At 62.5% G+C, this 55,597-nt stretch overlaps 2 protein-coding genes across 2 annotated transcripts; both read right to left on the bottom strand.

Moving 5' to 3' along the window:
• Window positions 1–6,540: 6,540 nt before the first annotated feature.
• Window positions 6,541–8,562, bottom strand: FIGNL1 (fidgetin like 1; the record flags this gene model as incomplete). The annotated part of the gene is made up of 1 exon (XM_081102310.1): window positions 6,541–8,562. Exon 1 carries the CDS (start codon window positions 8,554–8,556, stop codon window positions 6,541–6,543), a length of 2,016 nt encoding a protein of 671 aa, XP_080958436.1. The 5' UTR covers window positions 8,557–8,562.
• Window positions 8,563–13,275: 4,713 nt separating this feature from the next.
• DDC (dopa decarboxylase) lies at window positions 13,276–43,176 on the bottom strand. The gene is made up of 14 exons (XM_081102297.1): window positions 42,957–43,176; window positions 40,802–40,915; window positions 38,492–38,611; window positions 35,305–35,439; window positions 33,615–33,758; window positions 29,287–29,353; window positions 27,870–27,964; window positions 24,973–25,040; window positions 18,896–18,972; window positions 18,682–18,701; window positions 17,515–17,613; window positions 15,651–15,752; window positions 14,823–15,025; window positions 13,276–13,667 (listed from the first exon to the last, which is right to left on the bottom strand). The coding sequence occupies exons 1-13, from the start codon at window positions 43,155–43,157 to the stop codon at window positions 14,825–14,827; spliced, it is 1,443 nt and encodes a 480-aa protein (XP_080958423.1). The 5' UTR covers window positions 43,158–43,176; the 3' UTR covers window positions 13,276–13,667; window positions 14,823–14,824.
• Window positions 43,177–55,597: the final 12,421 nt, after the last annotated feature.

Below are 55,597 nucleotides of genomic sequence, written 5' to 3'. Positions count from 1 at the left end.
CGTGGCAGCACTGCATGCTGGGAGCTGGGGGTGGACACAGTTGTGGGGGGAAACATGGTAAGGAAATCTGAAAATTCCCTCCCAAGTCGTGTGCCTGGCTTTGGTGATGGAGCGAGGACACGTGCTGAGGAAGACGGGTTCAGGGGGATCAGGAAAACGAGTGGGAAAAGCCCCAAAATAAAGGCGCAGCCGGACCGAACCGTCACCGGCCATTCTTTTCAGTGTCGGCCAAGGTGTCAGCCAGAGACACGGCACAGCGTGCGATGCGCCTCCGTGGCTGTGGCCGCCGGGCAGACAGTGCAGATGTGGCTGTGGGCGGCTCTGCGGCAGCGTGCTGGGACCCCGTGCCGTGACCCCGGTGCCGTGACCCCGTGCCGTGACCCCGTGCCGTGACCCCGGTGCCGTGACCCCGTGCCGTGACCCCGGTGCCGGGACCCCTATGCCACAACCCTGGTGCTGCGAGACCCCTGTGCGGCAAGACTGTGTCTGTCTGGCTCCCCGTCCCCACCCCAGCCCCCCTAGGTCCCACACGGCACCCAGAGCAGGGCGGCTCCCAGCAACCAAGGTCCCCTCCCCGGTGAGGCCTGGGGTCCCACTGGGCCTGCCTGGGACCGAATCCTGAAATCCGCCTTCAATATTCAAATTGTGCAGCAACTTTCACTTCCCCTGGGGCCAGGCCGCTCTGCCAGGGAAGTCTCATTTGCCTGCGGCACTGCCTCCCAGGGACTCTGGGCCTCAGGGTGTGGGAACTGGCTCTCCCCCAGGCAGAGGCCGCGGGGTCCCGGAAGGTCCCGGGCGGTGCCTGCGCCCACTGGTCCGCCCTGACCTCCAGTCCCCTCCCGACCATCCGCCTCCAAAACAGAAACCGATGCTGGTGGCAGCGGAGGGTGGGATTTCCACAAATGGGGAAGGAGCGGCAATGCCCGCGGTAGGTTCTTGCAGGATCATCTCCTCCCAGAGAAAAAGAGGAAAAGAGGCAAATCACTTTCCTCTTGCTTCTGCTTCTCCTGCAGAAACTGCTTGCCTCACTTCCTCTGCAGTTGGAGAAACGCTCCTTGTGAAAGCTGCCATTTCCACACAGTCCCCGCTTCCAGGCGCGTTTTGCATTTCAGGATCCGGCCCCCACCAGCCCGGCCCCTGTCCCTGTCCAGGGTGTGAGCGGGTGAGCGTACGGCTTATCCCTGAAGACAGCTGACTCCAGTCACCTGGTTCTTCCTTCAGGGGAGCGTGTGGGTCTCCCAGGACCCCAGGGCCAGGCGGGGTGTGGTTCTGGAAGGTTCCACCGGAGGACTGGAGACCTCCCAGCATTGCCTGTGACCACGTCCACCAGCAGCAGCCACTGAATGTCCAGGCTTCTGTGTGCCCTCAGGGCACGTAGCCTGAGGACGCCAGCGGCACGCGCTCAGGGCACCTAAGGGCAGTCGGGCAGCTCCCCATCCCACCCACCTGGGGGACACGTGGGAAGGAAGTACCTGGAACTGTCCTCCGGGGAGTGAGCTGTTTGCCTCTGGGCCCCGGGCTCAGGTTCTCAGGGAGATGCATTCAGAGGACGCGGAGGCTGAAGGGAAGCGGCCCCAGCCCCCCTTTACCCCCTCCCCGCAGGCAGCACCCCCCTCCTCCTGTCCGGGGGACCCAGGGAAGTACCGCCCATGTACAGGGAGCCAAGGCCCTGTCACACGGGCAGGAACCCCCCAGAGCATTCTGAAATCTAGTAAACTCAGCATACATTCTTAATAAATTTCAGTGAGGAACATCAACATAAAGTGAAGGAACTTACAGTGGGAGCTTCAGCAAATTAACCGAACATTCCCGGCGCTGGAGCTGGAGTTCTTCAAACCACAGGCACATCTGCTGGGCTGCAGCCCGGCCTCTGGAGCCTGGAAGCTGAGGGGCGCGCTCCACCTAGTGGTGAAGGGGCGCGCGGGCGGGACGCCAGCCTGGCTCCCAGGACAGGCCCCAGCCCAGGAGCCCCGCAGACGGACACCGGGCACAGCGCCTCGCCCAGAGGGACAGGCTGCGCCCCGGGGGCTCCAACGCACAGGCCGCCCAGCAGCGACGGTGGGACAGGCTTGCAACCCGGCCGCCTCGGGTCATTTGCTGATGGTTTGTCTCCAAACACCCCGAGCCCGTCGCTGGCTATGCTCCTCCTGAGAGCAGTCCTTGCATCGACGTCGCTGACACCGAGCGGCGCTCCCCACCGGGGCTGCCGGAGGGCCTGGCTCGGACCCCACCTCTCCTAACTGGACAGAGGCCCCCACTCCTGACTCCCTGGGGGCACCCTGACCTCTCTGCAGAGTTCACCCTGGCCCTGCCTGCCCCATGGCCTCAGGTTCCCCGAGCCCAGGTCTCATTTCTCAGCAGGAGCAACAGTCCCTCCTCCCCCCCCATGGCCAGTGGCCGGGTCTCCAAAGCGAACTGACCACAGACGGGTCCACAGGAGAGGCTTGTGATTCTACTTGAGTTTTACATGGAATTGGGGGGGGGGGGGGGGAGGCGGTAAGGACTTCAGAGAAAGACAAAATAGCCAGGCTCGAAGGCTGTTGTCCATGCGGACAAAGGTCAGGTTCCTGCTCGTCTCCCTTCGCTGACCAGTGGAGAGGCCCTGAGACCCAGCTCGCCCCCCTCCCCCCGTCATGGTGCTGCCTGGAGCAGCAGCCACATTTGGTGAAAGAGATTCCCGGCAGAACGGAAGCCCACAGCAAGTCTGGCGCAAAGAGCTCCATCCTAATTTCTGCAACTTCTTGTGGTCTGAGATTTTCAAATAGAACATGTTCTAAGTGAATAAAAAAGATATCTTAATGAGACCAAAGACACGTGGGTGAGCTGGCGAGTTTCGGATAAGGGTGGGATCCCGGGCAGACCCTCTCCTGTCCACCCCCACTGTCCCCGCAGGTCTAAGCTGACGGTTTCTGCCGGTCCGTTCCTCACACTCAGCCTCCGTGGACTCATGGGCTCGCACCCGTGGACGAGTCTCACCCACAGATCTTCGCAGACCACCCTCCTCGGCCCGAGGCCTCGTTTCACCAGGGCCGCCCGTGCGCGTCCGTGCTCTCACTCCTCCCCGTGAGGTTTCGCTAAAAGGACGCACAGCCCCTGCTTTTCCCGAGACACCATGTCCTGGCCACAAAGCTCTTCATTGGACAGACACCGAGAGCCCTTACTTCTCCAACGACTACTCAGGGCTCACATGTCAGAGCTGAAGAGGAGAGTGGAAGGGAAAGGATGTTAGCAGGCATGAGCCTGTCCCTGGCGCTCCCAACTCCTGCTCTCCTTTCCTCCTGGTGACCCTTAGGAAACATTATTCTTATGGAAAATCAAGCACAGGAGCATCAGGAGGAGACAGGAGCACAAAGATTCAAATTCCAGCACCTCAATGGTTACACAGGGTGAGCACAGCAGGCTTAGTTGTTCGTTTGGAAAATACAAGAATAAACTGTCTCTCACACTCACACTGTAAGCCTACCTCTGCCCAGCCTGTGTTCTATACCAGGCAGGGCCCAACCCGGTTCTGGGCCTGGACACGCGGGTTTCTCTCACACCAGCCTCAGCGCTGTCCGGTTACAGGACTTCCTCCTGTTCCAACCTGATAAGCATCGCAGAGGCGCTCCTCTAGTCCATCACATGCTTTACCAAGTTATCAGGGAATTGGTTTCCTTGCTTTTTAAAAAATGTCGTAACTTCTCTAGAACATGATGAAGCCTGTGCTACGTCCCACATAAGTTAGCACATCTGCTGCGGAGGAAACACTACCCCGAGCCCCCCACTTCTTGGACTAGGTGTTTCTGACTCGATTCCTCAACTTGGGTGGACTTCTAGAAGCGTCTTAAGTAATAAGTTTACCTCCAGTTCCCCTTGCTAATCGGCCTATTGCATGCGTGGCTGCAAGAAAGACAAGCCCGGCTCCTTACTTCACAGCGTTGCTCAACCACCCGAGTTACAAGCGGGGAGGTGCCCCAGCCTTTTGAGGGCACGTGGGAGGGGCTCATCGCCCATCACCCCTTTGTCAGGCAGTGATGCCAGGCCGGTCTCCCGGCCCAATCTCGGCAACCCGATTGTTGGTAAGTGAAAATACTGACCCTCGTGACCAAGCGGGGGAGATGCACTTCATCAAAAGAGAACTCGGGAGCTCCGTGCAGCGCTGAGAGCCTGACGCTCAGGGTAACGTCTGCACCCCCACACCAGAGTGGAACTGAGTTGGCGAGAGCCTCAGCACCCATTAGAGCAGGACTGGGTTTTTCCAAAGCACAAAGCGCTCACAAAAAACACCTCTTTCCATTTCTGTGTACAATCGCATTTTCCAATCTAACTCAGATCAGTCGGAAGGAATAATGAGATGCCAACATATTTAGTTTGCATCTAAGCTTATCCATTAAAATAGATTTATCTGCACCATTTCCCTTAAATTGCAATCGCGTCCTGGTTTTACAGCAATTTTCTGTATTTTGTGAAATTATGTTTCCGGTAGCTTATCATGCATTTGCGCTGAGGCGCTGCACTGGGTCAGAGGGCATGTGCGGCCGGCCCGGCTGTTTCTCCCGACGTGAGTCACCCTCACCTGTCCCCCACCCTCCGGGAAAGTGGGTTCATCAGGCCTGTGGTCACAGACGGAGCGTCCTACATGTGTCGCCTGCTCAGATTCCTTTGTAAATGGGTTTCTGAACACCCCGCTTCCTAAAATGAAGATGAAATCTGTGTGTACCTCACAGCTACTGTTTAAAGCAATTTGACAGCTTTGCTCAATCTGGAGTCGGATGAGTGACTGTTGGCTAAGGATTCTGATGAGAGGTTTGCTTCATTTTTTAGAGATTTATTTAGCATTTAGTCGTCGTCTTTCCAGCCCCGTGTCCACGTGGAAGGCATGCTTTCTGAGGAATTTACTGCAGGGCTTTCAATGCTTACCCCTAGCCTATCACCTGCTAACAACCCTATTGGCACCAAAACAAAATACACAAACAGTCACTGCTTAATTACTCATGTTCCATACTTGAAAAATACTATTTCATCGAGTCTTTAAAAATTACCAAGAGTGCATCGTTGCTGGAACCAGTCACAACACCGACACTGCACGTGAGTCCGGGGAGGGGTCCCAGCTCCCCTCGCTCCGGCAGCAGCGGGGAGTGTCCCGGAGCTTCCTGCGGACGTGCAAGCAGCCTCGTCCCTGAGCAGGAGCTGGCTCTCTCCTCGGGATGCAATGCACGGCATCCACGAGGTTTCAAACCATGTCGTGAACCCCATCAACAGGCTAACACTCCTCCGTGGTCGCATATTCAGGTTGTGTGTTTTCTCACATCTTCAATGTCTCAATGACCTGATCGTGTGGCACTGACATCGAGAAGAGAAACATCTTTTGGCAGATACAACCCCACTCCTTCCAGAAAGGCTGGGCACACCACACTCTCCCACCAGGTGTGGCCATGGCCCACGCTCCAAATCCTACTGTGAACTCCCAACATGATCACACTTTTCTGGTGCTTTAATAATTTCTAGTGTTTAATTTCACATTTTGATGCTTTTGGCTCCATATTGAAAGGTGAGTGACTGGTAGGAAAGATAGCGAAAGATCAACGACTAGGCAGTCAACACATTTTCGTTTACAGTAAACAAAAGGGGCACAGCCCAACATCCTGCCCGAACTACACGCCCACGACGGACTCCGTGAGGCCATCCCCACGACAGAGTCCGAGGGGCCGTGTCAGGGAAGATGCTGCCGATGCCACTCACATGGGAAACGGTGAAAAATGAGGCTACAGAAGAGAATGCTGCACAAACACCGGGAGGAACTGTGCCCAGTGCTCCCCCAAAGGGGCGGCAGCACCATTCCCTTTCCTTCCTCTGCTACCTCCACTGTGTCGCGCTTCCACAATGGACACGCATTATTTATACAGCAGAATGCGCCATCACAGAAAGCTGCAAACACTTACTTTTGAAAGATACCACTTCTCCAGGCTGCCACCTAGCGTCAAATATGTACTGTTAGACAACAGCTGCCCCTTAGGAAGCCATTCCCCTTCAGTCTGTGGCACACCTGCTCTTAGACCACACTCTGCTCTTCCTGAACATGTTTCATTAGCTGGTCCTGCTAAGAGAAGAAAACAGTAAGAGCTCACAAACCGAAGTAAAAACTGGCACTGTCCCTCGAGTGTTCGGTGTTGTTTACATCTTAAACAACAGTGAGTGAGCCATGCTCTGTCTCGAACGTAAACCACAGACCAGCAATAAAAGACATGTGTAAATCACACAGCCTCGTTTACAAGGACTCAGAGCTCAATCTGGGCTCACCATTCATCCCACTGCACAGCTTGAAAAGAAGGACGTTAGAAACCAGACAAGATCCCTCGCGTTGGGTGTGACTAGGTGTACACATCAGGGAACAACTAGAAGAAAATCAAGCTACTAGCCACACAGGCTGTCAATTGCAATTGCTCCGTCTGCGGTTCCGGATTCAGGACACACACTCCCAGGACCACGGATGAAGCCCCAGGTTGCTGAGCTCCAGGCCGGGAAAGGCTGTGCCACGCTCTTTAGCTCTAAGGGTCCTGCCTACTTCCCACAACCGAAGGTTCTGTTCCAGTTTTCATAAAGCTCTAGGTCAGCGGGAGACACGCTGGGCCGCACAGTTCTGAACGCGTTGTCGAAGTCCACGTAAGCTATGGGTGGGACCTGGTCCGCCGTTATGGTGGCGATGTCGGCGGCCTGTAAGCTGCGAATGGGGCCGAGGGACGCCTCTCGGCACAGCTGCGTCATGTCGGCGCCCGAGAAGCCTGCCGACCGCTGCACCACCAGCTCGATCTCCTCCTCGCGGAGGCTGCACGGCTCCCTGGACATCAGGCGCGTCACTATCTGCTTCCGGGCTGAGGCCTCCGGGAGGGGGATGTAGAGCCTTTTCACCAACCGCCGCCGGGCGGCCTCGTCGATTTCCTGAGGCCGATTGGTTGCTCCCACGACTAGAATGCGATCTTCAGAAGACGTGGTGGCTCCATCCAGCTGAACCAGGAACTCGGTCTTGATCCTCCTAGAAGACTCGTGCTCCCCATCTGCCCGCTGGGATAACAGGGAGTCGATTTCATCAATGAATATCACAGCGGGCTGCTGGCACCGCGCAACCGCGAACAACGCGCGGACCATCTTCTCCCCCTCGCCCACCCACTTGGAGGTCAACGAGGAGGCCGAGATACTGAAGAAGGTGGCCCCAGACTGACTGGCGATGCACTTGCCAATCAGGGTTTTCCCAGTCCCAGGAGGCCCGAAGAGCAGAATCCCCTTGGGCGGGCCCCGCAAGCCCGTGAAGATGTCGGGCCGCATCATGGGCCACACGACGATCTCCTTTATGGTGGCCTTGGCGAACTCCACCCCCGCGATGTCGTCCCAGGTCACGGGGGGCCCATGGTCCATAATCTCACTCATAATCAGTTCGATCATCTTGGGCTCCAAGCTCTTCAAACGCTCGTCCCCGGGGGGCGCTGGCTCTGCGGGCCCGGCACTGTCAGGCTTGTACTGCACCCCCCCATGCGCATCCCCCCCATCTGGCTTAGGCACAGGAGGGACAAACTTCCCAAAAATTCCTCGGGATCGACTGGCGCCCAGGGACTTCTTGACGCCGCCGCCGCCATAGGAAGGCGCTGCCGCCCGGGCAGGCGGGTGGTGCTTTTTCTGCTGCTCCACCCATAGCTGCTCCTTTGCGGTTTTAAAGGTTGGCAGGCCGCCTTCCTCCCGGTGGCCGTTCCCCTCCATTTTCCTAAGAGCCTCACTCAGGGTCGGGGCAGAAAGGGCTTCGGCGGGGCCAGAGCCGTAGAAAGCGCTCCTGTCCCAGGGGCCTTCACCGCCGGCAGGAGAGCGAGGCTGACGGGGTAAGAACAGACTCAGTCCCGGGCTGGCTTTTGGAGCGCTGCTATTTTCCTTCCTGACATTTCCAAATAACGGGGTGGCTAAGTCACCAAAGGGTGCTGAGAACATGGGACACGTCTTGGGGGTGTTAGTCGCCACAGGGGGCTGGGCACTCAGAGGGCCCGAGGGACCGCTCTCTGGGACGTCCGGGGTCCAGCCTGTACCGTGAGCTGGCTTAGTCAGTGGGTCGCTCTCCCGAGAACCACCACAAACGCTAGACTTCGGAGGGTCGGGGACCACGGCCCCTCCATGGATCACGACGGAAGCATCAGCAGGGGCCAGCAGGGAGCCTCGGAGCTTCTCGCCAGCCCGCATCATCTCCTGCACACTGCGCATCTGGAAGACATTACTCATCGACAGTCCCGACTGCCACTTGTGACTGTCCGTCTGCCGCGCTCTTGCTACCGTTAAAACGTTTTCCGCATAGTTATTCAAGCCGGTTTCCACGTTGTCAGAATCCATGATGGCCGAGTATTTCTCCGCATATTTCTTGAACAGTTTGGAAGCGCAGACCTGGGAGGTCTCGGAGCTGGCCCACGCATACTGAACGCGCAGCACCTGCGCCCGGTAGGCCTCTGCCTTCTGCGCGGCCGGGCACGTGCCAGACGTAACTGCAAAGTGGTTCTTCTGCCATTCGCTCAGGTGCACAGCCCGGGAGCTCGGGGCCTGCATCTTACAGGTCCTACAACAGAGGCAAAGGGAAAGCGTCAGGAGTGACTAACGGAGGCGCAGGGAGACGTTTAAACCTCCGCTCACCTGAAAGGACGGACACGGGACCTTTCATTTATACGGTAAATCTCCAGCATTTAAGATATAAAGGCCTGACTTGCTAATGCTGCTCAACTATTTTAGTAATAACTTTCCGCACAAATAGGGAAAGCATTCATAAGGGAAGGATTTAAAATTAATCTGCAAAAGGAAGGCGCCACGGAAGGAGCTACAGACAAACAGCAAAACAAACCAAGCTTGGGGTGGAAGTCGTCTCCAAGGAAAAATCACAGGAATGATCTCAAGCCTCTTATTACCGAGCCTTAGGATTCATCTGTAAAGTGAGAGAGGTCACCGAGCGTCAAGTCACTCCTGGAACATAAACATGCCCTGAAGCTGTCACCAGGCCTCCGGCACAGCACACGTAGGCGCCGAGGCTGGGGTGTGAAGGAGCCTGAGACCAGAGCGTGGGCACTGGGGCCGGAACCGCACGAGAGCGCTCACTCCAGGCAGCTGCACGTCGGGTCCCATGTGCAAGTGCCCAAAGGGCAGAGCGGCTAGACCAGGAATATCCTGGAACTGCTGGCTCACTACGTGCTCATAAGGCCGCATTCGGGAATGAGCACTTCACACACGAACCCCGAGGGGACGAGGCTCTCGCCGTTTCCGATTTCACCTGAAGCATTAAAAAGCGAAACCTTCGTGATACAGCAGCCACGGGAAGCGGCCCAATCTGCTGTAAAGTGCTTAGATTTTACATTTCTTCCCTCAGGTTATCCTTATCAGCCTCCATGCATTAAGGTAAAATTACTTTAATACAATTACAGATGAACGTAGCCTGTGGCTGGATGTGGAACTTACCTGCCAACCAACAAGGAAAATGTGTAAGAAGCTTTGAAGTCTCCTAACAGCACTGCATAAAGGAAAAACCAAAAACCTGTGTATTTTGAAATCTACCGTCTGAGTTACTTGTGAATACAGCTTAAGGACCATGTTTTATAGTTGTACGTCTCTCTTAATGCCTTACAAAGAGCCTGCTGCACTGTAGACAGGTGTTCGTAAATCTTCGCTAAGAACAGTAAACGTATGCCCTGGCCGGTGTGGCTCAGTGACAGAGCACCAGCCTGCACACCAGCGGGCTGCGAGTTCGACTCCTGGGCCAGGGCACGCACCTGGGCTGCAAGCTTGTTTCCCGCCCCGGGTCCCCAGCCCAGGTCAGGATGCACGCCGGAGGCAACCAATGGATCTCTCTCTCCCTCCCACCTTTCCACTCTCTCTAAAAGTCAACGGGGGAAATATCCTCTGGTGAGGATTAAAAATAAACTTAAGACGCAAGGAGATTCTAATTTGCTTAAAGCTGTAAGGGTAAAGAGTCAAAACGAGAACGGACATGTCCCGACCATCCCGCATCCCACACCGTTTAACTTATTTTAATCTCTTTTGTGCAGCACTGGGAATGGGAGATTGAAGGAGAAGTGAGTTGGTGCAGGTTTAGCACAAACCGCTCTCGCTGGGGACAGCCCTGCCACCTGCAGCCTGGGACTCCGCACAGCCGGTGCCCGCTGCGCCCGCACCCCTTTCTGCTCCGCATCCCGAGCTCCCAGCATTCACGCGGAGTCCCACTTCTTCCCTGGAACTCGGTGGCTCGTCCAGCACCGCGGACGCCGCGGACACAGCTGCGGGCTGGCCCTGCTCGCTGGCTCGGCCACTGTCCTTCCACGGATTCCGGTCCCGGCATCCTTCCGGCGTCCCGGACCTGACGCTGACGCTCGCCCACCGCACACGGGCACCGCGTGCCCCTTTCCCACCTGGAAGGGTCCCTAGGCCAGTGGTCGGCAAACTCATCCGTCCACAGAGCCAAATACCAACAGGACAACGACTGAAATTTCTTTTGAGAGCCACATTTTTTAAGCTTAAACTATATCGGTAGGTACACTGTTATTAACTTAATGGGGGTGCTCCTGAGCTGGCCTTTGCCAAAAACGCCCTCAATCTGATGGAGGTCCTTCCAGCTCTCCCGTCCACACTCGCCTTGTGTACTCGTCTCGCCTCCTTTCGTCCATCCTCTGTACGTCCACACCATCTCAGCGTACCTTTCTCCGTCCTCCACACTACCTTTCACTCCACAACGTTCCCTAAAATTAGCTTAATAAACTTTAAAGTTGTAAGTCTTAGTTGAACTATAGGTACGTTGAATAAAACTCGACATCATACTTAATAACGATATTACTTACTGATAAAATCAAATTCCTTACAATCTACCTTACAAGCTCCATAAAATTAAATCACAATGACTGGCCCAGGCCGAAAACCGACTTCTGCGCATGGGCCACGAAGTTTCAATCGCACTGTATGTGCGCACACGCGGCATTTTGTGGAAGAGCCACACTCAAGGGGCCCAAGAGCCGCATGTGGCTCGCGAACTGCGGTTTGTCGACCGCGGCCCTAAGGTAAGGTGTGCTCTCTCGCTGCAGGGGCCTCCGCAGGTCAGACCTGCCCCTGCCGTCTCTCTGTCTCCCGCCTCCCGCCTCCGGGGTGGGCACCCGGGCCGGGAGCTGCGCAGGCGCGGGCGGACCCTGCAGAACCTTCCAGACCGGGAGCGAGCACGCGGGGCAGCGCGCCAGGCCCTGGCCTTGCTGTGAGCGCAGCATCCGGTCTCAGGGTCCCGCAGTGCCCCCTGCCGGACGGGGCGTCCAACCCCGAAAAGTGCTCCGACCAGCCGACCAGCCGCCCCGCTCGCCGCGGCCCCGCCCCAGGCCCCGCCTCCTCTCCCAGCGGCGGGGACCCCGGCGACCTCGGGTCATCGTCGGAGGGGGCCGGCAGCGCAGAGCGGCCTGGGGATCTACACGAGGCTCCGGGCGCAGAGGCGCCGGCAGCGGGGCCCGATTCGCCCGCGCGGACGGGCAGTTGCCCCTGCCCCCGCCCCCAAAAGGGAGTCACCTGCAACACTAGCGTGGAGGGCACGCCCCTGCGAGGGCCGCTCCAGGGTCCGGCCGTCCCTCCGCCGCCCAGGAGCCCTCGCCCCGCCGGCCGCCCCGGAGGGTCTGCGGGCCCAAGCTGGCCTGTCCGCGCCTCTCGCTTCCGCTCGGACCGGCCCCTCCACTCCACGCCACCCGGGTCCCCACAGACCTGAGGCTTCCAAAAAGCCCGCGGACCGATGTGCGCCTGCGCGCTGCGGACGTGCTCGGCCCTGGCCGTGCGTGCGTCTGTGCGGGGCGAACGCGCGCGTCGGGGACGAGGCTGAGCGTGGGGGGCGGGGCTGAGCGTGGGGGCGAGGCTGAACGTGGGGGGAGGAGCTGAGCGTGGGGGGCGGAGCTGAGCGTGGGGGGCGGGGCTGAGCGTGGGGGGCGAGGCTGAGCGTCGGGGGCAGGGTTGAACGTAGGGGGCGTGGCCGAGCGTCGGGGGCGGGGCGCTGGCCCGGGCTCCGGCCCACGTGGTCGCAGGAGGCTGTTCTGTTGCCGTGGAAACGCTAGCTGTGCAGCAGGCGGGCTTTACTGAACTGGAAGGTCTCCCTGCGTTTCCCTGCGAAGGCGCTTCACCCTTGGAGTCTCCGCAATCAAGAGGCGCAGGCGGCGAGGCGGGCTGCATTCAGGGGGCTCCCCTAGGATGCGCTCACCGGGACTCACCTGCCCCCCAGGAGTCCTCGAAGATGGGCCCAGTGGTTCCGGAGGCCAGGCACGTGGCGGGCAGGTACCTGTTATCGGTGTTATAGGCTGAGTGGCCAGTCAAGTCCATGTGCGATCCCAGGAGCCTGGGGAGCTGGAATACCTGCTGTCGGCCCTGCGGCTCGGAGCCGCCCCGCCCCCTCTGCCAGCACATCCCTCCCAGCCTGGCTCCTTAGGGTCCCGCCCATGCAAGTCTGAGGAGCTCTTCTTTACCACCTTGGCCTTTGGCTTCAGAGAACAGAGCCACTTAGGCGAGTTTAGTGAATCGCGTTTTCAGACCAAATAACAGAATAGGCACGAACAGCCGCCTATTGGGTGGTGCATGCCCCTGTGGCCGGTCACAGGAGGTCTGGTCTGGAGGTGGGCGGTTCGGTCTGATGACCCGCCTAGGGCTGTCAGGAGGGCCGTCTTTCCATCTTCCATTCCGCCTTCTTCTCCCCCGTGGTGGATTCCCCCCAGGCCTGGGCCTCTTGCCCCAGGAGGGCCCCCACACACAAGGAACCCGCCTACTTAGAGCAGGAAGGAGGGGACACACTGGGACAGGATCCTTTCCCCGGAATTCTTCTCTCTTGGAAAAAGGAGGAAGCCACTTCCTGGGAAGCCTAGAGCCTTCCTCTCCCTGCCTGGGCCCAACGGGTCCCAGGGGGAACCCTTCCTGGGAAAGTGACTACCGGGAGGTGGGGGTGGAGAACATGACTGTTGAGTAGCAACTACACACAGGACATCCAAATGACCGTAAAAAACCACCCTGCTCATGGTGGTCCTACTTTTTGTGCTCCGTAATCTTGCTATTTATTTATTTAAAAGTTGGCGTTACCTCCAAGTAAACCTTAAATGTTGTTACAGCTTCGAAAACCGTGCCTGACATGTATGACACACTCAGTACACATGGTTGAATGAATGACTGCTGCTTAAAACTATCCAAGGATGCCATGCCTCTGGCCGCTTGGAAAGGGTCCGTCCATATTATAACCGTCAGCTGGGCACGGCGCGGAACAGGAAGCTCACCAGACGCAATAGCCACGGCACTTCAGATTGTTTATTGAGCACTGGCCGCAGGACGGAGCAAGGGGAAGGCCCAGGCGTGACCTCCATCGCCCAGCCCGCCCTGGGAGAGAGCTCGCGAGCCCTCCCCGCCACGGCCAACTCCAAGAGCACGAAGCACTATGATTGTTTAATTCACAAAACCGCAGCCAAACAATGAATGAAAGCTACGTCCCCGGGGACTGACTTTTCATGCAGAAATAATATCTCTTCGCCGAGGAGAGACTCCCTCGGCAGACGAAGCGCAGGCGTCTGGTAGCGTCGGAGAGAGACGTGCGGGCCGGCGGGCGCGCGTCCACGGAGCCGGGTGCTGTGTATCTGCCTCTCCCTCCGGTTTTCAGATACACGTCTGTTCAGCTTGGATCTCTACAGGGGGAATAGCATGAACATATGGCTACATTAAAAACACACAGAAGAACCAAAGAATGTTGTGCGCGTCCCTCCGAACGCAGAGAAGGGTGTGTGAGGGAGTGTGACCTGGGAGGGAGGAGGTCTCACTGCCGACCTGGCTCCCCTGTGGCACATTGTATCGAGGTCAGAAGACCCTGCCCCGCTCCCCACCCCCTGGGAAACAGCACCTCGACCCTCCCTCTCTCAGAACCGTGGCCTGGGCTTGACGTGGCGGCCTCAGCGACGCTCAGGTGCAGCCCAGGTGTTAAGATCTCCCTCCCTCTAGGCCAGTGGTTCTCAACCTTCCTCATGCCGCGACCCTTTACTACAGTTCCTCATGTGGTGGTGACCCCCAATTTCATTGTTACAAATTGAACATAATTAAAGCATAGTGATGAATCACAAAAACAATATGTAATAATAGATGTGTTTTCCGATGGTCTTAGGCGACCCCTGTGAAAGGGTCATTCGACCCCCAAAGGGATCGCGACCCACAGGTTGAGAACCGCTGCTCTAGGCCATCGGCCCTGTGACTTACTAATGCACGCAGCATCCAGTACCACCTATTCTTGTACACACTTTGGGTAATTGTAAAGGCAGTGTTCCTTAAAATGCATTTCATTTTCAAAATTGTGCTATCAATTGTTAGTGTGTATACATTTTTGGGGACACCCTATGTATGATACTCTATGTAGTATATATGATATACAGTATTATGATACTATATATAATATAGCATAGTATGATACTACATGGTATTGTGTAGTAAACTATAGTACAGTAGAATATGTCTGTTAATTGTGTATACATTTTGGGGGGACACCCTACGTATGATACTCTGTGTAGTATATATGATATACACTTATGATACTATATATAATATAGTATAGTATGATACTACATGAGCTGTTAAAGTGTGTGTACATTTTGGGGGGACACCCTATGTCATGATACTAAGTCGCCTCAAGGAACGGGGAGAAGTCTGCGGGGGTTACAGCCAGACGCCGTGGACAGCTTTCACGCCTGGATATAAAGTTAGTCTGAGCCTCTACATAACCATCGTAGCACGTGGTGCCCCCGGCTCTCCAGACAGGACAGGAGGGGTGCTGCCCCCCTTCCCGGTGCGCTCACCGCTACTCCTGCCCGGCCCCCAGCAGGGCCGTGGCCAGCGCCTGGATGTGGGCCCAGGCCTGCTGCACGTGCGCGGACTCCGCGGCGCGGGAGCAGATGGCGAAGCGCAGCACGAACTTGTCCCTCAGGTGGGAGGGCACCAGGTGGATCTCCTTGGCGCCGTTGATTCTGTCCAGAAGGTCTTCGTTCAGCTTGTTGGAGCCCTGGGGGACGGGGGGGGGGGGGGGGGGCGCCTCAGCAAAGGGAGCCACCGACCACTCGCCTTCATTGACGAGACAGTCAACCTGGTAACAGTTCCGGGGCCTGAGGACGCGCTGTCGAGAGCTGCCCTTCCCAGGTCCAGGGTTTGTTTTTATGAAAGTGCCCGGCGGCTGGCTCAGGGGCTGAGCTCGACCAGGAGATCGTGGTTGGATTCCCGGCCAGGGCACATGCCGGGGCTGTGGGCTCCATCCCCAGTGCAGGAGGCAGCCCATCATTCTCTCTCGTCATTGGTGTTCCTCTCTCTCTCTCTCTCTCTCTCTCTCCCTTGCTCTCTCTGAAGTCAATAAAAATATATTTTTTTTAAAAAAAGAGAACAGCCCTAACCAGTGTGGCTCAGTGGATAGAGCATCGGCCTGCGGACTGAAGGGTCCCAGGTTCGATTCCGGTCAAGGGCATGTACCTTGGTTGCGGGCACATCCCCAGTGGGGGGTGTGCAGGAGGCGGCTGGTAGATGTTTCTCTCTCATCGATGTTTCTAGCTCTCTATCCCTCTCCGTAAAAAAATCAATAAAATATATTTTAAAAAAATAAAAAAAGAGAAGAAAGACTGAAACGGACGTGCACGTACCTTCAGCCGGAAGCAGACCAGCCCCAGGGTGACTTCCGCGCAGATTTCAAAGCGAGGATCCCGCTGCACCGCAGCCTCGAACTCGCGGGCCAGCCGCACGTGCTGGGGGCAGAGGGGGCCCGTCTGAGCTCGGCCCCGAACACCTCGCGGGGCTGCACGGCGGGAAGCCCCTGCTGCTTGTGTAGCGTTTTCTTCAGTGTTTCTGTCACACACACACACACACACACACACACACACACACACCCGCTGTTCCCGCACAGACGGAGCACACGCTCGCGTGACCCTGGGACAGGGTGGCGTCTCCAGTTAAACCCACCCACCCACCCCGTTCTCCTGTGTCTGTCCCACCAGAACACTGTCTATGTTTTCAGAGGAAACACTGCACAGAGGTATTGAACATTCTAGAAAGGAGGGGTGGCTGACCGAGTGCCCAGAGCAGGCCGTGTGGGCCGCACCGCAGCCTCACGCAGGCGGCACTGCCCTCGGCCCATTCTGCAGATGAGCAGGCTGAGGCTGGGCACCGCCCTCGGCCCATTCTGCAGATGAGCAGGCTGAGGCTGGGCTCCGACGCGGGGCCTAGGGCCGGAGCTTCGGGCCTGCGGAGGCCGCGGCTGTTCCTGATGCGACGGTCCCGCCGCCACCGAGCAAGGAGACCACGTCAGCCCCTCGCCCGCGCGCACGGCTTCCCTGGCGTGGGTAGTGGCTCCACGTGCCTTCCCGGTGGGAATGGAGCCCAATCGCCGACTCGGGCGGTGCCTGAGCCGGGAACGTGGTCTCGGCGCGTGCCATTCTAGTCTAGGCCCAGGCACCCGGCCTGGGGCAGGTGCTGGGAGGGGCGCAGGGGGCATCTGAGCAGCATCTCTGCTTGAGGTGTGGGTGGGGCTGAACCCCCAGGTAAAGGCGCAGTTCCCAGTCACATGAGACAGGGGGTGCCACCAGAGGGCGCCAAAGACTGGGGCCTGCAGGGGACTCGAGGCTCTGGCCGCACACCCACCTGGGGACAGGCTGGCCGGCCCCCTCCTCCGTCCGCAGGATGGGACCCTCAGAGGGAGGCTTGCAGTGTCTTTAACACGAGGCAGCAGGACCCGCCCCAGAGGCCCCGGGCTGACAGCGGAATCGTGGGGGGACATGAGCCACCAGGGCCACGCTCCTTCCCCAGACGCCGCGTCTTCATCGTGTCTGGGAGCGGCGCTCTCACCCTCAGCCCCACACGCTCCCTGCGAGGATGGCGGGCGGGCGGGAGGGGCGTTTGGTGGCTCTAAGCAGGGTCGCCCAGCCAGTGCCCGTCTCAGAGGACGGCCGGGGACATCCTGTCCAGCCCACAGGGCTGAGCCTCGGTCGGCACCAGGACTTGGAACGGACGGAGGCCCTGGCACGACCGCTTGAGCCAGAAGCTGCAGGCGGCCCCTGCCATGGACGCCCAGGACCTCTGTCCCCGCAGACGGGGCCGTGGCCAAGGAAGGACGCGGGGATGGGAGGGACCCCGTGCGAGCGGCAGGCCTTGTGCAGCAGATAAGTGGGGGCGGGGGGCCGGCTTGGGTAAGTCCCAGCCACAGGATGGCCTCAGTTCCCTCAATTGTTAAAAAAATAAAATAAAATAAAAGCAGGGGCGTGGCTCAGGGGTTGAGCATCACCCTGTGAACCAGGAGGTCAGGGCTCCATTCCCGGTCAGGGCACACGCTTTGGCTGCGGGCGTGCAGGAGGCAGCCGCCCCCTGATTCTCTCTCATCATTGATGTTTCTCTCTCCCTCCCTCTCCCTCCCTCTCTCCCTCCCCCTTCTTCCCCCTTCCTCTCTGACATCAATAAAATATATTTAAAATACAGAAAGAAAGTCCCACCTCCCAGAGACAGTGGGAAAGTCACCTTGCGGATGTGGGCCTGCAGGCCCGTGACCCCGTACAGCCGGAACACGAACCACATCTTCAGGGAGCGGAACCTGCGTCCCAGCGGCAGCTGCCAGTGCTGCGGGGGACAGACAGCCTCAGCGGCGGGCCAGGGGCGGCCCCCCCTCCCCTAAGGACAGCGAGGCCCAGAGAGGAGGGAGCAGGTCTCGGCGAAAGGCCGGGGGCCGGAGCAGTCGGTGCCGTGGGAGCCACCATGCTCACGGTGCTGTGAGCTCAGGGCCCGCTGTTGAGCGCACACCGGCCGGAGCTGGGTGGGGGCGCCGTGGAGAGCTGGGGGGCAGCCGGGAGGGTCAGATGCCGCTTAGAGCTGAAACTCCCTCTGCACCCAGCCTCGTCCCCCTGCTCCCCACCTCCTCCAGACCCCGAGTCCTGAGGGGACAGGGACTCGGTTTTGTCTGTTTCATCCCCAGCCCAGCCCCTCGCCGGGCTCAGAGCAGCCATCCCTCCGTGACCTTCCGTGGGAGGAGTACTGTGGTTCCTGTGCTTAAACCACCAGGAGGAAAACCCGTTCCGCCCGAGGCGCCCACAGGCCTCTGCCCGTCAGTGCTCGCTCCGTGGGCGTCCCATGAGCGACTCTGGGCACTCGGCCTCCACGGTGGACAGCACGTGAGCCTGTCCCGGGTTGTCCGATCCACTCGGCATAAGCTGCCCAGACGGACAGAGGGAGACGCAGCTCCCCCACCGGACAGCATGGGAGCCAGGCTGGTGGGCGGGCCCCAGCCCAGGTCCCAGCTCTGCCTTCCGATTAGGGCAGAGCTTCTCCACCTCCCAGCCCGACTCCGCTGCCAGGGGACTGCGGTGATGCCCGCTCCGCCGAGACCAGGTCCCCTGGACAAGGGCCACTCCGTCTAAGGACACGCCCGTCCCTGGAGGCCCGGAGTGCAGAGTCCTCGTCCTGCAGGGAAGTTCCCTCAGAGCTGACTCCCTCCCACGGTCAGAGCTCAGCAGAGCTGCTGGCCTGGCCTCCTTTACTGTCAGGATGCGGGAGGGCGTGTCCTCTAGTGGGACCCCCATCGTGCGAGGCCACGGGACCAGCAGGGCTTGGGGCCGCCACAGGCCCGGCCCCGCCTCCCGTCTGCACCACAGGGCCCTGCGCTGCACGGGACGGGACGCAGAGACCACTTACCCTGTAGTCAGTGATGAGCCCTGGGAGAGAGAGAGGAAGAGAAGAGAAACCGTCAGACACACGGGGGTCACAGGCCTAACTTCTCCGTTCACGGTCAGTCCGCCCCCTCCCGCCCCAGGTGCCCAGGGCCCTGCGGGAAACGCTGAGCTGTGCGTGGCCCCGCGCACGGCCCTGCCGCAGCCCTGGGGGCAGACGCGGACCGCGAGGCGCTCACCCGAGTCCTGGTGGCCGTGCCGCAGGTACACGGGGTCCAGCTTGAAGGCTCCGGTCAGGTCCGCGCGCTTCCTCACCCTGGTTCAGGGAGAGCGACAGCTCAGAGGGCCTCTCAGGGGACTCCGCTCGGCCCCTGTGCCCTCCACCTGGCCCAGCGCCTCACCTGCTCCGGGACCCCTTCCCCGCCCTCCACACAGGCCCTGCCTTTGTGCTCCCACCCCCCTGGCTCTGAGCACCTGGGGCAGGAGGTATAAGGAAGAATAAATATTTGGCCCGTGTGGCTCAGTGGTTGAACCAGGAGGTCATGGTTCAATTCCTGGTCAGGGCACAGGCCCGGGTTGTAGGCTCGATCCCCAGTGGGGGGCATGCAGGAGGCAGCCGATCCATGATTCTCTCTCTCTCCTTTCCTCTCTGAAGTCAATAAAAACATATGTATATAGTTTGAAAAAGAATAAATATTTGGTCTTTGTCCCTGGTCCTCGGCACACGGTGCCTAAATCCCCTGGAGTCTGTGGCGTGAGGAGGGTGTCTCCTCGCTTAGGAAGGGCGGCCGCGGGAACACCGGGTCCTGGGGAGAGGGTGGAGCTGTGCGCCCCGTTCCCCACGCTCCGGGAGGGAGAGGGCTGGAGGTTGAGTTCATCCCCAGCGGCCAATGAGTTAGTCAACTGCACCTCCGTGGGGAGACTCCAGGCCCTACACGGCGATGCTGGGGAGCTGCTCATGGGCCCGCGGGTCGTGGCTTTTATCCCCCATGTCCCTCCAGGCCCAGCGCCGGCCTCAGGGTGCCTGGCGTGTGCGGGGTGAGCAGAGGGCTGGCGGGGAGCAGGTGACACCAGGCTGGGGCATTCTGTCCCAGACCTCAGCCCTCCTGCACCTGTGTGTCCCCCGGAACACGCATCGGGGTGATGGTCACAGTGAAAGCCCAGGCCACACCTCCCACAGGGACAGGGATCTGTGATAACGCCCCCCCCCCCCCCCCCGGGTTCTTTGGCAGCATGGGCACTACCTTGAAGCAATTTTGTGGCAAATAGTTTGATCTGAGAGCAAACTAGAAACCTCACTGGTTTGGCTCAGTGGATAGAGCGTCAGCCCACAAACCGAAGGGTCCAGGGTTCGATTCTGGTCAAGGGCACATAGCAGGATGGCAGGCTCCTCCCTGGCCTGGGCCCTGGTCAGGGTGCATGCGGGAGGCAACCAATCGATGTTTCTCTCTGTCTTTCCCTCTCTCTTCCACTCTCCCTAAAAATAAATGGGAAAGTATCCTCGGGTGAGGATTAAAAATAAATAATAAATAAATAATGGAAACATTGTGCAGCGTTAAAGCTGTGGTTTTAAAACAGATACGAATAGTAATACATCCACGGGGCTGCTTAAGAGGAAAACCTGAGCAAAACCGCCTGTCCTTCCCCTCACCGCCCCCAGGGGGCGCCATGCGACTGCCTGGCTCGATCACGCCCAGAGTTCTGATTCTCTGCACAAATCCCTATGTCATCTATGGTGTTGATGTGCATGTTTCTAAACAACATACAAACTCAAGATGTTTAAGCCTAAATGGCATCGTTTTGGGGGGCCCCATTCACTCCCGTTCCCTGCCACAGCGGGGCCCACCCACCCAGTGAGCACATCCCGCTCGTCGCCCTCCTGCTGTTACTGTTAGACACGGCTCCGCTGCGGGGACAGGACAGCGTGGGGCCCCCTAGCTCCCAGGGGCGGGGAGAGCGTGAGCCCACACCTGGGTGGAAGCGGCACCAAGGGCATCTCAAGGTCATGCCGCCCGCCAGCGCCTGCCAACACTCAGCGTGGACGGACGGGGAGAGGCCCCTGTGCTCTGCTTGCTACAAGCAAGGCTTCTTACGTCCTCTCTTTTATTATATATATATATTTCAGAGAGGAAAGGAGAGGGAGAGAGAGATGGAAACATCGTGATGAGAGAGAATCATGGATGGGCTGCCTCCTGCACGCCCCACACTGGGGATGGAGCCGGCAACCCGGGCCTGTGCCCTGACCGGAAATCGAACCCTGACCTCCTGGGTCACAGGTCAATGCTCAGCCACTGAGCCACACCAGCCGGGCCTTATGTCGTCTTTAAAAGTCTGCAGCTTGCCCTGACCGGTTTGGCTCAGTGGATAGAGCGTCGGCCTGCGGACTGAAGGGTCCTGGGTTCGATTCCGGCCAAGGGCATGTACCTGGGTTGCAGGCACATCCCCAGTGGGAGGTGTGCAGGAGGCAGCTAATCGATGTTTCTCTCTCATGGATGTTTCTAACTCTCTATCCCTTTCCCTTCCTCTCTGTAAAAAAATCAATAAAATATATTTTTTTTAAAAAAAAAAAAAGTCTGCAGCTTGGCATAGGCCCCCTGACGAGGGCTTGGGTTACCTCTCGGGGCCAGTAACAGCTGAAAAGACTCAGGCTACTGATGGGCCCCCAGACCAGAGCCCAAAGAACCCACAAGGTCACGGGGAAAACCATGCAACTGGCCAAGCACAAGCGCTAGCATCCAGCCTCGCCCGCACCACAGGGCTGGGGGCTCCCGCAGTCGCTAAATCTACGAAAGGACTCTGAGCAGCAGCAGCGGGCAAGCGCGGTGACATGTTCCCTGGTAACCGTTCATTGCAGCCCTGGCTGGTGTGGCTCCGTGGATAGAGCGTCGGCCTGCGGACTGAAGAGTCCCGGGTTCGATTCCAGCCAAGGGCACGTACCTGGTTGCAAGCTCCTCCCGGCCCAGGCCCTGGTCAGGGTGCGTGCAGGGGGGCAACCAATCGATGTTTCCCTCACATCAATATTTCTCTCTGTCTTTCCCTCTCTCTTCCACTCTCCCTAAAATCAATGGAAAAATACCCTCAGGTGAGGATTAAAAAAATAAGTTAATTTTCTTTGGAAGAACAATCCAGCCCCTTTGAGAGGCAGATCCATGTGCCTGGGTGTGTGTGGGGTGGGGCTTTCTCTGGAGGACGCCTGGCGTTAGAGAGACATTGCATAGAAAGGATGCAAAACGCCGAGCGGACACTGAACAGCTGAGCAGAGTAAGGAAACCACTGGGAGACGTGTCTGCTGTGGCTGTAAAGATGGCGGGTGTTGTTGCCCTGACCGGTGTGGCTCAGTGGATAGAGCGCCGGGCTGCGGACTGAAGGGTCCCAGGTTCGACTCTGGTCAAGGGCATGTACCTTGGTTGCGGGCACATCCCCAGTAGGGGGTGTGCAGGAGGCAGCTGATCAGTGTTTCTCTCTCATCGATGTTTCTAACTCTCTGTGCCTCTCCCTTCATCTCTGTAGAAAATCAATAAAATATATTAAAAAAAAAAAAAAGACGGCGGGTGTTGGAAACGTCCGTCACCTCGTCCGTTTCCGTGTTTAGAAAGTGTCACCAACGTTGGTAAAATTTCATGACGCTGCGGAGAGGCACTTGCTGCTTAAGGAATGGAAAAAAGCCCCGAGAGCGATAAAAAATAGAAACCCCTTTTTAGCTTGTCTGGGTAGCAGCAGAGCCTCTCAGCACATCTATAAAAACTTACCGCGTAAACGTGTTTGCTTGTTTTCGGCTCAGGCGTGTGGGGGCACCCGCCCTCCCTCAGGGGCCCCCGAACCTCCTCTGGTCTCCATTCTATGGCTGGGGACACCGCCCGTCACCGCTGCGGCCTCTCGGGGTGGCCGGTGTGTATGCGGATCGTGGGGACGTTCAGGACGGCCAGGAGAGCCCCCGAGCGCGCCTCGGGCTCCATTCTCTGCCCCCTCGCCACCACCACGCCTCGAGGCACGGCTGTCCACGCCCTCAGCAGACACGCTGCCGACCCACCGGACCGCGCACTCAGCGGCCACGGTGCCGGCCACCGGGCGGGCGGGAGATGCTGCCTGCGCCCGCTGCTGTCTAAGGCCGCGAGGCTGCCCACACTGGCCCCAGACCAGGACGGTCCAGGGCTCAGAGAGAGAGTGGAATCTGTGTCGGGTTCAACAAAAGCAGAACTAGAACCGGGGCCTGATTCTGCCTCATTCCTTTTCCTTTTTTTTCCCCTCAACCGAGGGTATTTTTCTATTGATTTTTAGAGAGAGTGGAAGGGAGAGGGAGAGACAGAGAGAAACAACAGTGTGAGAGAGACACATCGACTGGTTGCCTCCTGCACACACCCTGACCAGGGCCGGGGAACCTGCCACCCAGGTCTGTGCCCTTGACGGGAATCGAACCCGGGGCCCTTCAGTTCGCGGCGGGCGGGGCTGCCTCGTCCTCCAGGATACATTGTAACAGTGCCCACGTGTTCGCTTGTAACGTGTGCGCTTGTGCCTCTGTCCCGGATCCACGGGGTGGGGTGTCCCTGAGATACAGGTTTTCCACTTCAAACTCACGCTTTTGCAAGAGGGTGGGTGTGACCTGCACGAGGGTGGGTTTGAAGCGGAAGGACCTGCACATTCTTCTCTCTCTGCCTCTCCTTCCTCAGAACCAGTCACCAGCTTCCTCTCCGCGGCGGCTCACCCTGTCGGTGGTGCCGGCCCGGATGGCGCGCCCGTCAGAGCAGCATCCGCACCCCGAAGGCCCGTTCCTAAGGCAGGGACAGCAAAGCCACCCCGTGACGCTGGGGCCGGGCTGCAGGGCCCGGAGGCAGCAGAGAGCCACCGGGCAGCAGGGTCACGTCAGACGTAAGATTCCTGTGGCAGCGCCGGGTTGGGTCGCGCTGCGAGTGAGAGGCGCGGGCGCCGGGGAGGATGGACGCGGGCCCCTGGCCCATCCGCAGGCAGGCGGCCCCTCTGCCCAGACGGCCAGGAACTCGGGTCTGTTTCCTTCCTCACAGAACCGGGCTGGCGTTGAGCCTGGCACGGCGTAGACTGCGTGGCCCGCGGCGGAGGCCCCCGAGCCCGGGACGGGGCCACTCGGTTCCTGCTCCCTGTGCTCCACCTCAGTCCCCTTCCAGGGAAAGGGGTCCCTCCTCCTCGCGTGCCCTGGGTCTGGGCGGGGCTGCTCACCCACCGGGACCCCTGGGGAGCGGGGCTGTGGAGGGCTGAGCCCAGGTCCCGGGGGGCCCAGGTCAGCAGGGTGACCTTGACCTCGACCTTGACCTCGTCCCCGCCGATGTGCAGAGAGGGACTTCGCAGGAGGAGACCCGGGGAAGGGCGGTTTGGGTGCAGCGAGAGCAGAGACTCCCACGTTTGCCGAGATTCAAACAAACGGTGCGAAGGCATCACTTCATGGGGCAGGGTTTAGAATGAGCTGCCGTGGGAACCCCTCACTGCGATGCACTTGGAGATGGAGCTTTTAAAGAGGCGATTACGTTAAAAAATAAACGGCCATTTGGCCCTGACCAGTGTTTCTCAGTGGATAGAGTGTCAGCCCGTGGACGACCGTCTCAGGTTTGGTTCCGGCCAAGGGCACGTCCTTGGTTGCAGGCTCGATCCCGGCCCTGGTCGGGGCGTGTGCGGGAGGCCACCAATCGGTGTGTCTCTCTCACATCCATGTCTCTCTCTCTCTGCCCCCCCTCCCTTCCATTCTCTCTAAAAACCAGTGGGAAATACCCCTGGGTGAGGAGTAACACCAAACACTAAGATAAAGTGAGATCACGGGCTTAGGCCTGGCGAGGCCGCCTGGAGTCCCGGCGAGACTGTCCCTCTCAAACTCCCAGGAGCCCGTGCCTGGTGGCCATGCCCCGCCCACGGCGTTCCTCCAGCATCACGCGTGGGACGGAGCAGCGCCTGGCCCCTCCTGAGCTCCCAGCCCCGCAGACACAGCCGGGCCGGCACAGCCGTGACGAGGGCCCGGGCCCGGCCTGGGGAGCAGAGCACCGCTCCTCGGCATCTGGGCTCAGATCCGGCCACACCGGGAGCAGCACCGAGGCTGCTGGACCGGAAGCCGGTCCTGCGTCTGCCTCCTGAGAAGGCGGGCAAATCCCACCACAGCTTTGCCGGGGCGGATTCTTCCTTCTGGGCCTCTGAGTACACGGCCCCCTCGGCCACAGTGGCCGCCAGGGGCGCGAGCAGGGGCTGCAGGGTGAGAAGGGAGGTGGCCGAGGAGGAGCTGCTGCCCCACTGGGCCCCACACCCCAGCGGCTCTGGCTCCCGGGGCCGGGCGGGGCGGGGCAGCGCGGTGGCGACTCACCACATGGCCGAGCAGTCGAAGTTCACCAGCAGCCACTTGTGGGGGTTGAAGTTGAAGGAGTCTGCAAACTGCCCAGAAGCCAAGGAAACAAAAGAGGGGACATGTGGGTGACTCGCGTCGCCACCAGGCGGGGCCGGCGCAGAGGACCCAGCGGCGGGCTCCCCCTGAACCGGGGACCCGGCTGGGGGTTGTGGGGTTGCGGGAGCCTGGCCTCTGGGCTGTGACTTACATGGGCGGCCGCTTTCCACTCAGTTCAAGGGGCGGTGACCACGCACACCCACCCCTGACACACGAAGCTCACGCGGATCATGGGGGCTGGGCTCGGGCAGGCGAGGTGGGGCCGAGGCAGGGGGTGCAGGCCCAGCCGCAAACAGCTGGCGCGGGCCCCTCCCGGCTGTGGGCCCCGCCACAGTGTCCAGCAGAAAATGAGAGATTTTAGCCACCAGGGCCCAAGGGCGCCCTGCGGGCTCCAGCACCATCCTGCTCAGCCCTGTGTTTCTCAAAACGTGCGCCTGCCCTCCCCGTGACTGACGGCAGGACGGGGTGCGCCTGGAGGCCGGGCCCGCCACAGGGCTCATCAGTCACCCGCGGCCAGGCACAGCCCACCCGGCCGGCCGGCCTCCTAATGGAGGACTTGGAACTCTTCCCGGGGCCCCTCCGTGTGGTTCCAGGATGAGCCCCGAGGAGGCGGGGGGGGGGGGCAGGTGAGAGCATGGGGGGCCGTGGTCAGCTGACCACCCGCTCGGGGCACAGCTTCATTTCCTCCCGGGCGCCCATAAAAATCATGCGAGAAAGAGACAGGAAATGACAAGGGGTCTCGTTTGCTGATCAAAGGCAGCGCGAGGTGGGAGGAGGCCGCCTGCCAGCGTGTTATTAGCTCCGCTCGGGCCTGTTTAACGGCCCCCGCTCCCCCGCTCTCCATCCGCTGACGGCCGGCTCTTATCTCCCCCAGGCCCCAGACAGGATATTGCAGCCCTTATCTGAGCGCCGCGCTGAGCGTGGTCGCCAGGCAGGACGGAGTCCTGGGATGGGGGAGGCCGACCCCAGGGCCGGGTGCGAGATCCTGTCTGCGCTGATAGAACCCAGCTGGCGGGCCGCCGCCACGGGGGTGTGACAGGGAGGCACCCCGTGAAAGGCGAAACCCCGAGTTCATGGGGCAGAGAAGGGAGTCGCAGGAAAAGGTCTGAAACCCTAAACCTGGTGGTGAGAAAGGACCAGGCCCGGGGGAGGCACCCAGACCCCCCAACGCCCGCCCTGCCTCCCTGGCGCTGGGGGAAGCCGGGCCTGGGGAGGGGTGGGTGCCACCCACCATGTAAGGTGTTTATTCTTCACGTCCCAGCACCCAGCAAAGCCGGCGTCAGCGGGACCTGCCGAGCTGGGCGTCAGCACCCCGCCGTCAGAGCCTCGGCACCCGTCTTCACAGGCACCTCGGTGTCCCCCTGTCCGCCCGGGGACTGACTCAGCCCTCGCACGCACGCAGTGGTCAAGGCATCATCCCTGAGTGAAGGAGGGACTCAGGGGTGGACGTGACGGCCACGTACGCCCGTGCTACTCCCCGCGGCACGAACAGGACGGCTGCTTTGGAAGCCGGGGACTTGGTATTCTGCGCCTCCGGCCCCGCTGTCCTGGCCTGAGGGCATGATCAGGCCCAACTGGAAATTAGAAACTCGAGGGGCACGTGCCATGAGAGCGAGATGGCCCCGAGGCCTGGCGACAATTACTCAGCGTCTGATGCTCGCCCAGCGCTGACTGCCAGGCGCGGTCCGCCCGTTCCATGCGACTAACTCCTCTGACGCCGACAGCACCCCTCGGAGCCGGGCTCGGGAGTGGGGAGAGGGTGCGGGAGGGGAGCAGGTCCGAGCGGGCGCCTCCTGCCCTCACCCCTGCGCCCGTGCACGGCGAGGCCGCCGAAGCCCTGCCTCTGAGCACAGAGCGGATGCCGTGGCTCCTCCGCCCCATCTCCTCCCCGACGCACCGCCCCAGTCCCGCTCCTGACACCGGGTCCTGGCGGGAGGAACTTCCTGCCCGTGAGCTGCCCACAGGCTGAGGGGCCTCAGGCTTGATTCTGGTCGAGGGCACGCACCTTGGTTGCCGGTTGCTGGCTCGATCCCCGGCCCCAGTCGGGGCACGTGCAGGAGGCAGCCAATCGATGTGTCTCTCTCACATATAGGGTGTCCCAAAATTCACGCAAGATTTGAATTTTGCGTGAGCATTAACAACAACAACAACAAAAAATAAAAGCCTAATTTTACTTGGTTTATTGAATCAGATTCTAATATCTGTTGCCCTTTGATTTCAATCCCTTCAATTTGATAAGCATCACCAAGTACCAATTATGGCCCAGGAGCAGGGACAAGGAAGACCAATGAAGACCACGGCTTTGCGTCTGTGCCAGCAAAGCCGGGGAGGCCATTTACCCGGTGTGCTATTCCATCCATAACCCTATACTGTATGCTTTATGAATCGATAAAAAATTTACAATTTTAATTATAAACCTGTGTTTTCTATCAAAATTACTTCTTGCGTGAATTTTGGGACACCCTATAGCTGTTTCTCTGTCTCTCTCTCTCTCTCTCTTCCTCTCTTCCACTCTCTCTAAAAATCAATGGAAACATGTCCTCAGGGGAGGATTAACAAAAAACATAAAAAAGTAGCCCATCAGCCTGACCAGCGTGGCTCAGTGGTTGAGTGTTGACCTAGGAACCAGGAGGTCAGGGTTCGATTCCCGGTCAGGGCACAGGCCCGGGCTGTGGGCTCGATCACCATGAGGGGCGTGCAGGAGGCAGCAGATCCATGATTCTCTCTCACCATTGTTTCTCTCTCTCTCCCTCGCCCGTCCTCTCTGACATCAATAAAAGTACATTTTTTAAAGTGGCCTCTGTAGGGAGCACACCTACCTCCACGCCGTCCAGGAGGTGCCGGAACTCGGGGCAGATGAAGGCGCTGCCTGCGTAGGCCGCGTCCACGTGCAGCCACAGGTCCTCCCAGTTACCTGACAACCAGAGGGACGTGTGAGTCCCCAAACGGGAGCCCTTCTCATGTGGGGCGGGCGTGGGGCTCACGTGGGGTCTGGCTGCTGACTCGTCCCAGCCCACAGCCCATCACTAGCCGGTCTTGGGATCTCGGAGCCGCTCCCCTCGAAGGCAGGGAAGCGGAGGGCAGGGACCTGCACAAAGGGCTGCTGCGCCTGGCGCAGACCGGGGCTCAGCGCGTGCGCGGAAAGTGCGGGGAGATGGATGCGATGGCCCCTGGCCTCCAGGCGGACCCTGAGGCTCTATGAGAAAACCTGGAGTCCCCAGGTGGGGGCGGAGGGGAGATGGCCCGTAACACAGGCTCTCAGACCCTCCTCTGGGGAACCGAGCTCCGGGCATTGCTCTGCTAATCACTTCACGGACTTTGCTTAGCCATGGCCAGGAGTCTCGGGAAGCGGGAAGAGACACGGGGAAGACTGCTCAAGGGCTGATGGTTCTCAGTCCGCAGCTACGCGGCCCTCCCCCCGGGCGCGCAAGAGAGCGGGGAGGGCGATTCTAGTGGGGGCAGCCTGGCCGTGGTGCCCTCTAAGAATTGATGAGTGCGGGACAGCTCGGCTGCACTGTGAGGGCAGCCCCTGTTCGGAGTTTGCAGGGAGAGCTCAAGCTAATGCGGTTTGGGTCGTGGCAAATACAAAGCATTTTGGCCGCGGCTGGTATAGCTCAGTGGATAGAGCATCGGCCTGCGGACCAAAGGGTCCCGGGTTCGATCCCGGTCAGGGGCACGTACCTTGGTTGCAGGCTCCTTAGGCCCTGGCCCTGGTCGGAGGCAACCAATCAATGTGTCTCTCTCACATCGATGCCTCTCTCTGTCTCCCCGCCTCCCTTCCACTCTCCCTAAAAATCCATGGGAAAATATCCTCGGGTGAGGATCCACCACCACAACAACATACAAAGCGTTTGCAAGCCTTCCCAGCGTGAGGCAGCGCTATGCTGGGGTCCACGTTATTGTGCAAGGCAGCGGTTCTCAACCTGTGGGCCGCGACCCCTTGGGCGGTCGAACGACCCTTTCACAGGGGTCGCCTCAGACCATCCTGCAGATCAGATATTGACGTGACAATGGATAACAGGAGCACCATGACAGGGATGAAGTAGCAACGACAATAATTTCATGGTCGGGTCACAACGTGAGGAACGGTATTTAAAGGGCCAGCAGGCTGAGAGCCGCTGGTGTAAGGAGATGCTGTTTGTTCTGATGTAAGTCACACTCTGGAGGGAGCCCTGAAGGTCTGTGGACGCCCACACCCCCGGGAGCCCTGCGGAGGGAGGGAGGGGTGGTACTCACAGAGCGGGCCCACTTCGGAGAGGCGGTCGAAGGAGCAGCAGGGCGTGGTCCCCAGGGTGGCCACCACCTGGGCGTACAAAGCAGACGACCTTTTCAGGCCCCACCTGGTCACTGCCATACCCCCTGCCCAGCGGCCCAGCGCCCGGAACGCGGGGCCGGGGACCCTCCGCCGGGGGAGACGCGGGTCTGAGGCACGGAAGTCTTTGCCGGAAGCGACGGCACACGGACCCCATGGGGAGGAACAGCCGGGAGCCAGGCTGAGGCTAGAGACCCGCAGGGTCCCCGCGGTGCCGAGGGCAGGAGTGAGCCCGCCCCAGGCCTGTGCCCCTGCCTCTGCTCTCACACGTCACTACCAAGAACACCGGGGTGTCCTTCCTTCGGCTTCTCCTCAGCTCGGTGTGTGCGTGTGCGTGTGTCTGCATCTCTGTGTATGTATATGTGTGTGTCTGCATCTCTGTGTATGTATCTGTGTGTGTGTCTGCATGTGTGTTTCTATGTGTATGTATCTCTGTGTGTGTCTATGTGTGTGTCTGCATCTCTGTGTATGTATATGTGTGTATGTCTGCATGTGTGTTTCTATGTGTATGCATCTGTGTGTATGTCTGTGTGTATCTGTGGGGGGGGGCCACGCACCCACCATGGTCCCCACGCGCAGGCGGCGCTCCCTGGGGACCCAGCAGGGCGCAGGGTCCCTGCCTATCTCTGTGCGGGGCTGGGAACCTCCCGCAGCGGGACACGGGCCAGGAGCTGCCTCCCAGTCTCAGACGGTAGACACCGTGCTGCGCTACGGAAGGCAGTCCTGTCTGCACGCAGCGTCGCGTGGACCAGAGCCCGGCCGGCCGGCGCTCCCGGGTGGTCCGTAGACGGAAATCCTCCTTAGGGGGGACAGGGTGGGCTGCCACCCAGGCCCGTGGCCTTCGCTGAGGGAGGTCGGAAACCCAGGTCGGACCCTGAGGCCTGGGGCGGCCCCGCGACCCCTGCCTGTGGCTGAACGCCGAGTGCCCCTCGGAGCGGAGGCAGCGCCTGGCAGCCCTGGGGCTCGGCTCCTGCGCACCCCCCAGCTGGGAGCCGGGCAGCGTGGCCCCACCGGGGCAGGAAGACGCCACCGCCGGCCCTGGGGCGCCGTGTGGGGACCAGCCTCGGGGACGCGCCCCATGGAGTCGGCCACGCTGGGCCTGGCGGGGCAGCTGCTTTAAAGGCTCGATCATCATTCGGGCCTGGAGAGGCCTGGTCACCGCCACACACAGACACACACAGACACACACAGACACACACAGACACACAGGCACACACAGACACACATAGACACATGCACACACACAGAGACACACATAGACACATATAGACACACATAGACACACTTAGACACATGCACACACACAGACACATGCACACACACAGACACATACACACAGAGAGACACACAGGCACACACAGACACATACACACACAGAGACACATACACACAGAGAGACACACATGGACACACACAGACACACAGGCACACAGACACACATAGACACACAGACACACACACGTACAGACACACATAGACACATACACACACATAGACACATACACACACAGAGACACACATGGACACATACACACAGAAACACACATAGACATACAGACACACATGTACAGACACACATAGACACACAGACACACACACGTACAGACACACATAGACACATAGACACACATAGACACATACACAGACACACATGGACACATACACACAGAGACACACACACAGACACAGACACATACACAGACACACAGACAGAGACGCACACAGACACACAGACAGAGACGCACACAGAGACACACACCCCCACACACAGCCCCTTGCTGCCTGGTGCACAGCTCGGGGGTCTGGGGGGGTGGCCCTGAGTGTCAGGCCCTGGAGGTTTGCACTGGAGGCTCCACACAGGGAGCCCTTTCCTGGCTCTGGGAGGGGCGGTCCTCCCGGTCAGCAGGGTCCCCATGATCCCCAAGGACCACAAACATGGATGATGAGAGGCATGATGGACACGCAACCTTCACGCCAGGCACCTGGGCAGACGACTCGGGTAGAGGCTGGCTCTGGGGCACGGGGGCGGGGGGCTCGCTGGCTGGGGTTTCCTCACAGCCACGGCCGGGTCCTGGCCCCTGCCCCCTGCCCCACTGCCCCACTCGGCGCGCTTTCCTCCGCACCTCCCCGCGCGCCCACTCTGCACGGCCAAGGCCACCTGCTCCCACGTCTGCGTCCCCCGGGACCAGGTGGGCCACTGAGCCGGAGGTCAGGGGAGGTGGGTCCCCGGGATCCGCGACCCTCCCTGGCCACAACCTGCGCTGACATCCTTGTGGGCGAGCCCGGCTTCGTGAGCGGAGCTCGGGCCTCTGAGGCGCCTGCGTCCTGAAAGGAGGGGCGACAGGACGCCCTTCAGACGCCCGGTGCCTGGCCACCTTAGTGCTACTGGGACTTCACGTCCCGCCTTTCAGAGCCTCTCAGGGCCGGCACTGTGGTGGCTGGGCCGCCCCTGCCCTCCCGTCGCTTTTCCTCGGATAAGCGCTTCTGTTTGCAAGTGACAGAACTTATTACAAATGACGTAAATGTCAAATTCAATAGAAAGTATTTGATTTTTTAAAAACAGTTAAAAGCCTTTTCTATCTGCTCAGGTGGGCACAGCACGTGCCTGGCCTCGGGACGAGCTGAGTTAACAGGCCCCGGGGCGGCGTGCTGAGCGCAGCCGCTGCTCCGTGACTAACGCCTCCTCGCCCGGCGGCCTCGGGGGGACAGGAAGAGGTCACGCTTCCGAGGCCCGGGCCTGGTGCCATAACAGCCAGTCGCCACACAACCTCATGTGTTGGACGTATGGTCCCCACTTCACAGGGACCCAGGTGAGGCTGGGGAGGCGTGTCAAGGACACACGGAGATGGACTCATCGCCCATCCAGGAGAAGAGCCCAGCGCCCTGGGCCATGCCAGAGTCCCTGACAGGCAGCCCCGGCCCCTCAGCCCAGGGGGAGCGGGGCGGAGGGGGGGCGGGGCCCTGGGTGGAGGGGCCCAGGAGCCCTCTGCCTGTCTGGGTGCTGGAGTCAGCTGCTCTGGTTCTCTGAAGCCACTTTAACTCCCAGCACCTGTTCCGCTTGGGGCTCTGATTACCGGCTCGGCGCGCGGCGCTAACCTGATTTCAGCAGAAGCGTAATCACATTTGCGCGGGGGGAGGGGAGCCAGGCTGGCGCCGAGGCTGACAGCCCCCGGCGGTCGGTCCTGCCGCGGAGGACACGTTCCATTCCCTGCGCCCCCGCCCGCCTCACCCCGCGGTCTGCCTGCTCGCTCAGATGTGCCCCCGCGGGCACTGCCCCCGCTCTGGCCTGACCTTAGCAGGTGGGAGGCGAACCACCGAGAAGCCAGGAAACCGGCCCGGCCCCGCGCCCCCTGGAGGGGAAGGCTCGCCTGCCCGGTGCCAACCTGCCCAGCGCACACCGGGCTCTCCACGGAGCCGGGACTGAGAGCTGTGCTCCCCGTGGGCACACGAGGGCCAGGTGCAGAGCTGTCACACACGTGCAAGCGATAACCACCGGATACTCTAGTGCTCCCGGCTCAGGCCGCTGCCCTCTGGGGCCCGGGCGGCCCGTCCTCTGGCGTCACGGGCCCTTGGTCACTGGTCTCAGATAACAAGCCGGTGGCCACTCACTCCTGCCCCCCAGGAGCTGCTCTGACAATGGCGTCACGGCTGAGAGCCAAGCACCCCCCACACACACCCAGCAGCGTGTCCCGTCCTGGGGCACACGAGGACCCTCCGTGGCAGTGCCGGTTCTGATGCCCGGCCCCATCCCTAGAGGTTCTGGTGAAACGGAACCCAGGCAGGGCCTGGGCATCGGGCCACCTCTCAGCTCCCCGGGTGATGCCAGCGTGCAGCCGGTGAACACCCGGGGCCAGCGCTGTGCCCACACAGCCCCCCGCCTGCTGCCCAGCCATGTCGGGGTGACAGTCCCCAGGCTCTCGTTACCACGCCGACCGCCTCCTCCCCTCGCACATCGCCTGTGCCCAGGGCCTCCGCGCTCCTGGGCTGGGAGGTACGGCCCCTGGGCCCCTCGAACAAAGAACCATCAGACTGTGGTCCCGCGGTGTCACCTTACAGGAACAGGAAATGAGGCCCTCCCCCCGCGGGGCCCTGGGGGGGTCCGGCTCACTGCTTTCCGAGGTTTGTGCAGGGGAAGGAGAACACGGGCCTCCTCCAGCCTGGCGAGGAGGGGCCGGCCAGGGCTGGAGAGCGGCCTGGCGCCCAGGCCTCGCCGACTCCCAGGGGCCCTTGCAGCCAGCGCCGCCAAACTTACGAAGAAAGGAACCAGCCCGGCGGCCTTGTCCTGCTGCAGCGCCTCCTGCAGGGCGGACGCGCGCATGGCGAACTTGCCGTCCGAGGGGATGGCTTTGAATTTCACTCCTCCGATCAGTGCCGCTCTCTCCACGGAGCAGTGGGCCTGTGGAGAGCCGCAGAGTTAGGCCGGCTGCCCGTGCTGGCCCTGCGGCCTGGCCCTGGGAGCGCCCACCGTCCGGCCCGCGCCGCCCGCCCGAGGGCACATCCTGGCCCGCTCTGGCCCGGCCCAGTGGCTGCCCTCGCCTGCAGCTTCCCCAGAGCTGCGGAGACCCCCCAACACTGAGCCCCTCAGCCCCGCACGGCCCTGCTCCCCAGGCACGGGCTGGCTGGGGCGTCCCAGCGGAACAGGAGCCCATGGTCCTCACCGGTGTGATGAGCCCCCCCTCTCTCCCTCCCTCCTGGGCACTGGGGCGGTGCCTGCCACGCAGCCCCCTGGGGAGAACCGAGAAACCCCCAGATCCTGTTCATGGGGACTCCTCACAGCACCCCTGCGAGAGGCTGCCCCCGCCTTCTCAGCCACCCGTCCAGCAGCTCGGTGCCGAGCACCGACAGCACGTTCTCTCACGCCCTCGGGGAGACAGGGCAGTGGGCGCCACGGAGCCCCCCCCCAGGTGTCTCCCCCGCGCCAGACCACACAGCGCCAGGCCTCCGGACGCCGCGCCCAGGCACGGGCGGGCAGTGCGTTTATTTCGGGAGACACGTATGGATGAGCTGGGACCGAGCGCTCCCAGCTGAGAGGCCCGGGTTAAAAAGGCAGGGAGATAAGCGTGTCAGCGGCACCCACTCAGCGCCGTGCGGGGCACACATTCCTGCGGGCGGGGCCCCGCTCCGCTGACCTTTCGACCCCAGTTTCCCTCCACGAGCTCCGTTCTCCTTCCTCCTGCTTGTTCTGCATTTGGGTTGTTTTTTTTTTAACCCTTTTCAAGGGCTGCTCAGTGGACCCACAGACCTCATGTGCGGCGTCCTCCAGCCTGGCCCTGGGTCGGCTGGGCCTCTCGTCGGGGGAGCGGGACCCCCGGGCACGAGCTTTTGTCCCCGTTGGATGGTGGAAAAGACTCAGAGGATGTACACAACCTCTCAGAGATCACAGAACGTGAACTAAAGGAGCTGGGCCCGGGCAGTGTGGCTCAGCGGTTGAGCGTCGATCTATGAACCTGGAGGTCATGGTTGGATTCCTGGTCAGGGCACATGCGCTCAGTGCAGGGCGTGCAGGAGGCAGGTGATCAATGAATCTCTCTCATCACTGATGTTTCTATCTCTCTCTCCCTCTCCCTTCCTCTCTGAAATCAATAAAAATGCATCTAAAAAATAAAAATAAAATAACGGAGCTTGGGCAGGAGCCCAGGCTCTGAGTCGGTGTCCCACGGCCCCCGGCCGCTCTGAGGGGGCCAGGTGGTCTCAGGGGCGGCGGGTGGGCGGCCGGGGCTGGTCACCGTCACCTCACAGGGGCTTCCTTTTCCGCGGGGTTGACTCGGTGCCCCTGCAGCCCGCGCGTCTCCGTGGCACAGGAGTGTGTCTCCCTGACCCCTGAGGGGCGGTCTGAGGTTTCACAGGAGGCTACAGGGTCTTGTTTTGATTTGATTTGACACGAAATGAAATGAAACACACCTTGGCGGCGGCTGGAGCTTCGGGGCGGACAGCACACTGACCTGGTCAGAGGCGTAGGCCACCAGCTTCTCCATGACGGCGGCCTCCGTCAGCCCGGGGCGGGCGGCCTGCAGGCGGCGTGTGGCTCTGCTCCGGGCGGCCAGCAGCGCCATCAGCGTGGCCTCACTGGCGCTCCCCTGAATCAGAGACGGTGGGACGCGCTTCAGAGCACAGCAGAGGAGCCGGGCCCAGACGGAGGAGGCGCGTTATTAAATCACAGGGGTTCAGCGTCGGCCCGTGAACCAGGAGGTCAGGGTTCGATTCCCGGTCAGGGCATAGGCCTGGGTTGCAGGCTCGATCCCCAGTGGGATGCATGCAGGAGGCAGCCGATCCATGATTCTCTCTCATCATGGATGTTTCTCTCTCTCTCTCTCCCTTCCTCTTTGAAGTCAATAATATATATATATATATATTTATTTTAAAAAAGAGAGTGATTTTAGAAAAGCCCATGACACCCCCGCCAGCTGGGCCCAGGGGTCAGCGGGTTGGGGGGCCGGCGCTGGAAGCCGGCTCCCCGGTGGTGGGGGCCGCTCCCCTGCTGGGAGCTCCATGAATCCTGCCCAGTCACAGAGACAAAGGTTGCCATGGCCGCCCCGCCCCCGGGTCCCCCCACAGGAAGCAGCTGGCCCTCTGCCAGAGCTTTCAGACCCAATTAAGGGGCCACTTGCAGCCCGGCCGGCCAGCGCTGAGGGTGATTTGACATTTGCCTCAGAGGCCGCGCTGGCCGGAGGCTGTGATTATGGCTGGGAGGGCTGGGAGGGCGCCGGTCCCTGCAGCCTGGCCGGAGCCTGTCCCTGCGCCTGGAGCTGGGGGCGGGGGGCAGGGGGCCTCACAAATGACCCCAACCAGCCTTGTCGGCCAGGAGGGCGGACGCGCTTCCTGCCGCACAGACTCAGACCTGCCCGGGTCCAGCGAGCCCAGGGGGAGCGGAGTCCTGGGCCTGGAGGAGCCAGGGTTACTCCCACCAGCCTCAGGCAGTCGCTCTCTCTGGACAATGGAACTGACTTTAAGGAAAAGATAACAGATGTACCCAGGCAGCTCCCGCAGCTCCGGACGCCGCCACCCGGGCGCCCACCAGGCCGAGCCAGGGCGGCGCACACAGGCCCCGTGGGGGCGGGAAGGAAGCCACGGCGGGGCCGGCCACCAACCTGACCACCGGGACGCTGCCCTGTCCGGGAACGCTCTGCTCTGCCTAGGCGAATGGCCCTGCTGCTCCCTGTGGCTCGCCTCCCAGGCACATCTTCCTGGGCTCCCGCTCAGAGCACTGAGGCAGATGGAGGACAGCCTGGCCGGCCGGCTCAGGGGTTAAGCATCGACCCATAAACCAGGAGGTCAGGGTTCGATTCCCAGTCAGGACACATGCCCGGGGCGTGGGCTCCATCCCGTGTGGGGCGTGCAGGAGGCAGCCGATCGATGATTCTCTCTCATCATGGATGTTTCTATCTCTCCCTCCCTCTCCCTCCCTCTCCCTTCCTCTCTGACATCAATAAAAATATATTTTTAAAAAATAGATGGAGGGCAGGGGGTGGGTCTGAGCTGCCACAGGGGCCCGGGGCCCGGAGGAGTCCCACCGTCACGGCACCGGGCCCTGAGCCAAGCGGGTGGGATGCCTGGTCAGCATGGCCCGAGGGGCCCCTTAGGAGGCCAACTCCCAGCCCACCCACCGCCCCGACAGGCCAGGTCACCCCACACAGGACGTGCCCAGCGGAATAAGGGCCCCCAAAGGTGCCGTGTCTCCCTCCCGGGGCCGAGGCCTGTTGACCGCACGGGGACAGGGCTCTGGCTGATGGGATTACGTTAAGAGGCTCGGCACGGGGCTTAGCGGGATGATCTGTCTGCCTGGCCCCACCTCGCCACCAGCGCCCTCGGACGGGAGAACCATCTGCGTCCGAGGGACGTGAGGGAGGAAGGACTTCGAGATGGAGCCCAGCCGGCTTTGAGGGGGGGAAGGGGAGTGGCCACGGAGGGGGAACCTTCTAGAAACCAGAGAAGTCGAGGGACCGTTCTCCAGGGCGCCGAGCTGGACTCCAGCCCACAGCCCCGTGCAGACGGGGCTGAGAGACCGTCTGGGTGGGCAGCTGGGGACTGGGAGCCCGGCTGCCTGCGCAGCGGCCACCCCCACGGGAGGCGAGGCCTCTGGTTCTCGGGGTCCCGTGGCGGGAGAGCTGCCGCCTCAGCGCAGCCCGAGCCCCCGGAGACCCGTCCGGAGGAAGAAGCCCCTCCGTCCAAGTGAGCTGAGCTTCTCCGCTTGTCACCACGCCCGACCCCAGAGTGACCTCGGCCGGCCGGCCGGTGGGTCCCACCTGCCCCTCCGTGGCGTGTGCCCTGCAGACCCCCTGGGGCGGGCATGCATCCCGAGTGGCCCTGCGGGGCGGCCTCATCCCCGGATGGGTGCCTTGTCCCCCAGCCGTGCCCGCGGGCCCACGGGCATGAGGAGGAGGAGCTCAGCCCGTGCACAGAAAAGGCAGCGGAGCCCGGCCGGCTGGCTCAGTGGCTGAGCGTCCACCTCTGAACCAGGAGGTCAGGGTTCGAGTCCTGGTCAGGGCACAGGCCCGGGCTGCGGGCTCCATCCCCAGTGGGGGGCGTGCAGGAGGCAGCCGATCCAGGATGCTTTCTCATCATTGATGTTTCTCTCTCTCCCTCTCCCTTCCTCTCTGACATCAATAAAAACATATTTTAAAAAAGAAAGGCAGATGGAGAATCCGTGGACGCCGTCAGCGTGTGTGGCCATGGTGGCCCCGTCGGCTGGGGGCAGCCTGTGTGGGGCTGAGCCACGGCTCTGTGGTCGGACAGGAGTGGCCCTGCCCCCAGCTCCGGAGCTGGGCACCTGGGCCCGAGGGCACACCCTCTCCTGCTCTGTGACTCAGTCTCCCGGCCTGCAAAATGGGGGTATTGACATGGCCCCAAATTCGCAGAATTAACTGAGAAACGTCTGGGTGGGGCGCAGGCATGGTGGCCGGTGGCGGGGATCCTGCACGTGCCAGTCGCTGCCGCCCTAACCCTGGGCACCTGCGAGGGGACAGCCGCCCTTGTGTCTACGCGCAGGGCCTGCGGGAGCGAGAGACAGCGCCGGTCCCCACCGGCTCAGCGGGGCTTCCTCCGGAAGCAACACCAGGGGCAGTCAGAGGGCCAGCCCCGCCGCTGTGGCCAGGCCCAGGGGACCCCCCCCCGCTCCCCCCCAAGCCTCACCTGGATGACGCCGCCCCCTGCGCCCCCTTTCTCGGCCAGAAAGGCCTCGGGCAGCCGCAGCATCTTCCCTAGCCAGTCCAGCATCACCGTCTCCAGCTCCGTGCACGCCGGGCTCGCCGCCTGCGGGAGGAGTACCGCTAGCTGCCCTCAGCTTCCTGTCGGGTCCCGGGACCGAGCAGCACAGGCCCTGCCTCCAGGAGGCGTCCCTGGGCCGCTCTGGGCCCCGAGTACCCCCATGTCTGCACTTGAGAACAGAGGACCGCTCGCCAGGTCCAATCCCAGGTCCGCCCAGGAGGCCATGTGTCTGTGTGCGAGGGTGTCCCCACCCGCAGACTTGGCTCCTGGAGGTGCCGCCCCTCCCCCTGTCTGCCTCCGTTCTCTGGGGGCTGGTGTATGCACAGCTGCAGGGTGTCACCCGCCAGGGAATCCGGATTAAAATCGTCCAACCCCAGGCCCAGCCGGCGTGGCTCAGAGGTTGAGCGTCGACCTATGAACCCAGAGGTCACGGTTGGATTCCCGGTCAGGGCACAGGCCCGGGTTGCGGGCTCCATCCCCAGTGTGGGGCGTGCAGGAGGCAGCCGGTCCATGGCTCTCTCTCATCACTGATGTTTCTCTCTCTCCCTTCCTCTCTGAAATCAGTAAAAATATATTTAAAAACTGTCCCACCCCCGCTGCTCTGCGAAGCCGGAGACGCATTGAACAGGGGCCCTTTGCCCGAGACTCGGGGCAGAGTGGCCGGGGCGGCGCAGTGCCCCCGGCAATGACCCTGCCGCAGGGCGCGGGCACCGTGTGTGCGCTCCGTCAGCATCTGCCTCCTGTGGAAGGCTGGTCACACTGAGCTGCGTGGGCCTGACTCGGGAGTGGGTGTGGGGCCCTGGTGACTCTGACCTTGCCTTCGACACCCGAGCTGGTGTCCTAAAAGCTCTCCAGGCTTTGCAACTGGGGGCAGGTGGCCGTGGCCGCACCCGGGATGGGCCGCGCCTCCCCCTCAGCGTGGGGTTCACGGGGCTCGGGGACGCACGGTTGGTGACAGCAGGCGGGACCCTCTCTGCCTGTCGGCCCTGTCTGTCCGAGGGTGAGGGTCCCCCAGTCCCAGCTAAGCCAGCGTGGCCACGGGATCCGGCCTCGCAGTGGGCAGTCGGTCCCGGCAGACAGCAGCTGACAAGCCCAGGGAGGTCTGACTGTCCGCAGAAAGGGCACACACAACAGGAGGGAGGGGCCACGTCGCCCGAAGGGACAGGGCGGCTCTGGACCTGCAGAGCTGTGACCTCTGCCACCGTCTCTAAGGGAACAGACGACCTTGCGTCCGAGGCCGGGAGCCCAGCAGGGACAGAGCGAGGCCGTCCAGGTCACGGTGGCTGCGCCCGGGCTGCTGGCCCCGCAGAGGGGGCTCGGGCCCCTGAGAGGGCAGGTCAGCGCTGGGCGGGCGCCACGACCGTCCCCGTCCCCGGCAGAGGTGTCATGTTGTCCAAGGCGGGGGAGGGAATGGGTCCCGGCAGGGGGCGCCCGGGGAGCTCTGGGGAGGAGGGAAGGTCCCGGGGTGGCTGACATCACCGCCTGCACTTTGCACAGCTGGGGGTGGGGGCTGGGCACCCGCATTCTTAACTCAGGCCTCACCCCCCGAGTCGGCACAACCAACCCCAGCGTCCCCCTCGGCCCCCAGGTGCAGGGGGCCAGGGCAGACCCAGTGGTGGGGTCCCCGTGGGCGAGCCGCCGGGACCCGGACCCAGTGGGGCAGCTCCGTGCCGGCTCCGCGTGGAAGCAGGTCTCCCTGGGGCTGTGCTGGGAGCAGGGAGCCAGGAGGCAGGGCCGGCTCCCCGCTGGGCAGGGGTCTCTCCAGCGTTTGGTCCCCAGACGAGGGGTGTCTGGATGGGTGTGGGGTGCAGGAGCTGCCCCAGGGGCTCCTGATGGGGACCCTCTCCCGGGACAGCAGCCCAGGCAGGGAGCAGGCGGACGGGACACGGGCAGTGGCAGTGGTATTTCCCAAACTGCAGACCCTATGGAACCCTGTGGTCCGCTTGGTGGAAACGTGCATTCCCAGGCCGGGCTGCGGAACCCAGGGCCGAGGTCTGAGCCCACACCCCTCGGCTCTGAGACAGCCGGCCGGGCAGAAGTGCCTGGGTGGTTGCTGACTTTTCCAAAAAGCTCTCTGTGTCACTAGTTCCCTGGGTTCCACTCCCCACCAGGCACCCTCTCCAGGGCTGACCCCGTCCTGCCCCACAGGGCACTGTGCCCCCCCTGCCCCCAGGGCTCTGAGGACGGGCGCCGTGTCCCCGTGTCCCCAGGGCAGGCCCCGGCCACGCCACTCACCCAGGAGAAGCCGATGCAGCCGATGGCCCCGCACAGCATGTCGGCGAGCATGGCCGGGTACGAGCTGGCCGTGGGGAAGTAGGCGAAGAAGCGGGGGCTGTGCCAGTGGGTCACCTGCGGGGGGACGGCGGTCACTCGGCGCGAGGAGCCCCGGAGCGCAGGACCTAGGGCTCCCCGTGCGCACGGCTGGGGACGTGGCTACAACCAGGCCTGGAGCTTCCGGCAGGCGTGTGCCTGTCGGGAGGCCAGCGCATCAGAAGCCTGTCTCCTAAGGTCTAGGCGGGAAAATGTGAGAGGGCCTGATGGTGCCTGACGGGTGCTCAGTGGTTAGAGCATTGGCCCTCAGACAAAGGGGTCCCGGGTTCGATTCTCGGTCAATGGCATGTACCTCGGCTGCAGACTGCATCCCCACCCCCATCAAGGTGTGTGTGGGAAGCAGCCAATCAATGTGTCTCTCTCACATCAATGTTTCTCTCTCCCCCTCCTCCCTACCCTCCATTCTCTAAAAAAAAAAGTAATCCTATATAATAAAAGGCTAATATGCAAATTGACCAAACGGCGATTGACCAATCACTATGATGCTTACTGACCACCAGGGGTCAGACGCTCAATTCAAGAGCTGCCCCCTGGCGGTCAGTGCATTCTCACAAGGGGAGCACCACTCAGCCAGAAGCCGGGCTCATGGCTGGTGAGCGCAGCGGCAGTGGCAGGACCTCTCCCGCCTCCACGGCAGCACTAAGAAGTCTGACTCACATGAGTCGGACATCCCCCAAGGGCTCCCGGACCGTGAGAGGGTGCAGGCTGAGCTGAGGGACGACCCCACCCCCGAAGTGCACGAATTTCGTGCACAGGGCCTCTCGTAATAATAATAAAATAAAACACTTTAAAAGGCCTGATGGTGGTCTTGCTGCCACCCACACTCTCCTGCTCAGGCCCTTCCTCCAGCCCTTCGCCCTCTGTCCCCTGCCCTGTGAGTCCTGGGCGGGGACAGCTAAGGTGCTGACGAGGGCCAGGCTGGGTGATCTCGGGGTCTGGGGAAGGAGATAAGGGAGGAGTGGAGATGGGGTGTGGCCCAGGTTTGCTTCGTTAATGTGTTCTTGTGCCCGGCCTGCCCGGCACGTAGCACACCCTCTGGGGAGGAGGGTGCGGGGATGTCATTCGCCCCCACGCGGGGCTGTAGCTCTCAGGCGTCCAGGAGACGGGGCCCAGCGGCCTGTCCCGACCCCTGCCCGGGGCCCCGAGACCTCGGACCCTGGCCGTGGCGCCCCGGGAAGGAGGTGCTGGCAGTCTGAGCACCAGCAGCCGGAGCCTGACATTCACCTGAGCGCACGCCCCGGCGGGGCTGGCTGAGGCTCAGGGTGTTTGCACAGCCTGCAGGCGGCAACCAGTGCAGAGCCTGGCTCGGGGCGCAAATGTCAGGGGCGCAAATGTCAAGGACTCTCCCGGGGGAGGTGAGCTGAGCGTGCCTGTGAGGTCCCGGGGCTGGTCTCCCTGCCCCCCCACCCCCAGGCTGCCAGGGTGTGGGAGGGAGGACCTGAGGGGCTCCTGCCCGTTGCTGCCCCGGGACTTACTCCCGGCAGGGGAGAAAGACTGACTGTGGGGACAGGAAGCCCCAGTGTGTTTCCTTCCTCCCAGAGCTGTCAGCCCCTCAGGACCGCCAGCCCGGGGTTCTGCCCACACCTGTCCCGGCTCTCGGGGCACCAAGCCAGCTGTGACTCTGGACAGACCGCCCATGCCCCCCGTTCACATAGATCCACAAACCGCTGCTCTGATGGCAGCTGACCCCTGGCGAGCAGGAAGCGGGAGGCGTGTGCTCCATCCTGCGTGGGGGGGTGGGGATCCGGGGGGGGGGACGGGACTTCCAACCAGCCCCTCCAGCTGTCACGCCCACCGGCTCGAGCAGGGCCGGCCTGGGAGCCACACGCACCGCCCTGGAGGCCCCGATCGGGCTGCAATCCTGGCTCCATGCTCACCGGCTGTGAGGCCTTAGACTAGTCCCCTGCCCTCTCTGGGCTCAGTGGCCTCTGCTGCAAACTAGAAATGACCAGGTTGCTGGCCAGCGGGATGGCCGTGAGGCTCAGGGGAGGTGCCGCGTGTGGACGGCCCCGGCCGCAGGCGCCCGTTCAAACCCCCCCCCCCCGACCTGACCACGTACCCCCGGCATGATGACCTTCTCCACGTCCTTCATAATGTCCTCGTAGGCATCAGGCTCCTGGGGGGCGCAGCTGGGGATCAGGGGGCGCAGGTAGCCGGGCTCCACGCTGGGGTAGACCTGGCGCCCCTCGATGCCCTCGATGTAGTCCGCTATGTAGTCCACCATCTCCCGCCCCCGCCGCCGGAATTCACTTGCGTCCATGGTGAGGGGCTTCCTCAGACAGAACCTGTAGGAGCCAGGGCGGGGGACTGATGGGTGGGGCAGCACAGCACCTCTACGCGGGAGTGGCCGCGTCCGAGCCAGCTGACCGCTGGGGCTGCCTGGGCAGTGCCCCCGATGCCCAGGACTACCAGGTCCCCGTCAGGCATGCTTTTTAAAATTTTTTAAATATATTTTTATTGATGTCAGAGAGGAAAGGAGAGGGAGAGAGAGAGAGAAACATCGATGATGAGAGAGAAACATGGATTGGCTGCCTCCTGCACGCCCCCTACTAGGCATCGAGCCAGCCAACCGGGCCTGTGCCCTGACCAGGAATTGAACCGTGACCTCCTGGTTCGTAGGTCGACGCTCAACCACTGAGCCACACCAGCCAGGCTCAGGCGCGCTTTTGTTCTGCATGTGGACGGCGGGGAAATGCCTCTGGAGCTGGAGGCTGTGACCAATCGCCCCACGCTGCCCCGCTGGTCAGCTGAGGCCAGCGCCACGCCTGCCCGTCCTGTGCACGTTGGTGAGACGGACACACCGCCTCCACGTCCACCCCCCTGGAATGGCAGCACCGGCCGCGCACCGGCTGGGGAATGTGCTACCGCGAGACGACGAGGCCTCGGTTCGTGCCCTGAGTGCGGCCGAGCCAGCAAGCGTTCACCGGCCGCGTGGGAATACGCAGACGGACCACCGAGTGGGCACCTTGGGGGGAGGGGCCCCGGACAGTCGCCCGCTCAGGGTGTGTGGGCTCTGTCTTCCTGGACTCCCGCTCCCGTCCCTTCAGCTCCGCCCCCACCCTCGCTTATCCCTGTCACAGGCACTTGGCGAGGCGACCGCATTGCCGTCCAAGTGGCTGAACAGTGTCCTGAGATGGACCCAGCGGTCTGGCCTTGGTGAAGCCTGTTTGAGCTTAAAAATTTTACCTTGGGCCCGGCTGGCCTGGCTCAGTGGGTGAGCGCTGACCTATGAACCAGGAGGTCAGGGTTCGATTCCCCGTCAGGGCACAGGCCCGGGTTGCGGGCTCCATCCCCAGTGGGGGGTGTGCAGGAGGCAGCTGACAATGATTCTCTCTTATCACTGATGCTTCTCTCTCTCTCTCCCTCTCCCTTCCTCTCTGAAATCAATAAAAATATGGTTAAAAATATATATATTTAAATAATTTTTTTTAACCTCCGGCCTGTGGACGTGCAGGAATGCGGGAGGTAACCTGCCCCCTCGCTCACCCCTGCCGCCCCGGCTCCTGTCTCACCAGCTACCTGTCCGCACACTTTGATAAGTTCAACAGCTCCCCACCCTCCGCGGGCATCTGGAGTTCTTCCTTGACAGATGCTTGCTCCCTGAGTGCCCCCACGGCTCTGCTGTGACTGCAGCTCGAACAGAATGCGCCCGGGGCCCGCGTGCTCTGCAGACATTGTCTTCATGTTTGTGTGGCTCCCATTGCTGTCATTTATCCTGACCTGTAAGGAGGTCAGTGCGGGTGCAGTCGGTTCTCACGGTCTTTGCCTTCACGAGTGGACGCTGGTGAGCGACTGAAAACGATTGGAGCAAATTCTCGCTGCTTGACCGAGGGCAGCCGGCCCTGGCAGGGAGGCTCGGGGTGAGGGCCGTGCCGAGTTCCGACAGAGGCCTGGGTTCTCAGAGGATCAGCTGCCTCGAGCTAAAGCAGGCAGACACACGCCAACCTGCCCGCCCAGAGCTCTTCCCGGCGGGTGTGCAGGGTCAGACCTGGCTGCCCTAGTGGAGTCCGAGCGACCTGCCGGGGCCTCGGTGCACACCCGGAGCAGCTGGCGCCCGCGGTGTGTCTGTCTGCGTCCGCCTGCCCCCAGGCTGGGCAAACATTGGCTGGGAGAGGTAGACAGTGACCAAGGCCGTGGCGGGTGCCTCGCCAGGCCCGTGAGCCGGTGTCGGTTGACACCACCGGACAGCGTCGCCGGCAGCCGAGCTCCGCGGCGCTTCTCGGGCAGCCCCTGTCCACACTGCACGGGGCGCGAGCCGGTCCGGCCCTGGACTCCAGGCCCAGCATCTGGTCGCATCAGTGAGCGGCTCGGTGCGGAGCCAGCCCAATGCCCGCTTACACGACGCTGGGAGGCAGCGCAGGGCCAGGGACATTTAAAGGAGGTGCCACAGCCCGGCCAGCGTGGCTCAGGAGGTCAGGGTTCGATTCCTGGTCTGCCAGGTGCCTGGGCTGTGGGCTTACTGCCTAGTGGGGGGCGTGCAGGAGGCAGCCGATCCGTGGTTCTCTCTCATCATTGATGTTTCTCTCTCTCCCTCTCAAATCAATAAAAAGATGCTCAAAATAAACATAAAAAAGGCCGCACAGCAAGGGGGTGGCCCTTTGGGTGTGTTTTGGGAATTCACATGTCCCGGCCACGGACCCACACGCTAGGTTAGCGATCATTTCTAAGCAGCTCGGTGTTGGCCTGAGCCTCTGAGTGAGAACAGAGTGAGAGGATTGGGGGGCAAGCGACCAGCTGTCGCCCTGGACCCGGACCCCTCTCACTGCTGGAAGCTGCCCCGTGGCCCGAGCCAGAAGCCGCATCAGGTGGTCCGCACGGGAAGGGCCAGGAAAGCCGCCAGCGAGTCCGAGCCTACGCTGCTGCTTCTGGGCCCAGGAGGAGAGATGGGGAGGCCTGCTTCCCGAGTCATAGATGCTGTGCGTCCTCCCCGGAAAGGGGTAAAGAGCATGTAAATGCTCCCCTTTGATCGACATAGAAAAGAAGGCCGGGGAGGGCCGGGGAGGGCCGTGGAGGGCAGGGGAGGGCCGGGGAGGGCAGGGGAGGCCAGGGGAGGCCAGGGGAGGCCAGGGGAGGCCAGGGAGGGCCGGGGAGGCCAGGGAGGGCCAGCAGTGTGGGCCTCTGTCGGGGTGAGGCGGCTGCAACAGGGCGGCTGCGGTCCCAGGGTGCGAGGCTGCGAGGCCACGCGGGGCTGTTCCCTTGTCGGAGGGGCCTCCGGCTCGAAGCCACAGACCTCCCACCACGCGCAGGCACCCCTTCCCACTGTCTCCCACGCCTGCGCTGACTTTTGGGGAAATCGAGGTGCCTTGTTGAAACGGGGTCCTCTGGTTGGCGTAGAAGAGGGCACACCTTGGTACGGATGTCCACGTGCCAAGTCCTTGGTCAGGCTCCCCACCTGCTCTCTCGTTTCGCCTCCGTGATCTCGCTCAGGACGGTCAAAACCGTGAGCCCTCCCCCCCCCACCCCCCCACCCCCCGCTGCCACAACCCCCCCAGACGCGGAGGCCGAGGCTGGGAGACTGAGCACCCTGCACTGTGAGGTCAGGGCGGGGGGGGGGGGGGGGGGGGGGGGCGCGCTCTGCCGCTGCTGCAGCTCCGGAGGCCTGGAGCGCCGCCAGGCGCAGGCACGACCAGCAGGTTTGGCCCGAGCACGAGCTGACAAACCCTGGGCAGAACCTCAAGACCAGAAACTCCAAAAACCAGTTTCTCCCGGAGCCGCAGGGCAGCTCCCGGCGCCTCCCTCGGGAGCTGCGTTCCCGCACACCGACGGCCTGGGCGTGGGCAGCGCTTCCTGGAGGCGTCCAGGGCGGGCCCCGACCCCAGGCCTCCCTCCGCCCGGGCAAGGCCCTGACGCCAGGCAACCAGGGAGCTCCCCCCGGGCTCCGGACCACCTGGCGGCTCCGGCCCGGCCTCTCTCCCGCTCAGCACTCAGCGCCGCGTCTGCTGCCGGGCGGACGGGGACCCAGCACAGGCCCACGCCCACGCCCACGCCCATGTCCACGTCAGGCCCACGCCCACGCCCACGTCCACACGGTGGCTCCTGTCACGCAGGGTAGGAGCCCAGGTGCCTCCTGCGTCCACCAGCCTGCAAGGCCGGCTCCCTGCCCCTCAGCTTCCTCGGCCCACAGGCCGGCAGGGCCCTGTCCTCCACGCAGCTGCCCGACCGGAGCCGCGTGGGTCCGGCCCCGAGCCCAGGGCTGAGCCTCTCGGGCCGTCCCGCAGCCGGGAGAGGACGGAGCCTCCGGCGCTGTCTCTCATGCGACCCACGAAGCGCACAGCCTCGTCGGAGACCGCGCCGCCGGCTCTCCGTGGCAGGGCCGTCAGGAAGGGGCGGCAGCATGTGCACGTGCTCCCGGGGAACCACTGCGATCCCCCTCACACCCGCGCAGCCAGTTGTGACGAATACACAGCCGAGGGCCCGGCCGCGTGGCTCCGTGGTTGAGCGTCGACCTAGGAACCAGGAGGTCAGGGTTCGATTCCCGGTCGGGGCACAGGCCCGGTTTGTGGGCTTGATCCCCAGTGTGGAGCGTGCAGCGGTCAGCTGATCCATGATTCTCTCTCATCGTGGATGTCTCTCCCTCTCCCTCCCTCTCCCTCCCTCTCTGAAATCAATAAAAAATAAAAAATAAATATAAAAAAGCTGAGAAGCTCCTGAGCAATTTCAAAAGCAAAGGCCGGTCAGCGCCCTCACCCCTGGCGATGCTGCTCCGTTCCCCGATTTCGGACAATCACAGTGCTCACCACGCAGGCCTGCAGCTGGGACCCCCCCCCCCTTTTCCCACAGCCCCATTCCTCTGTCCGCATGAACAGGGTGCCGCGTGCACCCCACCCAGCCCGCCACGCACCTTGGAGCCTTCCCGGTCCCTGGCACACGGCGCAGCCCCACGGGCGGGCAGCGGTGGCTGCCGTGGGTGGCGCCCGGGTGCGGGATGGTGCCGAGCAGGGTGGCACAGCGCCCTCACGACACCAACTGCCCGACGGCTCTGAGGGGTGGGCCCTCGGCCCCATTTCCGGCCGCTCACGGAGGGACAGGGACGCCCCCATCAGCGCGGGGCGCACCCACCCCTCCCCCAGGGGCTCTAATCACTCACCACCTGACACATGCAAATCACAGTCGTAATGAAAGTGAGCGTTTGAATTTAGGGTAATTGGAGTTGCATCATTTCGCTGTTTGCTGTTCCAGCCCGTTCCTATAAACCCGCCCGGCACTGGCGTGTGAACCCTCCTCTTCTGTGCCTGGTCCTCCGGGGACGCCTCCTGGACGGAAAGCCCCCCCCGCCCCCCGAAGCTGCGGGAGCCCCGCATGCTCGCCGCTCCCGGGCGTGTCCGCTTCTCCACCACCGATTCGATTCCGTGGCAAAGCCTGACCCCGGCGCCTCCCTCCCGGGCACGGGCGCTGGCCCAGGGCTGAGCGGCTCCAACAGGTCAAACCTGCGGCCACGCGGGCCGTGGTCCCGACCTCAGGACCGAGAGGCGACCCTGCTCCGGGTGGCGCGACCCGCCGGGTGGGCCCCGGGCACATCTCACCTCACGCTCCCAGCACCTGTGAGGCGTGGGGCGCGGGGGGCGGAGGGACGGGGGGCACGGGGCACGGGGCCACTGCTGACCCAGGAAGGCTGAGAGCAGGTCGCACGGGGCGCACAGCAGAGGGGCGTTCCTGGGCCCACAGCCGGCCCTCCCCGCACCGTGGGCGTCCCTGCCACCTGCACTTGTGCGCCGACCCCTGTGTCTCGCGGCCGGAGGACTCAGGGCCCCAGGCTGGAGCGGGCTCTGGAGCGGCCGGGGGCTCCCCCTGCCCCTAGGCCAGTGGTTCTCAGCCTTCCTAACGCCGCGGCCCTTTAACACAGCTCCTCATGTGGTGACCCCCAATGTCATTGTTACACATTGAACATAAAGCATAGTGATTCATCACAGAAACAGTATGTAATTATAGATGTGTTTCCGATGGTCTTAGGCGACCCCTGTGAAAGGGTCCTTCGACCCCCACAGGGGCCGCGAGCCACAGGTTGAGAACCGCTGCCCTGGAGTGTGGTGGGGACCCGCCCCGACCGGAGCAGAGCGGCCAGGAGAGGCCGCCGCCCCCTCCCGCAAACGGCCGGTAAACACTCCTCGCTCTGTGTGCTCAGCCGCTCTGTTTGCAAAGCAGCGAAGGAGCCGCTGGGCCAGGGAGGCGGGGCGGTCCCCGCAGCTCTGGGCGCCCCCAAGCCCGGGTCGGTCCCTGCAGCCTGGGACCCCACACCCGCCGCCCCGGGCCCACGGAGAACAGGGGGTGTGAGCCTTTCCCCCAGGCCGGTCCACTGCGCTGCCCCTTCATGCCCTGAGCACCCGCCTCCGGGATGCCCACAGGCACCATGGAAACCTCCCGTCAGGGGAGCCTCCTTCCCGCCCCCCGACTCAAATGGAGTTTCCGGGGACCGGGGCAGCCCCCCGGGAGCCATCCTGCGGAGGGGCCGGGTGGAGCCCTGGCCCGCGTGTTCTGAAGGGAGGGGCGGGTCCTGCTGATTTCAGTTATGCCCACCGCTGTGTGCAGAGCGTCCACCGGGCCGGAGCGGGGAGGGGGGAGGGGAGGGAGAGGCCGCGCGAACCCAGGATTTCGGCTTTTCCCAAGGCCCGGGGACCCCCACGGCCGCGTCCTCCTTGACCGGGACATCCCCTTCCCTGTGGGGACCTCAGGGCCGCCCCCGACATGAGAGAGTTCCCTCTGGCCCCTCCGACCCAGGGAGGGGCCGCCTCGCCGTGGCCGTGGCCCCTGCTGTGGGTCTGGCTCGGAGGGAAGCCCTGCGCATGCGAAGGAGCCTGCTGCCAGCCCTCCCGGAGTCAGGGCTCCGGGGGCACCCAGGCGGCCGCGTGGACTTCCCCTGGAGACGGAGCAAACAGAACTCCGGGCAGAGGGCTGCTCAGCGCCCGTCCCCCGCCCCCCCTCCCCCTGCAGTTACCTCTTATTAATAAAGCAGCGCCCACCTGTGCCCAGCCCTTGACAAACATCAGACCCATTTTACAAGCACCCGTGGGAGGCCACCCTGGGCTCCCCCCACCCCGGCGGCAGGGGCTGGGCGCCCAGCTGCACCCTGCCAACTGGCCTGCCGGCCCCGCCCCCTCCACCCGTGTCGCAGCCCCCTGGGTCCCGATGCCTCAGGGACCAGCTGGACACAATGGCCGCTCACTCCTGTGTCTCATCAAGGCTCACAGGCTCCTCACCCCACGAGGCGTGTTGCGTGGGGGCCACTCGGGGGGCACCTGTGTCCCAGGAAGTTCCCGAGCAGCCCCACCTGCACAGGCTGGAGGCCAGGTCGTCCCCTGCCCATCCACCCGGCCGGAAGCAGCAGGCAGACCTCCCCCCGTCCCCAGCCCGGGGTCCCAGCCCGGGGCCGCTCCCCGGCCTGGCCCAGGCTCGGGAGGCAGAGCGGTACTCACGCGGCCGCCCTCGCTGCCTGGCCGCCCTCTCTCCCCCCGACAGCTGAAGGCACAGAGGATGCGATTACGCGATTGCCATTTATGCAGACGGCGTGCCCGCCCCCCGAAGCCAATCAGAGTCACGCTGCTCTGCTCATTCACAGGCAGCATCTCCCGCCGCCGCCCGCCCCCCGGGGCCTGGCCAGAGCGGGCTGGGCAGGACCAGGGGACCGCGGAGCCTGAGGGGCCGGGGGCCAGGGCCGAGGGAAAGGGGTCCCGTGTCCCCAGTTCCTGAGCGAGCCCAGCCCCCGTCCTGTCCAGAGGCGCCAGGGCCGGGCAGCCGGGAGCACTTGCTCTGTGGCAGGCTGGGCCAGGCAGGCCTCTCTCCTCCCCCGGGGGTGACGGGCATCCCCGACAGGAGGGATGGAGGCTCAATGTGCCCAGCTCCTTCTGCTCTGCTCTGGTCAGAGAGGAGCAGAGGCAGGAGAGGTTCGAGCCCAGGCTCATCTGATTCACAGCCCTGTTCTCCCACCCAGAAGCGACCAGCAGCTCTTCGCGCAGTGGTGGGCTCGCTCCCCCACCTCCCGAAGGCTGGGGGGCAGGACAGGGCTTTCCCTGTAAGGGGCACGAGCCTTGTGGGCCCGGAGAGGGGCTGGGGGCCACTCAGGCGGGAGGCGCAGGTGGGTTCTGCTGCTCGTATGCACACATGCACACACACATACATGTACACACAGACACACATGCATACACACAGCATGCAGACATACACACCCAACACACCCACAGCATGCTGACACTACACCCTCAGCACATACGTACACACACACAGCATGCAGGCACCACACCCACATACATGCACATAGCATGCAGACACACATGAACATACATACACACAGCACGCAGACACCACACACAGCACATGCATGCAGGCATGTGCACACACTCCCTACACATGTGCACACACTCTCAGGCCTGTGGCTGCCAGGAGTCAGGAGCTCCGCCCACAGAGCCAGGGGCCTGGTCCGAGGAAGCAGCAGGCCCTAGAGCCCGTGCCCTCTGGGCAGAGACCTGCTGGCCGGAGCCGGCCAGGGGCCAGGCTGCTCCTCAGCAGGTGGGCGGCCGGCAGGGCAGCTGGCGTGGGCACAGCTGCCGGAGGGAGGGGCTGGCAGGGCCGAGGGGCAGGGGCACAGCCAGCAGGAGGACGCTCTGCCCCGCCCTGCGAGATGGGCCCCCCTGGCTGTGCAGAGGCCACAGGCCGTGGCCTGGAGGGGGCGCTGGGGCAGGTGGCCGTGTGCCAGGGCTGGGCAGGGCGCTGGGCCCTTTGATCCTGCGGGGCGGGGCTCTCCCAGCTCGGCTGGCACAGGCCCTGGTGACCCAGGGTGACCCGTGGAGGCCACGCAGGAGGGCACAGGTGGGTGAGGGGCTGGCCCCAGCACGGGCCTCCGTGAGAAGAGGCACATCGTCCCTTTCACAGTCCCTGTGCCGGGACGGGCCTTCTGGAAGGTTCCACACAGGCGCCTCCGCCCCTCCCCACTGCCTCGCATGTAGATAACGTCCTCCCTTCCTCTGACTGACGGACAGAGGAGACAGAGGCCCAGAGAGGTCAGGGCACTTGCCCAAGGTCACAGAACTCCCCGCCTGCCCTTGTGTGTGGCCGGGCCCACCACAGGGTCCCATGCCGGTGGCGGACAGGCCTCGGGAGAACAAAGAGAAGAGAGCCCACAGCTGCCAGCTGCGCCCAGCGCTGCAGGGCACGGACGAGGTGTGGCCGAGCGGGGGCCCGGGGCTTGGGCCTGGGAGGCTGTGCGCGGGCACCAGAGGGGGAGGGTGGGCGTGAAGGTCACTCCAGCCCAGCCCTGAGAGCAGATGGGGTCAGGGCGGCAAGTGGCGAGGTCTGCGGTTTGTACACGCGGGGGAAACACCCCAGTGTGGAGCGGGCCCTCAGCCAGAATCCGTCCTCGCTGCCCAAGGGGTGACTGTGGGCCACCGCAGTGCGGGTGACGGACAGGACTCGAGTGAGGACAGGGCAGGAGGGCTGGACCTGGCCAAAGGCCTGCTGGGCTTGCAGGAGAAACTTATGAAAGCGTGGGAGCCTGGCCAGTGTTGCTCAGTGGTGAGCGTCAAGCTACGACCCAGGAGGTCAGGGTTCGATTCCCGGTCAGGGCACAGGCCCGGGTTATCGTCTCGACCCCCAGTGGGGGGCGTGCAGGGGGCGGCCGATCCATGATTCTCTCTCATCATTGATGTTTCTCTCTCTCCCTCTCCCTTCCTCTCTGAAATCAACAAAAATATATTTTTTAAAAAATCCCAACACAGACATTTGACTAAAATAAACGGAAACGCAAGCGTCTAGGAAGGGCCAGCTGCTCTGGAGGAGGAAGAGGTCATGCCTCTCACCCCTCGAGACCGATGTCACTGCGAAAGGGTGAGGTTTCTGCCGCGAGGATGCACACCTGGCCGAGGATGCACACCTGGCCGAGGATGCACACCTGGCCGAGGATGCGCACCTGGCCGAGGATGCGCACCTGGCCGAGGATGCGCACCTGGCCGAGGATGCGCACCTGGCCGAGGATGCGCACCTGGCCGAGGATGCGCACCTGGCCGAGGATGCGCACCTGGCCGAGGATGCGCACCTGGCCGAGGATGCGCACCTGGCCGAGGATGCGCACCTGGCCGAGGATGCACACCTGGCCGAGGATGCGCACCTGGCCGAGGATGCACACCTGGCCGAGGGAACCGAAGAGAGGGCCTAACCCCACCCCCTCCCCCCCGCCCCCCAGGAAGAGAACAGGAGCTGATGTGGAACAGCGGGCACATCGCTGAAGGACGGCCTAGGGCAGCGGTTCTCAACCTGTGGGTCGCGACCCCTTTGGCGGCCGAACGACCCTTTCACAGGGTCTCCTAAGACCACCCGGCATATCAGATATTTACATGACGATTCATCACAGGAGCAACATGACAGCTATGAAGTAGCAACGAAAATAATGTTATGGTTGGGTCACCACCTGAGGAACAGTATTTAAAGGGCCAGAAGGTTGAGAACCACTGGCCTAGTGTGTGGTGTGGGGCCCGCTGGCCCGCAGGTGGGAAATGAAAGCCGGGAAGCCCTCCCTCCTGGGGTGGGATCCTTAGCGAGAGGCCGACTTCTCAGGACGACAGGAGTGCATGCGATGACGCTGGGGGGCCGAGATCTCTCCTACGGGCCCTCATCAGCCAACCGCAAACGCCCCACCAACGGGGCGGCAGGGCTCTTAGGAATTTCTCCTTCCAACGACAGACGGGGCCGAGCTGCTGATGGCGGGCGAGGCCGCAGAAATACCGGCATCACCGGAAACGGGAACAACGGGTCCCAGGAACACGGGAGAAGGTGGCCCTGTGGTTCGTACCAAAGGCGAGGGGAGTCGTAACATTTACTCATCGTCTCCCACGAGCTGGGTGTTGTCCAGACGCTGTGATTTAGTCCTCAGACAACTACGAACACCCACTTTCCACGGAGCCAAACCGGTTAGGGCAACACCCGCTGCTTCCCCGAGGGAGAGCCAGGCCCGGGGACCCCGTTACAGGCCGTGTGGGGGGAAGCGGTAGAGAGGAGCAGAGGGTGGGCGGGTCCCGTCTGTGCCCTCACGCCCGGCACCCGCCCGTCAGACGGGCGACAGCAGGGACGGCCACTGCCGGCCCCCAGCGCGTGGGGCGCAGCCACCGGCCCCGCCCGCGGCGGCGTTCGCCCTGAAGCAGCTCTGTGCTGTGGACCGGGGGTCAAGTCACAGGCGCTGCCCTTTCCCGCGGCGACCGCCCGATTAGGACCAACAGGGAGACTCACCGGCCGGAGCCCTGTCCCTGCGGCGTCGGCCCCCTCGGGAGAGCGGGCCGGGGGCTGGGTGGCGGCCAGCAGCCTGGGTTGGAGCTCACGCAGGGCTGCCCAGAGCTGCGCACCCACACGGCCCTGGGCCCTGGTTTTCAGCCTCATCAGCTGGTTAAACATTAACCTCTGGTGGTGATAAAGCCTCGCCCCCGCGAACTGCGTGCCCACCTCCCGAGCGGGCAGCGCTGAGCCAGGGCCTCGGCTCGGGAACAGTGTGCGGACCTCAGGTCCCTGCTTCGGAGAGACTTTTCGTGACCCAAACAGACCCCGTGAGAAACCCTCAGGAGGCTCTGTCGATCCTACTCAACCCGCAGCCTCGGGCCGGGAGGGTCCAGCTGTGCGCGCACGTGGCGCTGGGGCGCTTTCAAACGCAGCCCGTCTCCCGCTGCTGAGCAGACTCCCCCCCTAAGGAACCGGGTGCAAGGGGGCGGCACGAGGGGCGGATCCCCAGCCCGAGGGGGTGCTGTGCGGCCGTCCCGCGGGACCCTTGTCCTCGGCCGCCTGCAGCTCTGCATTTAGATTCCCTCGCGCCCTCCAGGGCGGCCAGAGGGTAACCCTGCCTCCCGGTGCCGCCAGGTTGGAGCACCCACGTGGCAGCTCCAGTGGCGTGTGACGTGACCCTTGAGCACCCCGCCCCGAAGCGCCTGAGCTGCAGCGGCATCGGCTGGCAGCTGCAGCCTCGTGCGAAGACGGGCAGCTGACCCACCCGCCCCCAGGGGACCACGTCTCATCCCTGGCATTTGGCCTTTTGGGTTTGGGTTATGGTGGCCTGGGTCCCAGGTGACCTTTAAGGGGAGAAATGCAAGGTCAGGTCAGACCAAAGCCACCCGACCCTGCAGGATGCCGCCTGCGGCTCATCGCAGGCCCTCGCCCCCAAGTCCTCCCTGAAAGTCTCCCTGTGGCACAGGTGAAGCCGTGGAAAGAACTCAGGTGGCCCTGGGCAGGTTGCTCAGTGGTTAGAGTGCTGGCCCGCGGACAGAAGGGTTGCGTGTTCGATTCCTGATCAAGGGCAAGGGCCTCAGCTTCAGGTTCCATCCCTGGCCCTGGTCAGGGCGTGTGCAGGAGGCAACCAATCAATCGCTGGGTCTCTCTCACATCGAAAGTTCTCTCTCTCTCTTCCCCTCTTCCCTCCCTTCCATGCTCTCTAAAAACGAATAAAAATCAATAGAAAAAACAGCCTCAGGTGAGGATTAGAAAAGAACTCAGATGCATGGCTTCCTGGGGCACGAGCAATGCCCCATTCTCTCCAGGTCTGTGACCCTGGAGGCCGGTCAGCCACGGTCAGCCCAGTGCCTACCAGTGGCTGAGCTTGGACTGTGCTGTGCCCGGCGGTTGGGGCGGTGGGTCCACCTGTGCGGCAGGTTAAGAAAGAGCTTCCAGGCAGGCTGTCTGTGTCGAGTCCACGGGCATTTCGCACGCGCCTCAGCGGGGAGGGTGCTCCTCTGAACG

This window comes from Myotis nattereri (genome assembly GCF_964212035.1).
Source record: "Myotis nattereri genome assembly, chromosome: 11".
NCBI classification, from domain to species: domain Eukaryota; kingdom Metazoa; phylum Chordata; class Mammalia; order Chiroptera; family Vespertilionidae; genus Myotis; species Myotis nattereri.
Note: the sequence above shows the minus strand (reverse complement) of the source record. Positions and strands in the feature narration are given on the sequence as shown.

What these genes read in the sequence shown, in the direction of transcription:
- DDC (XM_081102297.1), bottom strand. Translation starts at nt 43,157, where the DNA reads ATGGACGCAAGTGAATTCCGGCGGCGGGGGCGGGAGATGGTGGACTAC. An exon ending in AGAAGGTCATCATGCCGGGG is followed by an intron (nt 40,916 to 42,956) that starts GTACGTGGTCAG and finishes GTCCCCCCGCAG; the next exon opens with GTGACCCACTGGCACAGCCC. An exon ending in TGGTCTGCTTCCGGCTGAAG is followed by an intron (nt 15,026 to 15,650) that starts GTACGTGCACGT and finishes CCCGTCCCCCAG; the next exon opens with GGCTCCAACAAGCTGAACGA.